Here is a 60,224-nt window from a genome sequence, read left to right as displayed (position 1 = left end):
AGAGTGAAGAAGTGTGGAATCCAGCCCCATGGACTACTCATGGAACCAGTGCATGAGCTTTGTGAGCCTGACTTAAGCTTGACCGGGCCTCAGGAACTGGCCTCAGGACTCAGTGGCTCTAGCAAAGATGGGAGGTGCCAGTGACAATGGTCCTGGCCTTCAAGAGGGGTGTCCATTCACAGAGAACATTCATCAGGGCTCTCTGGTGCCCGAAGGGTGGCTTCCTCCCACCTGCTTGGACCCTGGCCCACTCCTCTTTGGTTTCTGCCTACTCTGTTTGACCACTGGATCCTGGCATCTTTGGCTTCTGCTCCCAATGTTCCAATCCATGTCCGTCTCCTGATCTTCACTCTGCTCTATGATTTGTCTCCTCCTGGCCTCGCCCTGCAGTCAGGCAGATAGAACAAGAGGCACTCTTTCTTCCTTCTGGGTTTTCCATAGCATTCTGCGTGGGCAAGGGGACACACTCATGACCTCTGGGTAAGTGAGGCTTTACCATATTTGGTTTGGGAATGTACCATATATATGATGCGCCAACACTCTGTTCACTCCATTCCAAATTTTTTAGGACTGCTTTCGTTGTGAGGGATGGAAATGAACTCTAGCTGAGCTAAGCAAAACAGGAAATCTATTGGAAAGACCCCAAAGGTATCTCAAGAATTCCAGGGTAGGCCTGCTGTTAGGCCTCAGGGATGCACTGAAACCAGGGACGGGGCCGTGTGGAAGCACAGAGAGTCCTCCCCTCTCTGCCCTCTGCTTCCTGCTTCTCCCTCCCCATCTGTACAGAACTTGGGAGGAGAAAATTTCCAATGAAAACAATGGCAGCTGGGTTAACAAGTCCTCTATTCAAAGGAGCAACCGGTCTGGGCTGGAACCTCTTGGTTCTGATTCAAAACTCCTGGGGAAGGACTTGGATTTGTAGGTATGCAAATAAAACACTAGGTATCCATGGTAACGTTTATATTGATGCCAAGACAGGACACTGAAAGAGAGCTTGTCAAAGATGCAGAGGGAGTGCTCCTATTTGGGGCGATGAGCTGTGAATGGCTGGGTTGGGTCGAAATGAAAGCAGAGACACTCAGTACTGCAAGTCTGGGTTGGGGAGGGCCTGGCTTAATTCTACTCAATCCAATATGCTTTTAGGAGAAATTACTATAGCTTCAATCCCCAAGGAGCTCCCCCTCTGATGAGAAAGTCAGACAGACACACAGACAGAAAACTACACACCGAGTTACGATGTCCAGAACAGCGGTGTAGACAGAGTGCCCTGTGCATGCTAGAGACCACCTGCATTCCTTGGCTGTGGCCCCTTCCTCTATCTTCAAATCACATCACTCCAACCCCTCCAGGTCAGGTTAGCCAGGAAAAGCTACACAAGGAAACGACGTTTGAACCGAGCCTTGAAGGATGAAGGAAGCATCTGGTTGGCAGACGCAGTGAAGAAACCCATGACTGAGCTTGTGGAAAGCCTCGGAGTCCTGGGTGATTCCAAATGCTCCTTTTCTTACAGTCCTCTCTCTTTCAGTCCCCATGTTACCGACCAGGGTTCTTGGCCTTCCCCAATCAATAGAAATTGATCAGAGGCCAGACAAGAAATTCAGGCAAGGCTTTATTGGAGCCCCTCCTGAAGCACGGGGGAACGAGAACAAACAACAGGTTCCCTTGCTTGCTCGCTTGCTGAGGGGGGCAAGCTTGTTCCTTATATGGGGCGGGGGTAGGGGTGTGTCGAGGGGTCAGGCCGGAGGGGCAGCTTAGGGGTTTTGCCCACCCCTCTGTTGGTGTTGAGTGCAGGGGGCATGCTCAGCACCCTGCTTTTGCTCCTGACACCCAATTTTGGCTCCAGGCTCTTCAAAAGTGGCAGTTGGGTTTTTTGGTCTCTTTGTATATTTTGGGTCCAGAATTTGCCCCAAGTGTGTGCAGGCACGCAGTTATTTTTAGTCCCATACAGTTTCTTTGTATTTTGTAGCTCGAGGAGAGGAGAGGTATGTCCAGGTGCCAGCACTGCAGCACTGCAGCAAAGGGTCCCAGGTCCCAGCCTGTCTCACCCATAGTAATTTTCTATCACTTCTGTAGCAAATTACCACCGACTTAGTGGCTGAACACAACACAAACTTATTCTCTTAATTTTCTGGAGTCCAGCAGTCTGAAATGAATTTTAAGAGGCTAAAATCAAGAGGAAGAATCCATTTGGCCAGGGGAGAATCAGTGTCCTTGCCTATTCCAGCTTCTAGAGACCACCTGCATTCCTTGGCTCACGGCCCCTTCCTCTGTCTTCAAAGCACATCCCTCCAACCTCTGCTTCCATCATCCCATCTCTGTCTTCAGCCTTTGACCTTCTTGACTCCCTCCTAGAAGGACCCTTGTGATTACATAGGGCCCGCCTGAATCATCCAGGATAATCTTCTCATCTCAAGATCCTTAATCACACCAGCAGAATCCCTTTTGCTGCATAAGGTAACCTATTCACAGGTTCCAAGGATTAGGATATGGACACCTTTGGGGAGGCCATTATTTGGCCTACCACAGCTTCCTTCCCCACCCTTCTCACTCTCCTCCAATGTGATTGGGTAGTCTGGGGAGGGCATGACACTGCTGGGATGGGCAGCGGTCAGCTGTGGTGCGGGAGCAGCTCCAGTTTGGGCTGTGCTGGATTAAGCAGACCGAGCAGGCCTTCTTCCGTGGCCAGGCCCAGCCAGGCCCTTGCTCCCTGGGTTCCAGTTTCTCTCTGGAGGTGTCATCAAGATTGTGTAGGGTCTAGATTTGAGGAGGGGAGTTGGAGGTCCTGCCAATTCTGCTTCCAGCTGTGCATTAATAAAGCTGAGTGCAGGTCCCTGCTTAGCTCCTTCCAGCCTGTTCTTGATGGCCCAAGAGCCCAAGGGGAGGAGAAGTGAATGTAGAGTTCCCCAGGCCTGCTGTTATCATGTGCTCATGAGAACCCCAAAGACGCTGGGTGGTGTGAGAAAGAAGTACGATGCCCAGAGCAAGGAGGGTAAACGTCCCCATCGTCCTCCACAATGTCGAGACACAGTGGAGTTTTGTGTTCCATACTGGGGCTGCATTTCGAAAAAGATATTAGAGCAGATCCTGGGAGCATGTCCAGGAGGAAAGGATTAGAAACATGTCACGTGATGAGCAATTATAGGAAGTAGGAGAATTACCATTTGTTGAGTGTCTCATTGTTAAGATATTTTGCATGGAGATGCTCTAATCACTCCAGAAACCCTTGAGAAAAGCACATTTATCCTCTTTAAGAAACAAGCAAACAGGAACTTAGATTACTTAAGAATATCCCCTAGAGTCACACAGGAAAGGAAGGGGTGGGGCTGGACTTGGAGTTGGGGGTCTATCTGACCCCCCCCTCCCTCAAGTCAAGGTGTCAGCCTTGCTCCAATGTTGCTTCTCTATAAAAGAATTTTGTCTGGAGAAAGCTTTTTTTTTTTTTAATGCTATTCTTGTCTGCTTACATTCTTTTTATTTATGTATGTATGTATGGCTGTGTTGGGTCTTCGTTTCTGTGCGAGGGCTTTCTCTAGTTGTGGCAAGCGGGGGCCACTCTTCATCACGGTGCGCGGGCCTCTCACTATCGCGGCCTCTCGTTGCCGAGCACAGGCTCCAGACGCGCAGGCTCAGTAATTGTGACTCACGGGCCAAGTTGCTCCGCGGCATGTGGGATCTTCCCAGACCAGGGCTCGAACCCACGTCCCCTGCATTGGCAGGCAGATTCTCAACCACTGCGCCACCAGGGAAGCCCTGGAGAAAGCTTTTGAAGCAACTGCTAGTTGCCTACCCAATGCCCATTCTCACTTTTTTTTTTTTTTTTTTTTTTACCAATAGCACCATCATTTTACCTGAGGCAGGAGCAAGTCCAGATTTCAACAGATAAACAAAAGATATCCTATACTTCTTCACAACTAGCGTAGTCCATGCAACACAATTTTGGCCTATGTGACAAAAGCAGAAGTCTGCTGGGTATTTCTGGGAAAGTTTTGTTTTCTTGTTGCTTTCCTTTTTTTTCCTTCCTGCTTGGAATGTGGATTGGGGTCTGGAGATGGAGCAGGCATCTTGCAACTCTGAGGCAACCGCGAGGATGAAAGCTACTTATTAAGGGTGGTGGAGTAGAGGGATAGAATGGGGACACTGAGAACCTCACAGAGTTGTTACACCAGCTCTGGGCCGCCCAGCCCTATTGTAATGTGAAGAAATATCTCTCTCTGCATTCGGTTAAGCCGCTGTAGTCTGGTTTCTGTTTCATGCAGTTGAACTCAATCCCTGTTAGTAAAAGGGACACTGCAGCTCTCCTTACGTGCCTGAAGGACTGTCTTTGGAAGTGGGTTTGGACTTTTCCTGTGTTGCTAGGGACTGTGGAAGGTTCAGAGAAACAGAAACTGGCTCAGTATGACGGAGAAAGAATCTTCGAGCTATGCCGTTTGTTCTTGGCCTCAGTGGAAAAGTTGACAGGGAGTTGGGGCAGTCCTCACCCTTGGGAGTTTCAGAAGAAACTGGATGGCCCTAAGCTGGGCCGACTGAAGGAACAATGTTTGGATCAGATAAGGGCTGAACTAGATGAGGTCTACATATCTGAGCGTGTGAGAGGCTCAGTTATACCATCACATGACCCTCCTAATTATGAGTCTTTGCAGGATTGTGCAGTGGGCCTTTTTCCACATGCACAGGTAAGGGAATAAGCCTCCCTTGAGAAAACAACTCCCAGCACTGGGTTAGCCTTGGAAGGAGAATTACAGAGGTTGGCTGTGATTAAATGGCTGGATTAGATAATCTGGTTATGCTGACTTTGTGTTTTACCTTTCCCTCCAGGTCTCCCACTTCATATCATGTTGTCTCCGGAGAGGTGTATCACTCAAAAGTTTCTCAGTTGTAAGTGGCATAAAATCCCAAAAAGGGAAATTCTTGGCTCAATTAACTAAAAGTCTTAGGGGCTGGGCTTCCCTGGTGGCGCAGTGGTTAAGAATCCGCCTGCCAATGCAGGGGACAAGGGTTCAAGCGCTGGTCTGAGAAGATCCCACATGCTGCAGAGCAACTAAGCCCGTGCGCCACAACTACCGAGCCTGCGCTCTAGAGCCCGCAAGCCACAACTACTGAGCCCACGTGCCACAACTACTGAAGCCCGCGCGCCGAGAGCCCGCGCTCCTCAACAAGAGAAGCCACCGCAATGAGAAGCGCGCACACCGCAACGAAGAGTAGTCCCCACTCGCCGCAACCAGAGAAAGCCCGCGTGCAGCAACGAAGACCCAACGCAGCCAAAAATAAAAATAAAATTAAAAAAAAAAAAAAAAAGAAGTCTTAGGGGTTACTGTTTTCAGGTGTGACTGGATCAGGTGCACAGATGATGTTATCAGGAGTCTGTTCCTTCCTTCTCTCCCTGCTGCTTATCCCTGAGCAGGTTTCATTCTCAAGCAGTTTTTGCCTGGTGGTGGCCAGATAGTTATCAGCAACCTCAGACTTACATCATAGCAACCCATGCAGTGAGATAGTACTATTTCTCCAGTCAGCAAAAATGCTGAGGAGGTCTGTCATTGGCCCAGCTTAGGTCACATGCCCACTTCTGACCAATCATGGTGGTCAAGGACACTCAGTGCTCTCATTGGTTAGCCCTGAGTCATGTGCTCCCCAATTGGGCCTGGCTGACCACTCAGTCTTTCATGAACTGAGAGAGGGGGTGCAGTTCCACCAGGAAGAAGAATTAGATGCTGGACTGGCTAAAACAACAGACACTGTCTCTACTTTAGGGTTGCTGCTCCCCGTTTCACTCTCTGGCTGAAGAGAGTGCCCATTTACATGGTCAAAACCATCTAAGTCTTTCCAAGACTGTTCTATGTCTAAGGGAGAAAAGGGGGACTTTTTAGGACTCTTTAGAAAGCATAAACTCAGTTTGGCTTACCAAGTAAAAGCTTATGACTTCAGTATTCAATTCAACTGGGATTGGCTACTGCTTTGCAAGATCCTTACCTGGCTTCCTTTGCTCTTATTCTTCACCTGCTGCTACCTAGAGGGCACTGATCCAAAATAAAGGGGCTAGAACTTTTGCCATCTGGATTTGTTGTGACTCAGCCAAGAAGGCTTCTAACACTGCCATCCACTTCAAGCCCACTCACCACGTTCTGGAGACCACTACCTCTCTATTCCCTTCACGGAGAAGGACAGAGTTGTCTATATATGCTAGCTCAACTTCCCTCACCAACTAGCCATTCTGTTTTTATTTACTTACTTTTATTGTTTTAATCAAAGTAATAGGTGTATGTGTTTTAAAAAATCAAATGTACTAGAAGGCTTATAATGTAACTTCCTTACCCCAATTTCTCCTCCCCAGAGGCAACTGCATTTAACTTTTTAAGCTAATTACCTCCAGATTTCTAAGTATTAGAAATTTTATCGTATGTATATAATTTTAGATATTATCAAATGGTTTCCTATTAGTGGAATCTTAGGATTTAGCTCTCTAACCACATCCCCTATTCCTCAACCAAACACATTTCCTATACACCTGTCCATTTTTGGTTAAACCATTATTTAGTGTTTAGGTTATTATGTGTATGTAAAACTTGTTCATAGATGAGCCCTAGAGTGTACTATGGTTACATTTCCTCTCTTATACTACTTGGAGTTACTAATTTTTCCTCTCTCCCTCACTCTTCCTTCCCTCCCTCCCTCCCTTCCTTCTTTCCGTCCTTCCTCCCTCTCCCTCCCTCCCACCTTCTTTCTCCCTCTCTCTCTCTCTTTCCATCCTTCCTATCCTCCTTCCTTCCTTCTCCTCCTTCCTTCCTTCCATTCTTTCACCCTTCCTTCCTTTCTTTCTTTCTTTGTTTCTTTCTCTCTCTTTCTTTCTTTCTTTTTTTTTTTAACATCTTTATTAGAGTATAATTGCTTTACAATGATGTGTCAATTTCTGCTTTATAACAAAGTGAATCAGTTATACATATACATATGTCCCCATATCTCTTCCCTCTTGTATCTCCCTCCCTCCCACCCTCCCTATCCCACCCCTCTAGGTGGTCACAAAGCACCGAGCTGACCTCCCTGTGCTATGCGGCTGCTTCCCACTAGCTATCTATTTTACGTTTGGTAGTGTGTATATGTCCATGCCACTCTCCCACTTTGTCCCAGCTTACCCTTCCTCCTCCCCGTATCCTCAAGTCCATTCCCTAGTAGGTCTGCATCTTTATTCCCATCTTGCCCCTAGGTTCTTCTGACCATTTTCTTTTTTTTCTTTTTCTTTTTTTTTTAGATTCCATATATATGTGTTAGCATATGGTATTTGTTTTTCTCTTTCTGACTTACTTCACTCTGTATGACAGTCTCTAGGTCCATCCACCTCACTACATATAACTCAGTTTCGTTCCTTTTTATGGCTGAGTAATATTCCATTGTATATATGTGCCACATCTTCTTTATCCATTCATCTGTTGATGGACACTTAGGTTGCTTCCATGTCCTGACTATTGTAAATAGAGCTGCAATAAACATTTTGGTACATGACTCTTTTTGAATTATGGTTTTCTCAGGGTATATGCCCAGTAGTGGGATTGCTGGGTCGTATGGTAGTTCTATTTGTAGTTTTTTAAGGAACCTCCATACTGTTCTCCATAGTGGCTGTATCAATTTACATTCCCACCAACAGTGCAAGAGGGTTCCATTTTCTCCACACCCTTTCCAGCATTTATTGTTTGTAGATTTTTTGATGATGGCCATTCTGACCGGTGTGAGATGATATCTCATTGTAGTTTTGATTTGCATTTCTCTAATGATTAATGATGTTGAGCATTCTTTCATGTGTTTGTTGGCAATCTGTATATCTTCTTTGGAGAAATGTCTATTTAGTTCTTCTGCCCATTTTTGGATTGGGTGGTTTGTTTTTTTGATATTGAGCTGCATAAGTTGCTTGTATGTTTTGGAGATTAATCCTTTGTCAGTTGCTTCATTTGCAAATATTTTCTCCCATTCTGAGGGCTGTCGTTTCATCTTGTTTATGGTTTCCTTTGCTGTGCAAAAGCTTTGAAGTTTCATTAGGTCCCATTTGTTTATTTTTGTTTTTATTTCCATTTCTCTAGGAGGTGGATCAAAAAGGATCTTGCTGTGATTTATGTCATAGAGTGTTCTGCCTATGTTTTCCTCTAAGAGTTTGATGGTGTCTGGCCATACATTTAGGTCTTTAATCCATTTTGAGTTTATTTTTGTGTATGGTGTTAGGGAGTGTTCTAATTTCATTCTTTTACATGTAGCTGTCCAGTTTTCCCAGCGCCACTTATTGAAGAGGCTGTCTTTTCTCCACTGTATATTCTTGCCTCCTTTATCAAAGATAAGGTGACCATATGTGTGTGGGTTTATCTCTGGGCTTTCTATCCTGTTCTATAGCTCTATATTTCTGTTTTTGTGCCAGCACCATACTGTCTTGATTACTGTAGCTTTGTAGTGTAGTCTGAAGTCAGGGAGCCTGATTCCTCCAGCTCTGTTTTTCTTTCTCAAGATTGCTTTGGCTATTCGGGGTCTTTTGTGTTTCCATACAAATTGTGAAATATTTTGTTCTAGTTCTGTGAAAAATGCCAGTGGTAGTCTTTCTTTCTTTCTTTCTTTCTTTCTCTCTTTCTCTCTTTCTTTCTTCTTTCCTTTCCTTTCTTGCCTCTCTCCTGGAGCCCTGTCCTGCTTCTTCAGACTGAACTTGTGTCTCCAGTGTCATCTTGGAGTCTTCCTTCCCTCCACTGTCCTGGGAATTCTTTCTTTCTTTCTCTCTCTCTTTTTGGTGGCACAAACCTTCCATATCTTCCTGAGAAAGTGTGCATTAGAAATAAAGATTTTTGAGGTCTTGCTTGTCTGAAACATTTGCATTCTCTCCGCATACTGATGATAGTTTGGCTGGATATAGAATTCAGGTTGGACATAATTTTCTTTCAGAACTTTGAAAGCATTGCTTCTTTGTCTTCTAGCTTCCAGAAGACACTGTGTCACTGTTGAGAAGTCTGATGCCATTTAAATTCCTCATTTTTCTCTGCAGGCCTAGCAGAATGCCTGGGACATGGTGACATTCAGCAAACTTTGTTGAATGAACACATGCTTGTCACATCCAGGATGGTTGGTAAAGTTGTAGTACTTGACATACTGACTCAGAGTGTGTTGCTCTGCCATTATCATTGTCCACCTATGGTTTCTATCTTCTATGAGGGGTGGGGGTGCTCTCATCCTAATCTTATTCTGGAGGGACAGATTCGAAAGACTCTCACCACTGGGCTCCAGGAAGCTATCAGCCTGGTTAGTGCTGATTCCATCCCTGAAGCTGCTACAGAAAACTACTACCATCCAAACACTCTTAGAGGTTGTTAGTTCCCACCACTCTTCCTATTTGCAGGTCGAGGCCATTCAAGCTGTCCCTGTGTGCCAGGGCTCTGGTGTTCAAGGGGGTGTGCTCCACAGGCTGCTCCTGCCAGCTGGCTCCTGACCCATCACAGTTCCCCGCACTACCTCAGCTATCCCTGTAAGTTGCCCCCTCCTCTCCATCCCCACTGCTCCTTCCTCGGTTCAGACCTTGACGTTTCTTTCTTGGAATACTCCTGTAGTCTCCTAACTCGTCTCTCTCCCTATAGACTAACCAACCACATATGGCAGTTTTAAAACATGTCCACAAATCTTTGACATTCCTCCTTCCAAAATGTGGAGGCTAATTGCCCCACCCCTTGAGTGTAGGCTGGCCTTACTGACTCACTTCTAACAAATAGAATATGGCGAAAGTGACTTATGTGATTAAGTCCCTTTGGCTTCCTTTTCATCTTCTCTTGGGTGTCTGGCTCTGATGTTGGCTGCCACATTGTGGGTAGCCCGAAGGAGAGGCTCACGTGGGGAGGAACTGAGGCCTTCCGCCAAAAACATGTGAGTGAGCCATCTTGAAGCAAATCTTCCAGCCCCAGTCAAGCCTTCAGACAGCTTGACTGTAACCTCAGGAGAGACCCTGATCCAAGAACCACCACTTAGGCTGCTCCCGGATTCCTGACCCTCGGAAACCATGTCAAATAATAAATGTTCTTTGTTTTAAGCTGCTAAGTTTTACAGTAACATATTATGTGGCAGTAAATTACTAATACACCACTTCCCAAATTACCCTCTAAACCACTGTCAAAGTAATCTTTCAAAAATGAAAATCTGATCAAATAATTTTCCTTTTAAAATCCTTCTGTGGCTACCCACAACTTTCAAGGTGAAGCCCTAACCCCTGTGCTTAGCGCTCAAGGCCCTCCACATCACTGTGGTCTCTCTGCCCAGCTCCCGGGCTTCATTGCCAACAATCCTCCTCACCCTCCTGCATATAGCACTCCTCCTCATATAGCACTCCCTTAACCAGGCCACGCTCTCTTTAGCCCTAGTCTATGTTGTTCTCTCTGCCTGGGTTGCCCCCAATTTTTTTCTGTCTTTATCTAGCTAACTAACTAACCAACCAACCAATTAACTAGCAAGAATGGCTGAGGCACTTGTGGATCCTGAGTCCTGCCAGCCCTTGGGGTCTGTGGCAGATGGACTCTAGTTGGCCCTGTTGACCTTCACCTCCCGGTATTTTAGCCAAGAGAATATGGCCAAGTCAGGGGTGGGGGGTAGTGAGGGTACCTAGAAATGAATTCCTGCTCAGAAACCGTTTATGACTTGTTCCCCAGATAACCAAGAGCTTCTGGCTGGTTTTGGCATGCTGACACATCCCTCTGCAATTGCTCTCAAGTCAGCTCATGACCGTGCATCTTATTTCCATAATACAAGCTCCATGGAGATACCTATTTATTTTATCTCTTCCTCCTCCGCATGCCCACTCCACCCCCTCCTCCCTGAGGGTGCCTTGTGCCCACGGTGTGCTCACCCAATAAATGCCAGGGAGGGCTGAGTGAGCGGGAGGGCTGGGTGGTTTGCTGGCTCAGGCAGGAGGGCCCTTGTGTCTGTACCCCCACCTGTTACACACAGCCTTGCTCCCCCACTATTTTAGGTCAGATTGCCTAGAAGCAGAGCCTGAGGCAGGGATTCCTGTGCAAGTGAGGTTTCAAAGGAGGGCTGTCAGGTGAAATTGTAAGCAGGAGGGAGCAGGGAGGATGCTTGGCAAACAGGTGGGTTCAGCAGAGGTCTTGCTTCAGCTGGTCCCATGAGGAGCTCTGGAATATGAATGGTACTGCAAAGTTTGTCCCTCCCTGAAACACGGAGATTGGCTTATTGTATCCCAGTATCATTCGATTGTTGCTTCTGTCTGGAAACAACCAGCATTTCCAGCCAGGCATCTCCAGTAGGCTGGGGCAATTCTCAGAAGAAGGAGTCAGCTGAGAGCAACTCACACTAACAGCAGCTGGGGGTGGGTACCTGGCACAGGGAAGCTGGGGCACTATGCCCAGCAAGTTGGATGTGCAGCTCCTGGCCTGAAGCTGCCCCTCAGGGTCCACTGGCCCCAAGGTTTAAGGCTGCCTGAAACCTCTGAGGCTGGGGGTTGGGAGCCCAAAGCAGGCCTCCAGTCTGCCTATGGAGCTGTTTATGAAGGAAGGTTTGTAGTGGGTTGAATAACCACCTGCCCCACTCACGTCCATCTGGAACCTGAGAATGTGACCTTATTTGGAAATAGGGTCTTTGCAGATGCAATAAGTTGAGGATCTCAAGGTATAATTATCCTAAATTTAGGGTGGGCCCTAAATCCAATGACTAGTGTCCTTATAAGAAGAGGAGAGGACACAGAGACACACAGGGCAGAAGGCCATGTGATGACAGAGGCAGAGATAGGAGGGATGTGTCTACAAGGCAAGGAACACTAGGAGCCTCCAGCAGCTGGAAGAGGCAAGGAAAGATCCTCCCCTGGAGGCTTCAGAAGGAGTGGGGTCCTGTGGGCACCTTGATTACAGACTTCTGGCTTCCTGCACTTGGGGAGAATAAATTTCTGTTATCCTAAGCCACCCAGTTTGTGGTAATTAGTTAGGGTAGTCCTTGGAAACTAACTAAGGTCTGGTGCAGTGGGAAATGCACCACCCTGCCAACCCCAGGCTAGGAGTTTCCCTGACACTTACTTCTTGTGTGACCTTGGCAATTGTTTTCCCTCCCTGAGCCTCAGTTTCCTCACTTGTAACTAGAGAGGAGTAAACAACCTGCCAGGGCACAAGGCTCACCTGAGATTACCAAGCTGAATTTATTCAATTTATTTAAAGAAATACAGATTCCCAGGTGCCCTCCCACTGACCCCTGCCAAGGTGTGGTCATGTGTCAGGTAACTCTGACCCAGCAGGCAGGCACCCGCACCTGAGTCCCCATTTGGGCATCCCTGGAAGAGCAGGTTTCTGAGGAACCTTCCAGCTCTGGATCTATGAGAAAGAAGATTCTGAGAGGAGTCCATGAGGGCGGGTGGCTGCCTGCAGATCTGCTGTTGAAACAGAAGAGGCTAAGTGCCAAAGGGGTTTGTGGTGCGTTCTCACAGACATGAAAACGATGGCAGAGGCGGACACAAAATACCCGCAGATGCACAGACATCTTCAAAGGGAGGGGAGGAGTGGTTGTCTCCAAAGAGGGGGGGTCCTAGGGGTCTGGTGGGCGGCACACACCGTATCTGATGTCTATTGTCTGTAGGTTTCACTTTTTTTTTACCTTGTGAACGTATGACTTAAAAAAGAATCAGTATGTTTTAAAACAAAAAGAAAAAAAACCCTGGTGCTTGGAAATAAATGTTGAAGAAAGAGAAAGGCGTTCCTTTGCTCCTCCCTTCCCCCACTCACTGCCAGCTCCCCGGCAGCAGTTCTGCCACTGGGTCTATTTGTGTATTTGTCTATTTGTGTATTTGTCTGTTTGTTTGTCTGCCGCCTTCGGAGCCCTGTGCCCAGCGGGGGTGGGGGGGTCCCAAGAGGGTAGGCTTGCTGCCCGGGATCCTCAAAGCTAGGAGTGGAGGATTCCATACACAGCAGTCAAGTGTCTGCAGCAGAGGCTGAAAAGTAGCCCCGAGGGACAACACAATGGAGGTGCACGTTTAATGTGACAGCACAAAGCCTTGCACTCAATTAGTATTATTATTTTTATTAGCTAAAGTGCCAAACTGGTAGAGACAGTAAGTCCTATGGATTCCAGGAGAGGAGAGAGAGCTGTGAACTGGATGGCAGGGAGGGCTTGATGGAGGAGGGAGGTTCCAAGCTGGACAGCTAAGGTCGGGGAGCTGACCAAGGAAGGGGGCGTTTGGCGCCTCCTGTGCACGGTCTTTCTAAGCGGCACATTTTAATGTAATATGCTGATGTGACGGTTGCTAAGACCAAGATGAAAAGACATCTGGAGCAGAGCTTCTCCAGCTCTTTGTGGTCAAGAGCCAGTTGTTTTCTTTGTAATTTCTAATCAATGATGGGCCCCTGTAAGAATGGCTATCATTTAAAAGTCTACATATAATAAATGCTGGAGAGGGTGTGGAGAAAAGGGAACCCTCCTACACTGCTGGTGGGAATGTAAATTGGTGCAGCCACTGTGGAAAACAGTATGGAGGTTCCTCAAAAAACTAAAAATAGAGTTCCCATATGATCCAGCAATTGTACTCCTGTGCGTATACTCAGACAAAACTATAATTCAAAAAGATACAGGCACCCCTATGTCCATAGCAGCACTATTTACAATAGCCAAGACATGGTAACAACCTAAATGTCCATCGACAGATGAATGCATAAAGAAGTGGTATATATAGACAATGGAATACTACTTAGCCATAAAAAAGAATGAAATAATGCCATTTGCAGAAACATGGATGGACCTGGAGATTATGATGCTAAGTGAAGTAAGAAAGAGAAAGACAAATATCATGTGATATCACTTATATGTGGAATCTAAAATATGACACAAATGAACATATCTACGAAACAAAAACAGACTTACCGATATAGAGAACAGACTGGTGGTTTCCAAGGGGGAGGGGATGGGGGAGGGGAGGACTGGGAGTGTGGGATTAACAGATGCAAACTAGTATATACAGGGTGGATAAACAACAAGGTCCTACTGTATAGCTCAGGGAACTATGTTCAGTATCCTGTGATAGACCATAATGGAAAAGAATATGAAAAAGAATATATATGTGTATAACTGTGTCACTTTGCTGTACAGCAGAAATTAACACAACATTGTAAATCAACTATACTTCAATAAAAATTTTTTTAAATGACGGCTGTCTTCTTTTGTAAAATATAACACGAAAGAATTGCTGAAAAAAATGAAACGAACAAGAAATACAATTTTTTTTTATTGGATTCAACTGACATAGATTGACAGTCGAATTGCTAGGAAAGTATCTAAATGCTTGCAGACACTTTCTGTACTTGTCCCTGGATCTGAGCAAGCGGTTTGCAGAAGGGCCCCCAATGGCACTTTGAGCAGCCCTGCTCCAGAGAGGGTCTCACAGGGCAAGAGGGGGAAACCTTCAGAGAAGATGGCCACAGGGTGGGACCTTGAAGACATGGCTTCCCAGCCCCCATCCTGCCCCTCCCACTTCCGGGCTTCTCCCCCAACATTTTATCTGACTACACTTCTGCTGGGAGCAGCCCCTGGGGAGACAGGAGGCCCAGGCAGGGCTGTGTGGCATCCAGGCCTGTTAATAATCCAGAGTGCCTTCACACTGTGTTATTTAAATATTTTTTGACATTAGTCTGAAGGAGAGGCAGAGCCCTGAGTGGCGGGTGCAGGGTAGAGGAGGGGAAGCTGGCGGCAGCCTGTTTCTCCTTTACTCTCCGGGGAAATTTAGCCCTGCCCCGAGTTGCTGACCCCTCTCCACCAACAAACATTCTGCCAGTCACCAGCCCATCCTCTTTGGAAGGTGCTTTAGTAAACAGCTCTTGTATTGAGCATATTCCTTGGTGAGGGTCTCTATCCAGCCCCCAAGCAGCTTGTCAAAGTGGGTCCTCTTACTGGGAAGTGCTGGACAGCACAGCTATCCAGTCCAGTTATAGGACCAGTGATGTTATAACACCCAGCATTTGAGCCTCCTCCTGGGTTAGTACCTGGACAGCTGCCCAGCAGGCCTCCCTTAACTGGCTCTGTTAGGGAAGAGTTTATTAACTTGTTTCCCTGCTATGATGGGGACAATGATAGTAAGAATAAAAATAACTACCCTCTCTTGACTCTGAACCAGGCACTGAGCTCAGCACTCGACACCCATCCTCTTATCTAATTCTCATAACCCTTGGAAGGAAGTGTATTATTCCCATTGTACAGACAAGCAAGCTGAGGCCCAAAGTTTTAAGTGGCCTCCTGAAGTCACACAGGTGGTCCGCGGTAGAGGCAGGTAAAGCCAGTTCTACCCGACTCTAAGCTCCCCTTCTGGACCAGGGCGTGGAGGCCTGGAGTGAGCAGGGAGGAGGAAGAGCCAGAGCAGAGGTTGCAGGTGAGTTTCTCTGAAAGGGGCTGGGCCAGGGACAGTGAAGAAAGCCAGGCTGCTGGGCAGCTGGGCAGCTCTTTCTGGTCTATGGGGAGAAATTGGGGCTGAGAGCAACCATCATCTTCTCTGTTTCCTTGGAAGAGGAAGGAGGCGGCTCTCAGGCTCTCCCGTCCTCAGCTCTGGGCCCCAGCTCGCAGCAGAGGACACTGAAGGTTATGACCTCAGCACTGGCTCCTGGGGGAGGGTTTTACACTCCACCCTCTCCCTGGGGCCGTGAGACAACAGTCAAGCACTAGCTGACCAATGAGCCCTAGGACACTCAGCATTCGAGCTGAAAGATGATGAATATCGATGCAGGCTTGAAGCTTTTACATTGTTTTAAAGGTTAAAGATGGGACATATGATCAGGCGAGACTAATTACCGCCTCCCTTTGCCCCCTTTTCCCATCACCCCCAGGACAGAGAAGGTCACTGGGTCAGGGAGGAAGAAGGCTGGGCACGAGGTGGGGAACTTGGTGTGGATCTTCTCACCTCCCCACTGGCTGGGCTGAATCATTGGGGGCCAGACACTAGAAGCCCCAGTTATGTTTGAACAACTAAGAGTAGAGGGACCAGCACCTTGCTTTCTGGCTGTAGCTCTGGGAAGGCAGACAGTGCCAGAAATTTAGTGATGGTTCCATGGGGTCCTGTGCAGCCCCACTGGGAGTCCCCAGACCCCTCCATGGGATGCACCCCTAGGTCTTTCTGCAGGAGCAAGGATGATGCAGAGGTGAGGCTAAGGGCTGGCGGGGCCTGACATGGGAGGCAGGCCAAAGGACAGAGTGTGGACCGCACGGGGTAGATCAAAATTGAGCCATGGACCCCAACACACCCATCCTGGGAAAGTGCCTGGACCCCCAGCATTAGAACCAGCCCTGGAGAGGATGAGGATAAGGAGGGATATCCTGATTTAATGGAGTTTAAGCATGAAACAATTTAGAAACCACTGCAGTGATTGGAAGTTTATCTGGAAGTTATCGAATTAAATACTATGTTATCTGAGATGATAGAGGGGTGAATGTGACTTATGATAAAAATTAAGCTTAGTAATAGGAAAAAGAAAACTTACATGTTTGAGTGTCAGAGTATAAGGAATGTGGAATAATGTTCCTGGAAAACTGAGTCCAGCCTTCCCCTGGAATTTCTGCGCTAAGGATCCCTGGAGGCTCAGCCTTCCTGCCCATCGTGGGATGACCACCCTGGGATCTTCACGGATCTCCTGAAGCAAAGGGACGTTACGGGGTGACAACCTAAGATTCACCTTCATGGTTCTTCCCTGCTAAGTACAGGGTGTTCTTTCTGGCTCCTTCTGGGGGATGGAGAGAGAGACAAGCCCATGGGGGATGTATGTCCTCATGGCACCCAGTGCAGGGAAACCTAACACATATTGAAATCTGCTATGTTTCCGAACCTTGTTACACAAGCACATGTCAGCTCAATTCCTCATGAAGAATAGGTAGCACGTGCACATAAAAGTGACGAAGCGTAATTGATAACTGACCATGCTTGAACCCACTGTCGCTCAAGGACTACACACAGCACTCACTCCTTACCGCAGCCTGTGAGGTGTGATTGTTCCCAGTTTACAGAGGAACAAGCGAATACCAGTGAGGTCAAGGTCACGGCCCAGCTGAGTTAAGATTTACCCCCGTTGGCCTGACACCAAACACCCTGCCCTCTCTTTCCTCAGCTCTCATTCAGGGTCAGAGTTCCCCACCCAGTCAGTCCCCCTGTGCTCTCATCCTTAGGGCTGTAGACTCACCCCACTCCGAGGTGCCTGCACTCAGCTAATCACAGAGCCAGGAGGGACCTCGGAGCTCTCGGAGGCTGAGCCGGTTCCCCCATTCCCCCAGCCTCCGGGAGACCCTGCAGAGCCAGGGAAGCAAGGAGCCAGTGCGGTGTCACTCTGTACCCTCCAGCAGCCAAATGTGAATGCTGTGACCCCCAAGGGGATGACGACAGCCATTTTTAAAATATTCTTTATTTTCTTTATTTTTTTGTCTGCGTCGGGTCTTAGTTGCGGTACGCGGGGTCTTCGTTGAAGCGTGTGGGCTTGCCTCTAGTTGTGGCGTGTGGGTTCCAGAGCGTGTGGGCTCTGTAGTTGCAGCACACGGGCTCTCTAGTTGAGGTGCGAACTCAGTAGTTGTGGCGCGCAGGCTTAGTTGCACTGCGGCATGTGGGATCTTAGTTCCCCAACCAGGGATCGAACCCGGGTCCCCTGCTTTGGGAGGTGGGTTCTTTACCACCGGACCACGAGGGCAGTCCCTGCAACACCCATTTTTATCAGCTCTTTCTAAGCTTAACACACAAGGAGACTAGCACTGGCTGGTGTCAGGGAGACCAGGTGACAGGTGGGAGTGATCAGCGGTCAAAGGTGTAGAGCTCATGGCTGAAGGTCTGGGGCCAAGAGTCAGGCCTCAGGCAGGAACAGAGGTCAAGATAGGAGGGGAGTATAGTTGCGGGGAAGCTGTGCTCAGGGAAAACTGAGTCAGAGGTTTCTGAGAAGCAGGCAGTGGGGGGGCAGTGGAGGGCGGAGTGTCGTCTGGTCAGGCAGGAGTGGCGTCTGGTCAGGCAGGAGTGGCTGGCAGAGTCGCCCTCCAGCGAAGGCAGAGAGGACTGTGCTTGGCTTTCAGACTTTAAAGGCCCTGTGGATGTAGAGGCCCTTCTGGGGGACCCTCTTATTCTTCAAGGAGATGAGGCGTGAAGATTGGTGTTCTGCAGTTTTATAGACTTGGTAAACCTGGAGGTGAGTCAGGGTATTCCTGGATTCTTTTGACAACGTTAGGCACCTGGTATCGGGGTCCTTCAGCGAAGGTTCACCTGGCCTCTGGGAATGTGGTGCCGACACGGTACCGAGAAAGGCGAGGGAAGAAGGCTGGCTCCACCGTGCTGGGGCCCCAGGGAGTTCTTCCCAGGACACGTCCACATCCAGCTTGCTAACACCCCGAGTCTGAGAACCAGGCCTGGAATCGCTGCTGGGCCGTGGGAACGTGGGGGAATGCAGCTCGGGCCAGGGGTGGGCAGAGTTACCGCCGTGGAAAAGGGCAGAGTCAGCATCGGGAGCGCATCCTCTCAGCCAGGCATGGCGCCAAGCCCCTCAGAGTCCCTGGTGACGTCTGCGTCCACAGCGACCCTGGGAGGGGGCGATCAGCTCCCCATTTACATGTCATGTTCCGACCAGGGTCCTGCGGCCAGTAAGTGGTAAAGCTGGGCTCTGACTCCGGAGCTCTGACCCGCTTTGTGCCGTTGGCGCCCTGTCCGGGATGGGCCTCGCAAAGCTGGAGGCCCTGGTAGCAAAGCCCGCCCGGGACATGGTTTTGAAACTGTCCTGTGAGCAGACTTCATCTACCCTTTTTGCCCCCTTCCTTCCTCCCCTGCAGAAGCAAGTCTTGCTGCCAGCAGTTTGACCGAATTCCCTCCCTCGCCCTTTTCTCTGGGTATTACTTGAGGTCAGCTGGCCGCAGCTTCCCACAGATGTGAAAAATGAAAGGCTGCCATGAGTCCCAGCCTCTCCTGGCCTCTGAGAAAATTTGCATCTTAATGGAGAGGGGATTAGCGGCCTGGGATCCTGGGAGATGCCGGGGAAGGAGTCTCTGGTGGCCCAGTTCTCAGCCTCGGGGACAGAAGATGGGGGTGCTGGGGCAGGCCCTGCCCGGGGCTCCTAGCTCACGCCTGGCCGACTCTGCCAGGGAGGGCAGAATCCACTGGGCTGGCTTCTGAGAACTGGGCCAGGCTCCAGGCTGGGCTTCAGCAGATCCCGAAGGCTCAAGCCTCGCCACTTCCCCCATGACACACACAGGGCTGGGCCTCCTCTCCACCCTCTTCTGTGGATCCTGGCCCTGGCTGGGGACCCACAGCCAGCTCCCCTCCTGCTAGCTCATTTCCCGGCACCATCTGCCCCTGGACCAGCTGTGAGCAAGGGGGTTGTGTGTGTGTGTGTGGGCGCGGGAGCGGCTGGCCAGCCTCTAGGAGGTGGAAACCAGGCGTCGGCGGCCCCGGCAGGCTGGCTCAGGCTGGGACAGCGAGGCAAGCAGGCGGGGCAGCATTCTGGAGGAATTTCTGAATTACCTACTGGCTGGAGCCCAGAGGCCAGAGCGGGCCTGGGCTGGCCCAGCTGGCCGAGGCCCCTGAAGAGTCTTCCTCCTGGCTGTGAGGCCTTGCCGCCTCCCGCCGGCGTCTCTGCCCGCCTGCCTCTGAACCGTGGCGTGAGAACTCCAACCCGAAGAGGGTGGTCAGTGCCCCCCCCCCCTTCTCCTAGGGAGACAACCAGGGCCTAAGGGGGAGGGGCATGTCCTTCCCTGACCCCTGCCCTCACCTGCAAGCTTCTGAGGTCAGGGCTGTTCTTCATCTCTCCTTTCCTCCAGAATCACAGATTCCATCTGGCCGAAGCCAAGAGGAGGCCTCTAGTCTCACCTCCACTGGAGTTGTTGCGGGGAGGTGATGGGTTGGCTGCTGCAGCTCCCCCAGTTCTGTCCCCCAGACAGGAAGGCCCTTTGCGTGTAAATGTCCTCTCCCTCCGACAGGATGGGCCACATAGTCCGTGGGGGTTTTGTTAAAAAATTGTTAAGAATTTTAAGAGAGTGACAGCAGAGCATGAAACCAAGCCCCAGGCCTTTCTAAGTCCGGCCCTGTGTGACTGCACGGGCTGCACCCATAACACCAGCCCTGCTCCCAGAAAATCCTTGGCCCTCCTCAGCCCCACCCCATCTCTCTCCTGGACCACGTCTTTGAGAACTTGGCTGGAAGGCAGGTCTGAGCAGACATCCCCCCAGTTCTGCTTCTTCACATCTGACACTGTCCTCAGTGACAATGTCTGATGCCCCACCCTGACCTTCCTCCCAGGGAAACTGAGGCAGCAGGAAGGCCTGGGGACTCATCATCCTGTGTCGTACCACCCATCCCAGACGACTGGGGAGGGACGGTGGTGGTGGCTGCGTCCCCTCAGCCGCCCGTGGTGTGCCAACCCCAGGGCTCTGGGTGGGGCTCGGGTGGCGGAGAAGTTCCCACCCTGGCCTTCTGTTCCCATCAGTGCCATCCTCCCCGAGGGGTGGGCGGGAGCGGGGACGTTCAGGGCTGCTTTGCCGGCTCCAGACCAGGCGTCCGCACAGCCAAGCCCGGTTGCTTTGTCCTTTGTCTCCACCACACAGCGTCTGGCTCAGCCATCACCCGGCGGGGTGACTGCCCTGGGGGACAGTGGGGCCTGGGCCCAGAGTGTCCTGCTTGGGAACTGCGCTGGGCTCTGCTAGCAGCAGCCAGGCTGAGGTCAGGGAGAAGAGGCAGGAAACCGCCCCTCCAGTCGCAGGGAAAGGCCAGGTCCGGAGGGACCACGGCTCTGCCCTGGCAGCCCCTCAGCCCACAGCCTGGGCGAGACACTCCTGGCTGCAGCCTCATCCCCGGGCTCCCACCAGTCTCAGGGACGAGGAAGCCCACCACCCTCCAGTTAGGGTGCATTTAGGGCTTGGCGAGGGCCCCAAGCAGTCTGTGTGCAGGGTCCCACGTAGTCTCACAAAAGCCATGGGAGGTAGGTCCTATTATTATAAGTGAGAGTCAGATTAGCTGAGAAGCGGGTTCCAGGCCACAGGGCTGCCACGTTTTCCCCCGCGCTGCCCTTCCTTTGCGGAAGTCATCGTGGTGGCAATGTTTGTGTGGCTGTCTGTTCAACGTGCGCCCCCCTGATCGGGCTTAAGCCCCACGTCAGTAGCGCTGCCCTTTGAATTCACACGTGGCCCATGGCACACACAGGGCCTGGCACATAGTAAGACCCCCATAAAGAACAAGGGAAGGAAGGAAGGAGGGGGTTGAGTCAGGATTGCAACACAGGTTGGCCTGACGTCCAGCCCACACCCCTACCACCTGGCTGCACTGCCTCCGTCTAATCCGCTCTTCCTTGACATACTTCTGCTGGGCCAGAGTAGGGCCGGATGGGGCCCTGCATCCGCCCAGGCTGGGAAGGGGGCAGGACTGAGTTTGGCTCCGTGAAAGGAGTCAGTCACCCTGTCCCCCCGCCCCCCCCAATCAGGGGTCCTTACCACTGAGGCTCTGGGGAGGCTCTCCTTCATGGGAGACCCCAGTGGACCGGCTCGTTCCTGACAGATTTATTTCCTCCCCAGCCCTGTGAGGCTGGGTGGCAGGGAGTGTGTCACCAGGGAGGCCTCTTCTGGAAGAAACACCTGTGTTGATCTCCCAGTGAGCAATCCAGTCCTCAGCTTTCCCAGTGCCCTTGGAACACCATAGGGTTCTTTCTGATTCCATAGTTTGGCTGGAGCCGCAGCCTCGGGGCCAGTACTCTTGCCGTCTGGAGCATCTATGGGTGTTCACCCTAGACGTGTTTGCAGTGGGCACTGCCAGGCTGCCAGGCGGTGTGTCTGCTGGAACCGTTCTCGGGAAACCCCACAGCTGGGCCGCTGAGAGCAAGGATCTGTCCACTCTTTCTCCCATCCTTTGACTGTATCCACTCAATATCTCTGAGGTCCCTCCCCCTCTGCCCCAGGCACGATGCTAAGCATGGAGATCCATGCGTGGACAGCTCAGCCCAGACTCCAGGGGCTGACAGTCCGGTTGGGGAGGGCCATGTGTCACCAGTGGACCTGCAGAGTGATGGCGAGTGCAGGGAACCCGGGGAGGGTGGCCGGTACCTCCTAGGAGGCTTTGGGCTGCACGTACCTCAGAGGGTGGAGCCCTGCTGAGAGGTTGGATATTTAGTGGCCACTCCCCCATCCCTTTCTTCTGTCACCTTTGCCCTCAGCCCACCTGTGCTCCCCTCGTCCCGCCCACCTCCACACACTATTCTTGGGAAAGGCTTGGGGGTGAGTCTTTTTGGCTTGGCCACTTTCCTCAACTGCCTTCCAGAAACCCCCATTCTGGGGCCTCCTCTTCCTCACCAGTCTCTCCCCCTCGGTCCCCTCTGCTGGTTCTTCTCACAGACCTCGCTAAGGATTCTGGAGCCCCCCAGGACTCAGGCCTTTGTCCCTTCACTTCCCTCTGCACTCAGACCCTCAGAGACCTCATCTGGTCTTGTGACGTTCACTATTATCTATATAACGTCCAGGACTTGCAAACACACCCCCATCCAGACCCCTCCTCCAAGTCCAGGCTTGGACTCCAACACCTGCTCCACTCCCCTCTGCAATGTCTAATAGACATCCCTAAACTAATTCCCAGTTTTCTCTCTCTCCACCCCCGACACCCAAATCTGCTCCAGCAGAGTTCCCCTCAGCCAGCTCAGTGATGAGACTTCATTCCTCCAGCTGCTGGGGGCCTGAGCCTGGGGGCCACGTGATGCCTCTCTTTCTCGCACAGCCAGTGCCCCACCTGATGGGGAACATGGTTGGTGCCACCTTTAGACACATCCAGGGTCCGCCCACACCCATCACCCCACCACTTCCTCCTTCAGCTCTTGCCTCCATCATTGCAATGGCCTCTCAGTGGATTTTCCTGATCCCGCCTTTAAATCCCTAAAGCCTATTCTTAACACAGCAGCCAGAACACCCTTTTCAAAGATGTCGGAGTCTGGTCCTCCTCTGCCCCAAACCCTGCAAGGGCCCATCTCACTCACACCCACGTTGCCCACAGGCCTCAAGGTCCCACTTGATCGGGCCCTGCTCCCTCCAACATCACCTTCCGCCATGCTCTCCTTCCCTCTCTGCTCCAGCCTTGGGCTGCCTTACTGACCCTCAGAGGCCCCAGTCTGGCTCCTGTCCTGGGACCTGTGCTCAGCCTGAAGAGCTCTTCCCCCAGATCCACATGGCTCTCCCTCGCTGCCTTCAAGCTGTTGCCCCTCACCCGTTTAAAATCATAACTTCCCCCACCCCTAGCAATGATCCACCAGACGCCGCTCTATTTTTTCGCCCATAGTACTTATTATCTTCTAACATTGTATATGATTCACTTATTTATTATATTTATTACTTGTGGTCAGTCTCTTCCTGCTGGAATGTAAACACTGTGTAAAGGATGGGTTTTATCGTTTTTATTCATTGATGTATCCCAAACATACCCACAACAGCACCAGACACATAGTAAGCCCTTAATAAATGTTTATTGAATTTAACTGAAGTCACCTACACTTTAGTGTAAATAAATGTACATGTTTTCCCTCCCCCTTACATTGTAAGTTCTTCTCCACTAATTCAAGAAGGGTTTTTCCCCTGCATCACAGTGCTCTTGGGAAAAGTATTTGGCGGGGGTGGGGGGTGGGGCTGTGAGTTTTATAGTCTTGAAATAACACTGAGTGGATGGAGGACCCATGGTGGAACCAGGACTCATGGAAGGAGAGGCCGGGAGAGCTCCCTGCTGCCTCCCAAAAGGCAGGGTGTGGAGGTGGCAGCCTCTTGGGTGTGACAGAGAGAAAAGCGACAGCGCCTCACACGTGTTCATGGTGTGACTACAAGTGATTGCTCCAAGGACAGCGGTGAGGAGGGAGGTGCGGAGGACCAGACAAGAGCGAATCCTCGGGGTTGAGTCCTCCAGCCCGTTTTCATGGCAAGATGGACCCAGGAAGCAAACTGGACTCTGCATCAGCAAGGTGTCTGTTCTCTGTGGGACGACCTGCAGAAGCTACTCAGCGGGGCCCCCTTGCAAGGCCACGGGGTGGATTTGATGTTTATGCCATTGTCAGCTTTTTAAAATGTGTCATTTATTGTGATTTTTTTCTTCATTCTAAATATACATCCACTTTCTATACCTAACATTATATTTGTAAATTTTTTTTTTTTTTTAAAGAGGGTCCCCAGATTGTATAAGCTCAGGCTCCAAGAACCTGCATCTTCCCCTGAGGGGGCAGATTGAGGGTTCTGGCCCGGGCTCCCCTGGTGTCGCTGAAGCCAGCTGCATTGCTGCCTTTTTCAGGTACCTAATAAGAATTTGATTTCCCTGAACCAGTTTGGAGTCCTATTTTCTCAGAGCTGAAGCCGCTGTGCGTAGTCAGAGGACTTGTGGGATTGGAGCGCCCTCTGCTGGAAAAATCGAGGTACAGCCGGGAGAGCGGTACACGCCAGGAGTGGCTGCATTGAAACCCCACTGTTAGGATTCTGGCAAGAAAGCAGGCGGGCCTGGGGGTTAGTACGCAGGCAAGCCCCTGCTGTTGGGCATGGACACATTCAAGTACACACACCGTGTCCTGTAATTCAAATGTGAGCATGCTTTTGTGTACACGTGTTCCATTTCCACTGCACCTGGGGTAACACCGCCTGGGGTCGGCTGCAGTGCCCATTCTGACACTAACCTCCCGGAGTCAGCATCAGACTCCACAGGTTAAGGGCTCGGTCCCCCACAGACTACTCCCACTTTGCTGCCAGCTACAAGTGGGGTTCCCCCAGGACACCTGCACTTCTGACTAGCCAACTACAAAGCAGGGGGTTCCCATCAAACTCTTCAGGTTTGGTAATTCACTGCAATGACTCATAGAACTCACTGAAAGTGCTATACTGATGCTGGCAGTTTTATTATAAAGGTTATGACTCAGGAGCAGCCACATGAAGAGACATGCAGGGCAAGATCTGGGAGGGAGGCAGAGCTTCTGTGCCCTCTCCCTGTGGAGTCGAGGCAAGTCACCTCCCAGGAAGCTCCCCTGGGCCCTGGTGTCCAGCGTTATCACTGGGGTTTCATTACTTTTCATTACGCAGGCATGACTGATTGAACACTGGCTAGTGAGTGAACTCAATCTCCAGCTCCCTGTCCTTCTATTGGCTGAAAGTCCCAACATCTGCTCATATGGTTGGTGTTTCCAGGAAGTTATCTAGGTAGGGGCCCACCCTGGGTCACCTCGTTAGCATCACAAAGACACTCCTGTCACTCAGGAAATCCCGAGGGTTTTGAGGCACATGCCAGGAACTGGGAAAAAGACCTGTCATGCTCTTGATTATACGGTAGCACGTGGACGCACGCACAAGGGCTAGTCTCATTCATCCTGGGCACACAGAAACAAGTCAGCCCCACCCCAGCTCATCCACAGACCCCCTAAGAGGTGGCAAAACAACACAGCAGCCCCTCCAGGGGTCACACCACTGTCCCTTCTTAAAAGGCCCCGCTGAGCCCCAGAGAAGCCCCCTCCATCCCACACCACCCTCGGTTTCCCTTCCCCTCCAGGATGTCTGCTTCCTGGAGGAGAGCTGTTCCTTTCCTCTAGTTCAAGGCCACTGGTTGGCAGCCAGTGTTTAGGACACAGGCTTGCCTTGCCAATCATTGTTTTCTTTTGTTTAGAACCAAACCAAGCGAAACCAATCCCAAGCCCCTGCTTGGCAAGGCAGCCTGGTCCCCTGAGGACACTGCAGCTGCCACTGCAGCCACATACCAGAGGCTGCAGCGTGCGCTGATGACCCGCAGGCCTGGCACCCAGAACCACGCCCACCAGCGTCACCGCCGCCACTGCTCAGGGACTCCATCCAGCTGTAAAGCCACAGCTGCTGGAGGAAGTTCTCTGTGGTCCTTGCTTCTTTGGAGGCTGGCTCCTGAACCGAGCCCAGAGACTGCGTGTCTGGTGTAGGCAATGAGCCTACGTCCCAGCTGCAAGTCCCAGCTGCAAGTCCCAGCTGCCCCTCTCAGGACCTGTAAGCTGGGGCACTCCCAGCCCAGGAAGGGGATTCAGACCTCAGGAGCCAAGAAAAAGGCCAGATGTCCACTGCATCCCCTGCATTGCCTACACAGTGCTGCTGGTCCCTGGCCCTCCCACCTCCCTCCGATTTTTAAGATTCTGGGCAAATTCTTTCAATTTCATGCAAGTTTTAAGCCAAAGCCCAAGGTTGGAATGCCTCCCACGGTGTTTCAAAGACCCAGTAGTTGGGTGTTTCAAAGATGGCTGCTCAGTTTGGCCCCTAACACCATCCTGGACCTCAATCTCCCCGCACTTCGCCCTCATAGGAGAGGAACTCCGCTGTCATGAGGTCATGCTTACATTAAGCACTTACTGTGTGCCAGGCCTGGGGCTCAGTGTTTCACATGCAACTCTGCGGGGGCAGGGGTACCATTATCATCAATATATACAGATAAGGAAACTGAGATTCAGGGAGGTTGAGTGACTAGCTCAAGGTCACAGAGCTGATCATTGGTGAAGCCAGACAGAATTCAAACCGAGAACTGTCGCATGACAGAATTTGCATGCTTAACCACTTTATGGTTCTTGCACACAGAGATATTCCACACTCTTCCTTCTCATCTCCCGTCTTACCTCCCCTGGCTCAATTTCTGAGCAGCATAGGGTGCAGGGAGGGCACACCAAGCTGACCTTGAGAATTCAGTCACATAGAGCATCACCATCTCTGCCTTCGCTTCCCTCCCCACTGGCCAGTCCAGCCTGGCCTGGAGCTCATGCTTGCTTATCAATTGAGCTATTTTTCTGTTTGTTACAGAAAGGATGTAAACAGAGAAAGTGCATCTAAACTTCTCCCTGTAGATACAAAGCTGCGCAGAAGCCACAGAGGGGCAGGGGAGCACAGTGGTTAAGACCTCAGGGAGCCAGGGTCATATTACCTGGGTCTGCATCTCAGCCTTGCTGCTTACTAGCAGAAGACTTTGGGCGAGATGCTTAACTTCTCCATGCCTGCATTTCCCCAGCTGTAAAATGGGGATGATTACAGACCTCACTGCATAGGGTCCCTGTGAGGATGCATAGAATTAGTGCACATATATCAGGAGAAAACCATAATTCGAAATGATACATGCACCCCAATGTTCATTGCAGCACTATTTACAATAGCCAAGACATGGAAGCAACCTAAATAACCACTGACAGAGGAGTGGATAAAGAAGATGTGGTATATATATACACAATGGAATATTACTCAGCCATAAAAAGAATAAAATATTGCCATTTGAAGCAACATGGATGGATCTAGAGATTGTCATACTAAGTGAAGTAAGTCAGACAAAGAAAAACAAATAGCATATGATATCACCTGTGTGTGGAATCTTAAAAAAATGGTACAAATGAACTTATTTACAAAACAGAAATAGACTCACAGATGTAGAAAACCAGGGGAGAAAGGGAGGGGAGAGGGATAAATTGGGAGATTGGTATTGACATGTACACACTACTATATATAAAATAGGTAACTCATAAGGACCTACTGTATAGCACAGGGAACTCTGCTCAGTACTCTAATGACCTGTATGGGAAAAGAATCTAAAAAAGAGTGGATATATGTATATGTGGATATGTATATGTATATGTGTAACAGATTCACTTTGCTGTACACCTGAAACTAACACAACACTGTAAATCAACTAAACTCCAATTAAAAATTAAAACAAAACAAAACAGTTAGTGCACAAAGCCAAACTGAGCTGGGCATGGAAGGAGGGCATGCCCAGGGTACCATTCCCCTGCACTGCAGCTGACCCCCTTTGGTGCTGGGCTCATGGGCCAGCACCTCTGGGCCATCTTTGACCTGACAGCCTCTCCTACTCCTGCAAGGCCCCTCTCCCTCCGCCTTGGTCTTCAGCTCCTGCTGGGGTCCTCCTGCCTGCAGCCTCCTGACATGGCAAGCTGATAAAGCACGACTCAGCCCATTGTCAGTGGTCGTGTTCCTTGTGCAGTACCCCCAGCCGATGGAGCAGGCCTCCTCTGTAGTCTTGCCCAGCCCCAGGGTGGCCTGGCTGAGGGAGGGGACTGAATGTTTATGGAGCTTGTGCTAAGCACCGGATTTTCTTCCTCACAACAAGAGTGCGAGGTAGCTGTAACTTTGATTCATAATGAGGACACCAAGCCTTGGACAGGTCTGCCCAGGTGTCAGGCTGCTAGACCCTTTGGGGCTCTGATTTCATGTCAGGCTCCGTCGGGGCAGAAGTTTGGGAGATCAGGGAAAGTGCATAGGAAGGACTGCAAAGCAGTCTGATGGGAGCACAACCTTCAGGCGGATTTTGGAGCTGACGTGACACCTAGTGGCCACAAGTAGGAACTACTCCACAGTTGGGCAGGTTCCAGGGCAACCCGCAGGTAGGCAGGGTTTTGGCTGGGCCTACGTGATGGGCGATGGCAAGTGTCAAGGGGTGGCCTGGAGGGTCGGGGATGGTGGCTTCCCCATATCTCCATCATTCCCCCAAAGCTATCCAAACAAAAAATAACATTTGATGAGAAAATGTGCTGCTTTTTCTATTTTCTATTAAAGATGAATAAAAGCATCTTGAGAAAACTTGCTGTTTTTATTGATCCCTAATCTATAGTCCATAACAAATTTTGATACTTCATAGCCTGATAATCTTCAGGGTTCCACCCAGACACCAGTAATTATTGAATCCTCAGTTACGAGCATGGACTTGATGGAGAATTTTATAGATTATAATAAACTTAAAAGACAGGCTCCCTGACTTCAAGGGAATTTGATTTATTTGGGGAGTCAGAGCAAAGACATCTACATACCCTGATGAGTAGGGTGGACATGAGTTTCAGCTCACAAACTCTGTATTGCATTTCTTTATTTTCTTTTCATCATCCTAATTTTGACTGAGTCCATACAACCGTCCAATGAAAATTCAACTTCAAGTTAAGACTTTGAATAAGGGAAGGGAGGGGAAATATGCTGTGGGGAGGGGGACACAGATTATTTCAAATAATGATTCTGCCAGGAGTGAGAAGTCTTAGCATCACCTCCACCCTCGATGAAGAAACAAAGTGCAACCTGAGGGCTGGTGCCTTGATTCCCAGATGCCATTCCAGCACTTCACTGGTGTTCCAAAGTGTGGGTTCCTGGGCAACCCCCAAACTCTCCCAGCTTTCCACCACTTGCCCAAAACAATTGCCAAGTGAATGAGGTTTTTCAATTCACAGGTATTTTTTATTGAGCACTTACTACAAGCAGGCACTGTGCAGGTGCAAAGGAGGCGCACAAGACCGTTCCTGCCCTTGTCCATCCCAAGGATGACTGGCGAGGTTAATTAAAATCTTTGAAGGTACCCATTCCCCCCACCTGCTCAGTATATGCTGTTCTTGGCTAAACCTTCTCATCTTTTGCTAAGCTCCTCATGCCTCCCCAGTTTTCCAAGGAATTTTACAAAGAAATGCAGAATGACAGATCCCTAGAACAGATGGGGATCGCTTTTTTCAGCTGTCCCACTTTTCAGGTGGAACCATAAGGCTCCAAGTTCAGGTGGCCAGCTCATGCCGGGCCACGGCTAGATGCCAGTTCTCTCTGTCTCTTGCCCTGGGCTCTCTCCACGTGACCCCCTGGCATCTAAAGGCCCCTGTCCTCATTTCCTGAGCATCTGTTCCCTCTGCCACTGCCTCCCGAATCTCAGCAATCTCCCCTTGACACAGTTTACGAGCACTGTGATGACTGCTTTTGTGCACTGACCTTCTCCCCACTGCTCTCTTCCGCCACCTAGCAACCCCACGCTCTCCCAATTTGTTCTTTTGACTCTTAACGAGACCACCAAGGACGTGCCCCCTGAAACAGGAGGATGCTCCCTGGGGGGAGGGCATGTCACCAGCAGCCCGGAGACCCAAGCTAGACTTTATTGCCTCGCTCACAGCCTTGGTGTCTTTCCGCCGAGGTTTCAGCCAGCTCTCCGCCTCGTCCCAGCCAGCAGCCAACGTGCCAGGAGTTCTCTGTCACTGAGACTTCTTTCCAGACCAGATGTGTTGCTATGGCTTCGTCATTTTCAAGAAACTGGTTTGAAAGGTAAGGGGATAATGCTGAGCACCAACGTAGCCTCGTGGCTGATCGACAAGAGTGTGTGGACAGGCTCGAGTCCAAGCGAGACCATTTGTAAACCCATCTCTCATCTCGGCAGAGTGTTGAACGTGGTGAGGTTCGGCGTCGGCACAGGGATAGGGATGGGTTTACACTGTCGGCAGGGCTTTGGTAGCAGATTTAAGTTTAGAATGTGTACACACTCATGCTGGGTCTGAGCCACCCAGCCCATGTTAGAGAAACACATGTGTGCAAACACGACATACAAAAGAATGCTGGTGACTGATTATTATTTGTAGTAGCAAAACATTGGCAATAACTTAAATGTCCATAAAATGAGAGTCTCTTTCTGCACTATGAGACTTCTTTCTGCACTGTGAAATACCATGTAGCAGTTAAGAAGGCTGAGATAGATCTAAACATACCAACATGGACAGTTCACCAAGACACATTGTAAGGCAAAGCAAGTTCAGAGGAACGTGACAGTATGATTCTATTTATGATAAATAAGAAGCTGTGTGTGTGTGTGTGTGTGTGTGCGCACACGTGTGTATGAGGGTAAAATGATATAATAGTAAAACACATGTGTACTCTGAGCCTACCACCTGCCAGGTAGTGTTCTAAGTGCTTTATAGGCATTAACTCATTTAATCCTTAAAAGCTCCCAGCACCATAGGTACTATTATTAGCCCCATATACAGATGGGTAAACTGAGGCACAGGGAGGTTGGGTGAATTGCCCAAGGTTCCACAGGAGAGGAGCTGTGATTGGAACTCAGGTGGCCTGGTCCCAGAGTCCCTGTTTTTAACACTTAGAGAACTCACACTCACACACACACACACACACACACATACTTGATTGCAAGTACGTGGGAAAAGCTATGGAAACGTGCACCTGGGATTGTTCACGAGCGCCCTCTGGGAGGCAGCAGGGACTGTGGGGGCAGGTAAAAGAGGCCCTTCACTTTCTCCCTAGTATACTTCTGTGGATTTAGAATTTTTACAAGTAGATATTATTTGTACCAAAAAATGACAATGAAAAAATCATGCAACAGTAAAAATGACGACTCTGCTCTTCAATTGGAACCAACAGAGCTGCAGTGTGTGACCTGAGGGGAACTTGAGGTGCCCACAAGAGCTCCCCACTTGGGTCCTGAGACCCCAGTTCTGCCTCTCCATGGCCATGTGACCTCATCTGCAAAGCTGGAGGGTTGCTGGACCTGGACCCGGTCTCCTGACCTCTGCCTTGTGCTCCTTCCCACCAGCATCCCAAGGAACAGGAGGCCGTACTTCAGGGAGGGCAGGCGGGGAGGTCCAAGACACAGGCACAGAGTAGGGGGGCCTGGGGTGGTGTGCAAGCCTGAGCTACCCTGCGGGTGTCGGGGGTGCTTGCTGGATGATGGTGTCGCTCCTGAATGACAGCATCATGTGCCAGCCCCTTATGTGCATTGTCTCCACTTGATTCTTATGAAACTCTCTCAGGTGCTGTGGTTATCACCCCATTCTCAAGACTTGGAGACTGAGAGCTCTGCGCACAGCCGCACCCTTACTAGCTACAGCAGGGTTGCAGCTGGGTCAGTCTGTGCGTTGGCTTCTCCACACATGAGAGATGCTGATGGGGGCAAGGATGGAGGTATTGGGAGAAGGCTGTGGGGCAGGACCAGATGGGGGCCTCCTCTGACAGACTCCTTAGGGATTCCATGAGACACCAAGCTGCAGGGCCTTATGGACCAAGCTGCAGACCAGCAGGGAGGGTCCTGCAGCCTCGGCGAGAAGGAGTGGGTCCTGGGACCACGCAGACCGGGGTGCTAAGGCCACAGCTGCCCCTTTCTGGCCACAAGCACTTGGTTCTGTGCTTTCCTTCTCTAAAGCTCCGTTTCATTATTCACAGCATGGGCGTGATACTAGTGCCCGTTGGGCGCTGTGAGAATTCAGGCACCTGTCTGGTGACTGGCAGGGTACTTGGCACGTGGTAAGGGCTCATGGATGTTGGCTGCTGTTAGGACCATTATCACGGTCCTTTCTGATCTCTTCAAGGAGTTCAGCCTAAGTCACAACCTGCCTGGTTGCCTAAACTCCAGCAGCGTTGAAAGACCTGCAGTTCCCCAGTGCATCGTGCTGGCCCACACTTCAGGCTTGGTACTTGCCGTCCTCTGTCCTCCTGTCTGTCTGTGTGACACCCCCTTCCCCCCAGTGATACCTCCTCTTTGGGCCACTGTGATACCTGTACACGCCCCCAACTGCCCGTCTCACCACACCAGGGCCTAACCATTTGCTGCTTGTGTCACCTCCTATCTGCTCCAGGGCGGCCCTAGGAGCCAGGGTGCCTTAGAGGGAACCAGGGGCCTGCCCAGGGCAGAAGTGCAGCCCAGATAGGGCCGGACGGCGGGGCCGGGCTGACCTGAAGTCCACCATATCTGTCTTCTCACCCAGCTTCTTTATCAGCTCCCTGACTTGGTACCGGTTTACGGGGACCTTGTTCTGCTGAGGAAGCAGATAGAACATGCAAGGTGAGTGGAGCTCTCTGCTCCCCCCAGACCTCTCCCGTCTCACACACACACACACACACACACCCCACAATGCCTCACTGCCCTTGGGACCACGGCTGGCAACAGTTTCCTCGGTTCAGAAGAAACTGAACCCACACCATGCAGGGCAGGAAGAAGCGTCCCCGCCCATGTCCGTGGGTCACTGCCCAGACTCCAGAGCCTCTCTTTTCTCTGGGGAGCAATAGGGGTGAAGGAGATCCAGCTGGAGTAGGCGGCGACTTTGCAGCATGGGAAGTTCATCCTTACCTCCCTGCTACCGAGTCTGGCCGGCCCTCTTCACCACGGGTCTGGCACCGAGGGTCTTATCCCCCCACCTGGGCCCCCATGAAGTCTTATTCTTGTAGGGCCTGTCCTTCCTAGGGCTGCCCTGGTGACAGACCTCTTCATGCTTGCATTTCAGGACGCCCTCAGCACCTCCATCATATACCACATGTGAAGGTGTGGGATTTCAGGCAAGATGATAGGGCCAAAGGCGAAATACTGGGGTTTCGGGATGTGGTCTCTTCTCCCACTCCCTTTTAAAATCTGCCCAGTAGCCACATGCAATGGGAGAAAGACCTAGAAGATGAAGAATGTGTGTCTTCAGGCAGCATCTTGGGTCACCAGTGGCACCCAGACGTGCAGTACAGAGTATGACTTCAGCAGGCAGTGGAAGGAGGCCTTAGGTGTCCCTCTGGGTCTAGAGAAAGCAGTGGATAAGTTGGCTTCTCACAGCCAATCCCAAGGAGCTCTTTGAGGTGCTCATGCCGTGTCCTGTCTGTCTCTCTCTCACACACACACCCCTACGTGTGCACACATAGTGCCTGCGTCCACTAGAAATCCACACACCTGTATCATAGCTTTCCGGAACTCGCCCACAGGCATCGTCATCTCTCCACTAGGGTTCAAGCTCCTGAAGAAGTCCAGGACCGAGATTTTGTGTTGGTCTGCATAGCTCTAAGAGAAGCAGGAGACACCAGGAGCCTTGTAATATCTATACCAACTCCCCCCAATGCCCCCCCCTCCACCCCTGCTTCCCACCCCTGCCCGTCCAGACCGAGGTCTGAGGTCCGGCAGAACCACACGCCACAATGCTTCTGTGTGTCTGCCCCACCGACACTGAGCAGGCTCTCCTGCCATTCCACGTTCCACAGGTGGAAGGATTGGAGTAGACACTGTTGAGCTCCCACAGTTTGGAGGGAATAGGGCGGTGATCATGTTTACATGTATTATTTAGTTTTGAAGTTGTCCAGCTAAGACTAGCAAAGATGGTGCTCTATGTATGTGGGTGGCCTGTTGTTAATTCAGAGACCAAAAGACCAAACCTCAGCCAGGTAGTGGGACAGGCAGGACAGGCTCTTGGTGTTCACAGAATTCTCATCGTTTTCTACAAATACTTATATGGAGACGTACTGTGTTAGAGTATTTAAAAATAATATTTCACTGTTTTCAATTCAAAGATATTACCTACTCACATTTTAAGGAAAGTTTAGATTAATAGAAAGAAGAAAATTAAAAATAACCCATAAATCCAATCCCACCATCCAGAGGTAACACCTTGATGTATATTTTTTCATCTACTTGTCTATCTATCTATCTATCTACTAAACATACTGTTTTATAAAATGCACTGTATTAATATATTGTGAACTTTCCAATACCATTAAAATATTCTTTTGGGTCCTTTTTTCGTATCTTTTTGTTTCTTTTCCCCTCCGACTCTCAAAAGGCCATAGGTAAGGCCCAGCTTTCTCGATAGATATTTCTGCAGACACCCTGCTCACAGAGGAATTCCTTGGGGATCAGTCCCTGGTCCCTGCTCTCCTCTCCCCACACTTCCCTCTCTGGTGTGCGCTGCCTACACCAGCTCACCCCGGGGTGAATCCCACCTACGTTTCCAGTTCTGCATCCCCAGCAGCTGCTCGCAAGTCCATGCTAAACCCCACTGACACCTCAATCCTACACGTCTAAAGCAAACCTCAGTCAGCTGAATTCTGCAATCTGTTACTGAGTGCTGCGGCAGATACCATGGGCGGGCTCTCAACACCCACTCCGCTTCCTTCACAGCCCGCCTCTCTATAACACAGAGGCTGGAAAACTAAAAACCAGCGTTCCCCAAGCCCCCTTGAAGCTACGGGTCAGAATGGGGTGGGTTTCGCCAAGCCCTTGGGTGATGCGTATGTGTGACCCATGTGATCTGGAGAGAGCAGGCTGCCGGCAGCCATAGGGGTGGCTTCCCGATTCAGCAGGCGATTCCTGATTGGGCGGCTTCCTGACCTAGGCAGAAGCAGCAGCCATCCTGGCTAGCCAGTTGGGGTGTCTGGGGAGCCATTTCTGGAATCTAAACATAGAGTCTTTCTTCAGCCCTCCTAATGTCTCTGGGGTCTATCGCTGGTAATAGATCCCTCTTTGCTTAACCTAGCGGAGTGGATTCTGTGGTCAGCAACTAAGAGCCTTGATAGGCATAAGGGCCTGTTACTTTGGTAGGTGCTTTTGATAAGACCCAACGTAGCTCCTGCCCTGGAGGAGTTCAGAGTCTTGCGGTGAAAGGGTGAAGCAGAGGGCTGCAGGAGCGTGTGGCAAGGGCATATACTTTTGACCAGGAAACCTGAGAAAAGTTGCCCGAGGATGTGACACTCCGGTGCCGACCTAGAGAGTGAGGAGGAGTGAGTGAGACACAGAGGAAGGATGTTTAGGCAGAGGGACTCAGAGTTAATGTTAAGAGAGAACTTATGCAAAAAGGAATGGGGAAGGACTTCCCTGGTGGCACAGTGGTTAAGAATTCGCCTGCTGATGCAGGAGACACGGGTTCGAGCCCTGGTCTGGGAAGATCCCACATCCCGTGGAGCAACTAAGCCCATGCGCCACAACTACTGAGCCTGCGCTCTAGAGCCCACGAGCCACAACTACTGAGCCCACGTGCCACAACTACTAAAGCCCGCGTGCCTAGAGACTGTGCTCCGCAAAAAGAGAAGCCACCGCAATGAGAAGCCCGTGCACCGCAATGGAGAGTAGCCCCTGCTCACCGCAACTAGAGAAAGCCCGTGTGCAGCAACGAAGACCCAATGCAGCCAAAAATAAATAAATAAATTAAAAAAAAAAAAAAAAGGAATGGGGAGAAATCCAGTGGGGCTGAAATATAGAGGAGGGGGGGAGGATGGGAGGGATGAGGCCAGAGCGGGATGCGGGGCCAGGGGGCGGTCCCTTTTCCCCACAGGACTTCCCTACTGCTAGCAATGTTACCATCGTTCTTTTAGTCCACTGGGCTTAAAAATTGGGGGTTATCTTTGGCTCTCTCCTCTCCCCACAGACCTCCCTTCTCCCAACACACACACACACACACACACACACACACACACACACAACCACTCACCAAGTCCTGGAGATGCTCCGTAAAGACATCTCCTACATCTGTACCTCCACTCTCACTGTCATTTTCAGCCAAGTTACTGTTCTATATCTGGAATACTACAATAGTGTCCTCATTGGTTTTCCCAGTCTCATATTTATCCCCTCAGTTCATTTCCCTCCCCGTTGCCAGAAAAATTACCCCTCAGTCCTGCTGGATTTACATCACAGCCTCTGCTCAACAACTCACACCGGCTCCCTGCTCCCTGTGGACTCAAACCTCACTCTGGGCCTAAAATCTGAGGACTGCTGCATCCAGCTCTAGCCTCTCCTTGCAGCCTTGACTCCCAGGCTTCCCTGTGAGGCCAGAGCCACGCGGTCTGGTTCCCACCCCCCAGACACACCGCGAGCGACTCCCACTCTGCTCCTTTGCTGGTTGGCATCCTCTTCCCTCCCTCTCTCTGTTGCTCACCTGCATCTTTTCCGCTTGTCAAGGCCCTTGCCCAGCCCCACCTCTGCCAGGAAGCATCCTTTTCTGTTTGCCTGCAGTGACCTCTAGTTTGGATTGTATTTGCTACCTTTGTCACTTGTTTATTATTTATCATATGACACTTTCTATTAGAAATGACTGTATCTGTCCCATCTTCCCAACCCGATTGTTGGGCCCCCGAGGGCAAGGACTGTGGTTTACATTGTATGTATTGTTGAGGCTCTCCTCTGGGATCCCTTTTCTACACTGTTTTAAAACAAGGAGCAAGCCCCCACTTTGCATCGGATAACTCCATTCCTGCTTTTCTTGCAAAACAGGTTTCCCCTCAGTTCCACCTGACATCATCTTACTTGAAAAGATATAAAGATACTTGATACTGCTTTGCCTTCTAGAACTTTTCATACAATGATAATTTTCTGCAAGAGCTCTCCTCTTTGGTTCTGGAAACTAAGGCACAGAGCAGACCAACCAGGGGCAGGAAGCAGCCCCAGTGGCACACACCATGAAGAAACGTATTTACAGGGCAGCTTCCCAGCTCCTGCTGCCTCAGGTGGTAATGGCCCTGCACCCAGCAGCAGGTGAGAGCTGGCGGTAGAAACACCAGGCCTGGGCAGTCACTGCTCTGTGAGGCTGTCCGACCAGAGGAGCTATAACATCCCTTCCAGCTCTAACATTCTCTGAGTTTTTATTTCCACTGTTACATCTGCCTCCTGTGACTGCCAGACACAATCTAAGACTTGAGCCAGGGGCAAGGTGACCATTAGGTATAAAACACTTGAGGGTTCCTTGTTAGCTGAAGCCACCAAATAGCCATCCTGACCACAGGGTCAGGACGTCTTGGCATCCTTACCAGCTATTGGAAAGAGCCTGCATGAATTGTGTGCTTATTACCTGCCAAGGATTGTTCTAAGTCATGTGTAGTATAGAATTTAATCTTCACAGCAGCCCTGCTGGGGTGGGTACTATTATCATGCCCATTTTACAGATGAAGAGACTGAAGTACAGAGCACTTCAGTCACTTGTCTTTGGTTGCAATGGAGGAGCCTGGCTGGTAGAAACCATCCTATTCCAAGGCCCTCCCACTTCAGCCAGTTCTCAGTCTTTCCTCTGGGAGCCAAAAGGAATATTCCACAGCTGAGATATTCCTTGTCAGCGAGGACTGTGCAGATGCTCTGGGGGAGGAGAAACTCTAGGAAGCTGAGCCAAAGGTCAGCTCTTTCCAGGGGTCCCTGGGGGCTCTTAGAGGAAAGCAGGGCTCACCTGGATCAGTTTCACAGGGCTCATCGACGTGAAGAGGTTTTTCTTGTTAGAGAGGCCTTGCACTGCTTTGTACATCACGTCCAGCTGGGGGTGGACAGCACACACGCCATCCAATGTTTTCACAAACTGCTCTGACACCAGCACATTCTGAAGCAGGGAGAGAGGGGACCCGTCAGGGGGAGGGCACTGCCATCGTGCCGTCTCCCAGACCAGCGGACTCTCCCAAGCAAAGTCAGTGTGTGGTCTTTTCTAGTTGGTTCTGCGGTACTGCTCCGAGACTGGGACGGTTCACCTTTTTTAGAGCTTGTGGTTTGACTTGTAAGTTTCCCACATGATTTTGATCAGATGTCCTAGTTGGGTGCTGGTGGCCTGTCACATATTGTCAACTCACTCTGCTCTCAGAAGGTGAGCATTAGTGTCTGTGTGTGACAGATGAGACACAGCTGTGGGGTTACGAGACTGGTCCCCAAACAAAGGCCCTGAAAAGCCCATTCCTACACCAGTGTTGGTCTTCAGAGCAGGTGCCGTGGCAGAGAGCACCCCTCATTCCAACCATCCCGTCACGGCTCAAAACGCACTGGGAACGCCCCCTTGTGGAAGTGGCCTCTGAGCCAGGTTGGAGGCCGCAGGAGAACATGTGGTCTGTGAAATGGTGTTTGATCAAACCTGGCCTCCCTCAGTGTGATTGACCTGCTTCACTCCTCAGATGTGGTTCTCATTATCTTTTGTCATTTCAAAGAATTAAATCCATGCTTAAGGGCTGAAGACTTACTCCCTCCCCTTTAGAGATATTCTAGAGAAAGTTCTAGAAGCATCTACAATGAAGGGATTCCAACACCACTTAGAGTTATGGCGGCATCGTTGACAAAAGGGAAGGAAAAGGCCAATTCAGACCTATTTGTTCTGGAAGGCTTGTGGAGTGGCAGTGAGATCCCAGCTCATGGGTTTATATGCCATCTCGGGGCCTAAACAGCGCCATTTCTAACATTTCCTCAGACAGGCAGTGCTGGGGTTCATACCTTCCAACCTGCACTGCGGGGGGCGGGGGGAGGAGCCAAATGCTAACAAACTGGGGACCTGTGGTTGAGATTCAGAGGCAGCTTCACGGGGCGCAGGTCAGAGCTGTAGGATGAAGGTGGAGAGGGCCTCTGAAGAGGTAGACCCATGAGCACAGGGAGGAGCCTGGGGCAGGGAGGAAGGGGCGAGGGAACAAAGTGAAAAGAAAAGCAGGTATGTTTTTGTAATGTTTTAAAATCGGTGGCAAATTTTACTTATTATTCAGTTCCAAAAAGCTTGGGTTTCAAATGCAAAATATCATCACTGATAGAATTGTAAGGTATTAAAATCTTAACAAAACATCACATTAGTGTGGCATTAAACAAATGTAAAAGGACTTTAACACTGTACCTTTACAGAACTCTAGAATAGGAGGCAGAAGCCCTGCATTTACTCCTTGCTGTGTTTCTCACTTGCTGTGTGGTCCTGGGCAAGTGACCTAACCTCTCTGTTTCAGTTTCCTTACATGTAAAATGGGAAAATGAGGAAAAGTACTTGTTATGGGTTGAATTATATCCCTCACAAAAAAAAAATGTTGAAATCCTAACCTCCAGTACCTGTGAATGTGACCTTATTGGGAAATAGGGTCTTGTCAGGTGATCAAGTTAAAATGAGGTCATTAGGGTGGGCCCTAATCTGATATAACTGGTATCCTTATAAAAAAGGGAACACTGGGATATGGAGACAGGCATGCCCACAGGGAGAAGCCACTGAGGCTGAAGACAGAGATTAGGGAGATATTTTTACAAGCCAAGGGACAGCAAAGATTGTCAGCAAACTACCAGAAGCTAGGAGAGAAGCAGGAATAGATTCTTCCTCACAGCCCTCTGGAGGAACCGACCCTACCAACACCTTGATCTTGGACTCCTAGCCTCCAGAACTGTGAGACAGTAAATTTCTGTCACTTAAGCCACTTGGTTTGTGTACTTCGCCATGGCAGCCCTAGGTCATGGATACACTCTACCTACCTCCCAGGGTAGGATTAAATGAACTGGTGTCTATAAAATGACTTTGGGGCTAAAAAAAGAGTATAGAGTAGTAGATAAGTATAGGATATTGTTGGCACCAGCTCCCACCTCTAGGATGATTCCGGCGAGAGTAGCTGGCAGAGTGGAGTCACCTCCTCAGGCTTCCCTCCTCCATCAAGGTTTTTTTACACTCAAATACTACTCTGAGTAGGCTGAGTCATGAAATGAAAGGTCTGTACATGTTTTAATACTCAAGTCTAAAAATTCTGTGATTCTGGAAGCATTCTAAGGCCCAAAGCCATCCATTGACAAAGCTGACGGTAGACAAGTCTGTTCTGGGGGTCCCCCTGCCTTTGCTTCTGGTGTTCCTCCTCTCTGCCCTCAGGCCCACTGTTGGGGGTGCAGGTCCTGGGTTCCCAGGATCTGGTAAATAATTTCACACCATGATGTTTTTGACCGAATGGCTACTCCTACGGAAAGGACCTCTGGAAGGGGCAGAGTTGTACTCTAAAAGGAGTAGCCTTTTCATGGAGCAGTTCTGTGAGGGCCCTGAGGGCTAGAGCTGTTGGCACCTGGCACAGTGGCCATGGTAACTGGCTTGCTGCCAAGTGCAAGCAAACAATTTGATCACTTACGGAAATGTCGATATCCTCCATCTTGGATTTGGGGTTCCTCTTGATGGACAGGATAAGTAACACAGCCCCATCCATACTTAGAGGGTTCAGGTAAAGCTGTGGGAGGAAGGGCGAGGCAGAAGGAAGCAGAGATGAGGACAGGAGAGGCTGGCTCAGAGCATGGTTTCCATTTCCTCCCATCAAATCACAATCTCTGTCTTCCTCCCAGACTTCTCTGTAAGCACCCATCTCCCTGTCTATTTGTCATCCATTCACTTGTCCATCTCACTGCTCATCCATCCATCCATCCATCCATCCATCCATCCATCCATCCAAATATCCATCCAACAAACATCCACGTGCCAGTCACTGGGTTAAGCACTGAGGGATGCACAGGCAAACATGACAAGATCTCTGCCCTCAGGTAGCTTACACTCTAGAGGGGGACACAGGCAAACAAGCAAATGACATCTGAAGTGCGATGATGGCAATGACAGAGGTACCCACTGGTACCATAGAAAACGAGGAAAGGGGCATCCAGTATGGTGGAGGGGACACTTGAGCTAAGCCTTGCAGGACTAATGGGGATTAGCTAGGGATGAAGAAGGCAGACAGGACCAGAGGAGGGAATAAGGTGCACCAAAGAAGACAAGGGAAGGCAAGTGCAAAGGTGCAGAGGTGTGTGGGCAAAAGTAAACGTTTCATGAGCAGGAACAGAGAGCGTGAGGCTACAGAGCTGTGATGGGTCAGATTGCACAGGACCTTGGGGGCTTAGCTAAGTACTCAGGGCTTTATCTCAATGGTACTGGGAGCCACTGAGGCGTGGTGTGGAGGTTAACAGCAGGGAGCACGGAGCCCATTGGCTCTGCTTACTAGTTTTCTGGTCTTGTGTTAGTTTCCTGACTACCGTGTACCTATCGCCTAGGGCTGCGCAGAGGAGTCAGTACATAACTTCAGGTAAAGCATTCAAAAGAGTGCATGGTACATAGTAAACAGCCAATGAATATTATTTACTATTATTGAAGGCTTTCAGCTGATGGTTTCCTGATGAGGCTGACCAAAACTCTATGTCAGGGGGTTCCCAGGCTCTTTCAGTACTCCAGTGAGAAAAGACAGCCTGGAGCCCTGCCCTCCTAGGGCTTAGCATCTAGAATCTTTGGTTTGACTCACGTGCGGGTGGAATTCCTTATTTTTCCAAGATTAAGAAAAGGAGGGCTGGGGCTGGCTGTGGAGAGCAACAGATAATTCCTGTGGCAAAACTCATGTGGCCTCCACATATGACCAAACTAAAAGGTATATTTTAAGCTTTTTTTTCTTTCACTTTTAAAACAATTTAAAAAATTAAAATATTTGGTCATCGTAGAAAAAATTTAAAAAGCAGTAGAAAAAAATGTTAAAATCGCCTATATCCCACTAACCAGAGAAAATCCCTGTTGCCATTTTGCTGAGGCAGCATTTCAGTCTTAAAATTCAGATTCTCTGAACTTTCCTTGGCTTCATTGGCCACCGACCGAGGCTCAGTCCTTTGCAGGCTGGGTCAGTCTCTCTTCTCTGAGTCATACTTGGTGCCCCTCCAGCCAGGCCGGCCTCTGAGCTCCCCCAGTCACTAGACGGCCACCTGGTCTGGTCTGCAGTCACCACGCTCCCTCCACTGGTTGGAATCTGACTCCCTGTCGTCACCTCAGCAACTCTAAGGTGGCTGTCCTCTCGGATGGTGGCTCACCTTCACTGATTCCTAACTCCCGTTCTTCTTCCACCAGCACCCCCAGGTCTTTGGTCCCCCCGAGTCACCTCCACATCTTGCGGGAGTTGGAGCTGCAGTGGAAAGCCAGGTAGAGCTGACATCCCTCTGCCTCTTGCTAGCTGCACGGCCTGACAAGTCACACAGCCTCAGTCTTCTCATCTGACAAGTGGGGCTATTGGAGCCCACTTGGTAGGGCTGGGCCATGAAGAAGGAGGCAAATCACTTGATATGGAACCTGGCTTGTGGTAGGAGTCCCAGAAAGGGGACCTATTAATAGAAGTCCTCATCTTACATCAGTTCCCAACTTCCCATGAGCTTCTATGTTATAAATTAGCATCTATGAGCAAATTGATTTAAAATGAAATATGTATTCATTCATTCACTTAATAAATATTCAGTGGGCATCTACTCTATGCCCAGGACTCTGCTAGGTACGGGGGATATAGTAATAGGCAAAGCCAAACACGTCTTTGTCCTCAGAAAACTTTCGAACTAGTGGTGACAGACAGTCAAATAGTCACTCAAATGAGAGTATAAGGAAAAACTCTGGTAAGTTCTGCGTGAAGGGGTAAACAGGATCTGAGGGTTCCTGCAGGGTCCCTGGGGAATTGCTGCTCCAGCTGTGCTCTGAGGCAGACCAGCAATTGAGGCCAGTGGAGGGAGCACTGCAGGCCCTGCGGGAAGGGAGATGAAAAAAGACCCTGAGGCCATGGCTGGAGTTCAGGGGAGAGTGGGGGGTAAACTGAGGCTGGAGAAGCACACAGGGTGAGAGAACTGGATTTGAGCAATGGAGGCCATGGTCGAGGGGGCCTAAGTGGGAGGAGAGTAGGTGTGGGTGGGGATGGAAGTCAGGTTTATGCTCAGAATGCACACTCTGGCCACAGTGTGGAGAAAACCTGGAGGAGGGAATTCCCTGGTGGCCTAGTGGTTAGGACTCAGCGCTTTCACTGCCAGGGCTGGGGTTCAATCCCTGGTCTGGGAACTAAGATCCCACAGCCGTCTCAGCAAAGAAAAAAAAAAGAAACTGGAGGAGACCCAGATGGGAGCAAGGAAGACCCTACCGTGTGCCAGGTGAGAGCAGAGGGTGACACTGGGTTTACAGCAGAGAGACAGCCAGGAACGTACGCACATACGAAGCACAAGGTAGATTTTCTCTCCAGCAACATCCAGCCCCATCGTCCTGCTGCCCCCACGCCAATACACACAGACACACACGTGCATGCACACACATGGACGTAGGGACACATACACAGATGCACACACATGGAGGCATGGACACACACATGAATGCACGGGCACACACACACACACACACAAATGCATGCACAAGATGTCCCGTTCCCAGCTCGGGTGAAGACTACCTTCAGAACTTTGAGGCTTTCATTCAACTCCAATCCTTTGCTGATTTTGGACAGCCCTTCATTGCTGATGTTGTTGCTGCTGAGGTCTAGGTAGGCCAGGGAGTTGTTGAGTCTGAGGACCTCCCCTAAGGCTGCAGCCCCCTCGTTTCCAAAACTGTTCATGGAGAGATCCAGTTTCTTCAGGGACACATTAGCCTGCAGGGAGAAGGGAGAACAGCACCAGCATGAAGACTGCATGCAACTCATCCAGCCAACGGGCCCCAATTTTTGTCCCCTGCTGTCATCCAGACAGGGTGCTCAGTGGTCCCCAGGAGGGAGATCAGCCAGATCTTTCCAGATCCCTCCCAGCTGGGCTCAGAGTCTCAAGTACTCTTGAGGCTCATTCCCTTTGGGCTGAGGTCATTCCCTACCCCCTAGTTAAACTGCCGCCTTGAAGTACCCCCAAAGATGCCAACTAGGTTTCAGCAGGGTGAATTTACCCATGGGGAAGGGGTTCAAGATGGCTGACTCCAGGGCTTGGCCGTCCTCACCGGGGCTCAACACACCACTCCCGGAGTGCTTACCCGGAGACCGCTGCACAGGGCCACCACTCCCTGGATGTAGAGGTGGTTCCAGCTCAGGTCCAGCGACTGGAGCCCCACGTTGAGGGCTGTGGGAGGGAAGGAGTCATCTCAGTATCCACCACACCCCAGAGAACCCAGTCTTAGGGTTGGCAGAGGTCCATCACATTGGGGATAAGGATCGCTCAATCCTCATGCAAAGCAAAACACGGAGGTAATAATTTGTCAGTTATTCATTTAAACACAAAATTCTAAGATGATTCCCAAGGCTGGCAACAACGTAGTAAAATACTCATACATTGCAGGTGGCAAGCAAATGGTATACTCTATTTGGCAAATACTATCTGGTTACAGACATTTTCCTGTTAAAATCTGTTTACTCTATCTCACAGCAATATCACCCCTGAGACTCTTCCTAAGGAGACAGTATAGGATTTAAGAAGAGCGACATGCTTGTAGATGTTTTCCCTGGCATCACTTATGAACGTAAGGTTTGTGACTCACAGGGGAAGGGTAAAGCATAACATAAATATCCATCTGGTGGAAAATTACACAACCATTAAAACAGATGGAGAGAGCATGGCAAACCTTGTATTTACATAGGGACACTGTGATGGGCATGGCGTGTGGTATCACATGATGTCTTTTTCATGGAGACCTAAGGGAGCAGTGGAGGCCCCAGAATTTCCATCCAGGAGAGCTTTAGGGATACAGCCAGGTTGAAGTGCGGAGGCATCAGGCTTGTCTCGAAGTTGGGTTTGCACAGAAATTGCACATTTTTTTAACTTAAAGATGCTTTTGCTCACGTGCTACATAGGGTTGGGAAAGCATCCTATTTAAATACTTCATCATTGTTATTTTTATCTGGGGAGGGCGGATGTGCTGAGGACACAGTTGGAAGGAGAGACTAAAGTGCTCTTGAAGGATTACTGAGTGGGAGGAATCGCCTTCAGGCCTAGGAAAAATGTGTTATTCTGTTTTTTTTATTTATTTATTTTTTAAAAAAAATTTTGGCTGCGTTGGGTTTTCGTTGTTGAAAGCGGGCTTTTCTCTAGTTGCGGCGAGTGGGGGCTACTCTTCGTTGGCGGTGCGCGTGCTTCTCATTGCGGTGGCTTCTCTTGTTGCAGAGCACGGGCTCTACGCGCGTGGGCTTCAGTAGTTGTGGCTCGCGGGCTCTAGAGCGCAGGCTCAGTAGCTGTGGCGCACGGGCTTAGTTACTCCGCGGCATGTGGGATCTTCCCGGACCAGGGCTCGAACCCGTGTACCCTGCATTGGCAGGCAGATTCTTAACCACTGCACCACCAGGGAAGCCCTTGTTTTATTTTTTATGGACAGAGCACTCTGTACTGATCGTGTCTTTCTCTTGTGTCTACCACCAGGACAGACTTTCAGGAAAGTGCACAATACCTTCTATTATATTGAGAACAAACTTTTGTTCTGCCTTCATTCTCTCTCCCTGCCTGTTTCCCTCATCCTATTCTTATTTTTCTCTCCTCTTCTGTGCCAAGTCCCTCACTGAAGTTAAACCTTTTTTTTTTTTTAAAGATTTTTTTGATGTGGACCATTTTTAAAGTCTTTATTGAATTTGTTACAATATTGCTTCTGTTTTATATTTTGCTTTTTTGGCCGCGAGGCATGTGGGATCCTAGCTCCCCGACCGTGGATCGAACCTGCCCCCCTTGCATTGGAAGGCAAAGTCTCAACCACAGGACCATCAGGGAAGTCCCTTAAGTTAAACCTTGCAAGCCTGCCTCTCTTAAATGGCCACAAAATTAAAATTTTAATTCTGTTCTCAACACTTACTAGCTTTGTGACCTTAAACAGGTTACTTATCCTTCCCGTACTTCTGTTTTCTTACCTATAAAATAGAGACGTTAACCTGTACAAGGTTTTTTTTGTGAGGATTGATGTAAAAAGCCTAGTATTGATGTCTGTCACATAGTAATCATCTTATATTTGGTAGCTTTAATAATAATAAAGATTTTTTTAAAAGCTGCATATATATTATGATGGTAACCATATTAAAACAGAATGTAGTCTGTCTCATTTTAAATTTGTTTTAAAATTTGATTTTTTTAAAAAAATTATTATTTATTTATTTATTTATTTTTGGCTGTGTTGGGTCTTCGTTTCTGTGCGAGGGCTTTCTCTAGTTGCGGCAAGCGGGGGCCACTCTTCATCGCGGTGCGCGGGCCTCTCACTATCGCGGCCTCTCTTGTTGCGGAGCACAGGCTCCAGACGCGCAGGCTCAGTAGTTGTGGCTCACGGGCCTAGTTGCTCCGCGGCATGTGGGATCTTCCCAGACCAGGGCTCGAACCCGTGTGCCCTGCATCGGCAGGCAGATTCTCAACCACTGCGCCACCAGGGAAGTCCCTTGACCACTGTTTTATTGGGAGTATTTATCACTGCCTAATGGAGCTATAGGATCTTTTATCAATATTCTGAAGAGTAATCTTTTATATTACACAAATGCTGCACATTTCTACTCCTTAGCTATCGCTTGTTTTCTATCATTGCCCCACAATGTCTTTTATCACATGCAAGTTTTAAACTTACTGTTGTCAAATATATGAATCGTTTTTGTTACAGTTTCTGCCACTATTTTGTTACAGTTTCTGCCCATTTCTGTTTAATAATCTGTAGTCTCCCTGAAGTCAGCAAGTTACTTCTCTCTACGTTCTTCTAATCATTTTAAAGTTTACTTCCCACATTCAGGTGTCTGCTCCATTCAAAGTGTACTTTGGGTGTGGTTTACATCACTTTTTATAACCAGAACGTTCAGTAACAATAAGAAACCGGAGATGCAGCTCTGACAAGCCGTCATACCCCATGTCCCTCTCCTTTGCTGGCTCCTCCCTCCGCGGAAGACTCACCCAGCATCTGCCCCAGGTACTCTCCTGCCTTATCAGAGAATTGGTTGTGACTGAGATCCAGCGACTTAATTCTGTAATTGGTCTAGAGGAAGAAACAGTGCAGAGAGAGGTAATTTTTGTCTTCTTTGTGACTGCAAGTACCTCTCTTAGAACAGTGTGGGCCCCCATATGCCAAAAATTAAGTAGACTAGTGTTCTTAGACTGAGGACAATTTCTTGTTCATTTCCTGCTGAACTGTTGATGATTGCTGCGAGAATTTAGCACCATCCAAACAGTCCTACCACTTGCTGAGGTTTTTGATAGGATTGGTGGAGTCTAAACACTCGCCAGCTCCCTAAATCAGGCAAGTAGCCTCACTTCCCTATGCTCAGAGCCACCCATCTCCCAGGGCATCTCTCACATGGCTGGCTGCACCCACCCCTTGCTTCTTACCGACAGGGCTTGGCAAAACAGCTCTGCGGATTCTTCCTTGAAGTTATTTCCTGTAGTGAAGGGGGGCATTAGCAATGTTCTCCAGACTAAGGCTCCCTTACTCTCCATATCCTAGCCCTGCCAGTCTCTTGCCTTTGGAACAATCAGACGTAGAAAAGGTGGCAAGTACTTAAAGCAAATGTTTGGGCATAGGCGAACACAGGGGAAAAAAAGCAACCAGTTACCATCTCTTTAACAGTCCTTCCCTTCTCTCTCTGCCATGACTGTCCAGGGAGTTCCAGGGGTATGGTACACCATACCCATCCATTGACAGCATCAACCCCTAGCCTAGCGCCTAAAATGTGTAACATTATAAAAATGCTAATCCAAGTCTGAGCAGCAGGGTTTGGGACTAGAGGGATGAATGAGGCACTTGAAAATCTCAGTAATCACGATGGGTAATATCTTAATATTTTAAAATCCAAATCAATGCAAAAGCATCTATGATGAACCAAATTTTAAATAAAAGCAGGATCTGACCCTGTACTTGCATGGCCAGACCTCACTCACCTCACCCCAATCTGTCCCTGTTGGATCCTGTTTTTTATTTAAAGTGTTGATTTTTTTTTCATCATGGATTTGTTTTTGCATTAATTTTCACTTTTAAAAATGTTGCATTATGATATTACTTACTTGGTTACTGAGTTTTTTTTGTTGCCCCTTAAGTTTTGTGGCTGAGGTGAGTGCCTCCCTTACCTTACCCTAGCCCTAGATTGCTAAGCAATCTAAAACATTGGTGATTCCTGGAGAATAAATGACACAAACTCTTACCCCCAAATTTCTCCTTTGAATCCTTAAAAAGCTCTATGTCTCTAGCACCTGAAAAGTACTTGGCACATAACAGGTGCTCAGTAAATCCTTACTGAATGAATGAACAAATGAATGAACCCACTGAAACACAAGTACTTCTTTGGTTGTTTCTGGTACCAGTGCAATAAAATGAGATAATAATCTACTCAATGTATAAAATTAGGCAATCTATTATTCAAATTGTTGTGTTTATACCATTGGTTACCAACAGTGCATTGGCTGTAAGAAATCATTTGGGAAGCTTGATAAAATACAGATTCTTAGACCCCTCTCCCTAAATATTCTGATTCAGCAGCCTGGGAAATTTGTATTTTTGCAAAGAGCTTTCTGTATTAATGTTATATTAAAAGTATTAGCCAATACAACCAGAAACCTCTCTAGGAGCTATAAATATTGTAAAGAAGAGACAAAAACTTCCATTGTTTGCAGACATGATCACCTACCTAAATAATCCAAGAAAATTAACAAAATGTTAGAACCAGTAAGATAATTCAATCAAGTGATTGTTAATAGGCTCAGTGTACAAAACTTAATAGCTCTCAAACATACCAATAATAATTAGAAAATGTGATAGAAAAACATTCTATTCTCATAAGAATAAAATGATAAAAGACCTAGACATAAAGCTAATATGAAATATGCATGACTTATAATGAAGTAAAACTATAAAATTTATTGAAGAACATAAAAAAGACCTGAAGAAACCATGTTCTTAAATGAAGATATTCAATACTTTAAATATGTCAATTCTTTCCTGAATTTACCTAGAATATTAAATATAACCCCAACTAAAATCCCAGTAAGTTTTCTTTTTAATGGAACTTGACAAAATGGTTCTAAAATTCAACTGGAGGAGAAACCACACAAGAATAGCCAAGATTACTTTGAAAAAGGTCAGACTTTGTCCACTCAAATATAAAATATACTATAGCATATCATATAATTATAAAACTAATATATTGAATATTACATACTTGATATATCATTTTAATTACAACTAATTATTATATTATATAGCATATTATAATTTTAACATTCTAAGCATACTAAAACAGTACAGCGTTGGCATAGAAATAGATTAATGAAGTGAGATAGAGACTCTAGAAAGGAACTTATATTTATATGGGAATTTAATAGACGATGACATTCAAATTAGTTAAGGGTAGATTATTCAACTAATGATGCTGGGGCACCTGGCTATGAGTTTTGGAAATAGAATGTTTGACTACTACCTAATGCCATGAACAAAAATAAGTTCTAGGTATATTGAAGATCTACGTGGAAAAAAACAAAATTACAAAAATATTTGAAGAAAGTAAAGAAAAATATTTTTAAATCTGAAGTAGGAAACCGTTTTTTAAGCAAGACTACAAAAATTAAATCCATAAAAGAAAAGACTGATGAACTTGACAACAGTAAATATACAAACTTTCATGTAAGAAAACACCATGAAGAAAGCCATATGTAACATTCAAGTATGAGTATCTGTAGTGTATAAAGAGTGCGAAACACTTAATAATACAAACAACCCCATACAACAATTGGCCATTTCTTAGAAGAAGAAATTAAAATGAAAATAAGCATCTGAAAAGATGTTCTATTTCAATAGTAATGTGGGAATGTAATAAAGATAATAATAGTGGTGAACAGTTATTGAATACTTGCATCCTATGTACTGTTCTAGGTGATTCAGATTTTAATTAACGTAATCCTCACAATCACTGCCTGAGATAGGTAATATAATTGTCCCTAGTTTATAAATGAGAAAAGTGAGTCACAGAAGGGTTAAATAAATTGCCTAGTGTCAAAGCTGGGATCTGAACCCAAGTACTGTGACTTCAACACACTTAACCGTCTGGTTCACAAACAGCTTGGTAATAACACTTCTGGTGGAGATATAGGGGAAACAGACATTCCACTGGTGGAATTATAACCTGGTATAGTCTTCTTAAGGGAAATTTGGAAATTAATTTTTAACTTCACTAAAACGGGTATACCTTATATTGAATAATTCTGCTCCTGGGTGTCTGTAGAAATACTAGAACATGTGCTCAAAAGATGCATGGATAAGAAAATACTTTAAAAATTATCTGGAAGATTGAAAAGCTAGAGATGACCTAAATGCGCTCCCCTTCAAAAAGGGGATATTAGATAAATTATGCTATATCCATACCATGAAAAACTACCCAGGAGTTCAAAACAATGAGATAAATCTATCGGTTCTGCCATAGAAAAAATCCAAGATATATTTAGAGGGGAAAAAAGGAAAATTGGAGAATAATATCTAATACGTCATAACATTTATATTAAAAAATACATAACCTCTGTTTCTGTATTTTCTCTCTGGATACTTTTAAGATCTTTTTATCTTAGGTGCTTTTACTATGATATACTCAGTTGTGGATTTCTTTTTACTTTACTGTACTTAGGACTCACTAGGATTCCTGTATCTGAGAATTCATCAGATCAGGAAACATGTCAGCTATTATTTGCTCATATATTGTTGTTCACCCATTCTCTTCTTCTGGACCACCTATTAGCTATATTGAGTCTATTCATTCCTTTATATTTTTATCTTTTGTATTCTCTATATCTTTATCTTTCTATACTGCAAAGATAGATAAAATATCCTTTTATCTATTTTCCAGGTCACTAATTTTATTCACTGTATCTAATTTGCTGTTGAATTTATCCATTGAGTCTTTAATTTCAATAGTTATATATTTTTCATTTGTAGAAGTTCTATTTTGGGGGGGATCTATTAAAAAATAGTGACTTGTTCTTGAATGTTTTATGTTCTTAATCATATCAAACTTGATTTAGAGTTGGGTGCAAGATATCTATTTACTAGAAGTTTCAGTTAATTGATAGTGCTCCTGTGCAGTTTGATGGATAAATTTTATGGTCACTCAATTTATACTCTATATAGGATAATGTTATTTCCTGAAGTTCTTGAGGGTCCCATGCTATTACTTGTTGAGTCTGACAGCTCTTATGGTGTTTCCTTGTTTTGCAATTTTGGACTGTGAGCCCATCTTTAGCGGAGCTTTATCTGTGGGAACCCCCAACAGCCTGGAGCCTGTCAGAGGTTTATGTTTGTTTCTGTTGGGTGCCCCAAGGTATTACCAACATAGGACCACTTTGCATGTTCATTTCCTGCCACAGGGATTCCAGGACCCTGCAGATAGTATAAATGCAAACCATAAACCTGAGTGAGGGCAGGTCTGTGGGTAATAGAGTTCTCAAGTGACTTTTTTTTTTTCCTGTGAGAGAGACTGATAATAAACTAATTAAAAATTAGTTATACTACAGGGGGTCAGGTAGTAATAAGTGCTGTTAAGAAAAACCAGGAAGAGAAACAGGTTAGAGAGTGATGGTGACGGAGAGGTGCTGCTTTGATAGGTCAGAGAAGTCCCCTTAAGGAGATGACTTGTGAGCGGAGGCAGGAATGAAGGGGGAGCGGGAGCTGTGCAGGTATCTGGGGTAGAGACTTTCCAGCAGAGGTGGGAATATTGCAAAGTGAATCAGAAGTCGCTTGTCCAGGACAGCCGTGAAGCCAGTGTGTTTGTGGAGAGGGGACGAGAATGGTTGGAAGAACCTAGCAGGGTGTAGACGCAGTGTTCTGGTGTCTGAAATCAACAGGACCTGGTCTGGCTCAGTTAGACCCTGGATCTCTCTGCTCTGACCCTTCTCTCCATTACATTCCCAATGTCCTCCCCCTCCTCCTTCATAGGCTCACCTGAAAGCTGAAGACTAAAGAGTGAAGAGGTGTTATTCTGGAGGAACTCAGAGAGGATTCTGGCCCCCTCCAAACCAAGATCATTGTCGGAAATATTCTAAAAGGCAAGAGAACACTTAAGTATGTGACAATCCCACCAAAGGGCCCTCATGAACAAATGATGGGGGTGGGGGCTTACTTGAGGCCTACACTGAGGGAGTAGGGGTGGGGTGGGGAGAGCAGGGCTGGGGTGAAAGGATGGGAAGGGTTAGGGTGGTGCAAAGGGGAGGAGGAGGAGGAGAGGAACTCTGGCTTTTCTAATGCTTCACCGTGAAGCCCTCAGGCCGACCTCAGTTCTCTGAAGTTGACCTCAGTGACTCCCCACCTCCCCGATTTAGCCCTGGTATTTTAGATAAGCACATTGTATTATTTTTTTTTTTGAAACCTAAGACAACTTTATTTGGAGGGTTTGGCATGAAACAATTGAAAAATGAATTTAGAGTAAGCAATCATTGTAATCCCCTTCACTGGTTCACGAGCATGAATCACTGTGCTCAGAAGTAGTAGGGGTATCAACGGACATAGTTCTTACAGGCGAGTGGGAGGGACTTTATATAAGCCAGCCATTATCATCTTAATTGTCTTTCCCCTTCTTTTTTTAATTTTTAAAATTGTGGTAAAATAGACGTAACACAACATTTACCATCCTAACCGTTTTTAAGTGTACAATTCAATGGGCTGAGTACATTCACATTGTTGTGCGACCATCACCACCATCTGTCTCCAGGCACACTGTATTTTATGAAATTATTTCATGGCTTTATTTTCTTTAAGAAAGTTTACATTAAGGCAACTCTAAAGAAGCAAGTTTGTCCATTTAGGGGCTTATGAGATCCAGACGGAAATGGTTTCTCAGGGCTTCGTACGGCCACAGGGAACACAGTGCCCCTGGCCAGGCTCTCATGTGCGGAACCTCCTCTGAGAAGTCGCCTCCAGGGGAGGGGAGGCCCCAGACTGACTGCAGAAAGCCTGGAGGCTGGCCTGGGCTCAGGCAGGGGACTCTGGCTTGTCTGAAGTGTGTTCTGAGATTCTAAGCATGGTTGTAGGAACTGGTAGAACAGGGCACAGTACCATCTCCTGCAGGTAGTAGTTCTCCTGCAGCATCTCCACCAGGCTCAAGATGCCCTCCTCCGTGATACAATTGTCTGCCAGCTCCAGCGTGACAACAGTCGTGTTGGACTTCAGCCACCACAAGGGGAGGGGGAGAGAGACAGAGGTAGTTGGTGACTTAGTCAGTTCCCTGCCCCTGCCCAGAGCCCATCACCCCTCTCGGACATCCCAGCCACATCAGAGGGTACAGAGATGCAGGCTAGCAATTCTGGAGGAGCGGCTAGGAACAGGAGAATAGCACAGGGGACAAGCCATCCCAGTGAGTTTCGCTAGGATGACATGCTTATTCTGGGCACCTCCCTCCCCAAAAGGGGTACCAAGGGGGATTTAGAAAAGGGACATTAAAATAAAGTCCTGAAAAAGATGAGGCACAAGGGTGAGCTGAACAGATTTTAACTATTTAGCTTTAAGGAGAGAGGCCTGTGATCTACTCCAAGTTTAAGGAGAACGTGCTGTTTAAGAAGGGTATTTAAGCATAACGCCTTTACTGTGCCTGCTTCCTTCAGAGGCCTTTCTTCTAGTTTAGGCTTAAGGGTTGTCTGGTACTCTCTGACAGTCAGGATGTTGCCTCAAGGCTGTTTAGAAGGAGCTGGAACGTAAATCTTAAATAAATATCTACATCCAAGTTAGTCTGCATTCCCACAGGGAGCAAGACAAGTGGAAATGACTGGCGTTGCAGCATGAGGGACTGGGGTTAGCTCTAACCAGAACTTTTCTCCTTCCCTTCTCCACCTCATTCCCTGTGCAGAAAGGCACCGAGAACAGACATGTCTTTGAATTTGAGCGGTTTTCAAAGCACACAAAGCAGTGAGAGAAGTAGCTCCCATTTCAGGCAAAGGGTAAGTGTGATAGTGTGAATTACTGCGAGGCAGAATGGTCCCCCAGGGCCTTCATGAAGTGTCTTCTGGCCTCCACTCTCTTGCGGGGGTGGGAAAATTCAGTCGTGCTCAAAGGCAAGCGAGATGGCTCAGGGGGCCTCCCAGTCTAGGTGTCGTTTAGCAGAAATAGGGGCTGAAGGACCACTTTCAGAGTCATCCTGGGGACCAGCACAGTATGTGGTGTAGCAGGTGGCCTGATCACCAAGTCCATTCACATTCATTTCACATGGGTATCTATTTGTCACCCTCTGTGCTAACTGCCGAGGAAACAGGGATGAACAGAGACCCTTCCTCCTCTCGAGGGGCTCATAGCCCACCAAGTCCAAGGGCATGGAGATAGGTGGAGGAGGGACAGACCCAAAGAAGTATGAAAATGATCCCTCTTATCGGAATACTCTTCCTCTAAGCCAGGGAAACAGAACATGTGAGAAGTTAAACAGTACCAAAGATAAATAAAAGTTCAGTACATCGGAATGTCACAATGATTGTCAAATGGATGATACAAAGAATCAGAGAAGAAAAACTCCCGCTAAACAGAAACTGCTGTTACTGAGAGACAAGTGGCCCAAGTCCTGAGTGGATTTTATTATTATCCATTTTTTTCCATGAAGCTCATGAGGTAATGGTGAATTCCTAACACTTCATTAATCAGTCTTTCAACGCTCCATAAATTTCAAGATGGCTTTGTTCTTTCTCTGCCCTTCCCTCCCTTCCCTCCCCCTCCCCAGAGAGCAGCACAGTCTCACGTCATGTGACTTCTTAATGGGCATGCGCTAAGTGCAAATGCAGTTATGGTTCCAAGAATGGGTGCTTTTTTTTAAAAATCGAAATTTTTCTTTACTGTCCTAAGTGAACAAACAGTGTTGTGCTGACATACACCTGTTACATTTTCTGTTTTCCTGGGATGGAGTCAGTTTTGTATATAATCAATTATAATTATAGAAAGCTATGATGAGTTCAAGGACAAGTCCTTATCGTTCAAGCCAAGCTGGGAGAGAACATTCTTCCTGTGGGAAAACATGATCCACTCTACAGTGTGGTCTTGAAGATTTACATATAATATTGCAAAAGGCAGACATCAAATGGAATGGTTCAGTAGTGAACTCATTTATGGCAAAGGTGAGCTTTGGAATTGAGATCTGGCCGACATTTTGCATTGTGTTCTCACATTAGCGTTTGGGCCCAAGCCCAGACCAATTGCTTTTCCAGGGCCCACAGGCTGGTGCCTTTGCTTTCTGAATAGGAAACAGCATAGACTTCCAAGGCCCAGGTCTCTAGCAGCCTCCTTCCCAGGAGCTAATGGGCATCCATGCCTGTTGGGGAAAGCAACTGGTAGTCATGCAGAGTCTAGGGCAAGGTGGGCATAGAGGTTGCAATGCAGGGTCCCAAGGTGGGGCTCTCTGACTCTTGGGCCTACCACCCTGTCAAGTCCCCACTTCCGCCAGGCTTCACGTGCCCGCACTGGTATGCTCACCACCAGGGCTATAGCAATAGCCTTGGTACCCCTGGGGCCCAGCCCATGGTGGTTGAGGTTCACATAGGACTCCTCCATGTTCCGGATGAAGTAGGAGACGGGCGCTACGCCCACAAGTTTGCAGGCCTCCAGGTACAGCTCCCTTTGTCCGGTGGTGAAAAATTTCTCGGTATCTGCAGAAAAAGATGCAAGTGGATGAAGTAGAGTTTCTCTTCTACCTTTGCCTTATCTCCCTGTTAACCCAGACCACATTCGATTCTGACTGGTGTCCCCTCTTATCTGAGGCTCTGTCCCTATGGGTGTATGTTCCAGCTCCAACTGGCAAGTCAGCCAGTGGTGGGAGACCCTAAATCCAGAAAGCCCCACGTGGACATCTCCCTTTGGGTAAGAGAGAAGGCCCCTGGTTTTAGGCTCCACGCTACCTAGGAGAAACAATGTGCTCCGCCCCGACCTTCCCAGGTTGACTGCATCTAGTGACTGAGCACACGGATGTGTGAGCGCATCCTTGCCCACCTCAGGACAGCTTTGAAAGGCCAAGCAGACAAAAAGCTGGTGATTTGTGATGGTTGAGGGAGTCTCCATTGCACTTTTAGTTTCACTACCACTGTAAAAATGTGAGCCACAAACAAAGTTTTACTAAAGATTTAGAGAAGTACCAACTAGAAAAAGCCCAAGTAGGACACAGTGGGCTTCTGAAGGTGGCAGATCAGTGCAAGATGGAGAGACCCCCAAATCCGTCGGAAACAAACTTGCATTTGAGTGGGTTTGCTTCTTTCAAAGACTTGCATGTCATTTTTCCTCACAAAAAGGACTGTCATCCCTACTTTACCAATGACAGATCTAGCCCCAAATCACACATAGCTGATTAGTGCTTAAACCAATGAACAGAATGGGGGCTGCTCCTCTCCATTCTAACCTCTTGGGGGCTTTTATTCCTTGGGCTTTAGACCATCCTGACTCGTGGTCGGTGGGTAGAGGGCCTCCCTGGGTTCTGGATGCCCCACAGCACTGTCCTCATTAAGCAAGCTCTATTGACACAGGGCTTTCCGTGGCCAGCGGGGGTCTAAGCCAGCATCTGTTTTTTTCCTTCAGATCTCAGAGTCTTTGGCCAACCCACCCCAGACATTTCTAAGACGGACAATGAAAGCTTTGTTGGTGAAAGGACAAGGTCTTTGCAAGGAAGTTGATTTTGCAGGCACAGCTGCAAATTGGCCTTCTTTTCCCAGTGGTTGCAGACCAGGATTTTTCAGCCTCGGCACTAAGGACATTTTGAGTTGGATAATTCTCTGCTGTGAGGGGCTGTTCCGTGCAGTGTAAGATATCTGGCAGGATTCTTGGCCTCTGCCCACGAGATTCTAGTAGCATCCCCCCACCCCTCACCCCACCCCCAGTTTGCCAAGTGTCCCCTGGGGTGCAAAATCGCCTGTTGTATAGGAAGAGCAGCACGTGGTGGGCGAGCAACTTCCCCTCTTCTGTAGCCTCACCACCAGCTTGCTATTCCCTCCTGGCTCATGTCTCAGTTCATCCCAGGAAGCCCTTCCTGCCCCATTCCTAGCATCTCAGCACCAGCTATAGGGGCACCAGAAGCTGGAGGAGCTGAGCCCTGAGTGTCCGTCCGGCACAGAATAGTTGGTGCCAGATTCAGTTGTTAGGGGCTCCTGTTTGCCAAAGCAGAGTAGGTGACCCCCAGCTTTGTCCTTGGCACTCGCTCTGCTGCGGTTGATTCTGCGGGCGCCTTCTAGCTGTATTCCCTAGGTTACGTTTTAGAGGCAGCTTGCAACAATGTTATCACTTGCGGGGAGTGGTGGTGGGGAGGGGCAATGAGCTAGAAGCTGGAGTCTGGGACAAAACATCCAGTGTTTCCATCTGCCACCCCGCCAACCAGGTAAAATTCAGTGTTGCAGGCAATATCAGCAGCAGCCTTGAAGCGGAAAAGAAGTTAGGAAGGCAAGGGAGGAGGTCTGTGTTGAGGGTGAAGTATGTGGACCCTGGGGGGGCGGTAACCATGGAGACAGCGACACAGCGGAATTTGGCAGAGCAGCCTCCCCTGCCTCTCTGCTGCCGCTGATCACAGCCTACCACCTAGCGCCGGGACACGGGAGGGAAAGGGCCACTGGGCCGGCCAGCCTCAGCCCGGGAAGTTTGGGGCCAGCCCATCAGGTGGAGCCAGCACTGTTCTGGCCCTGCTTCCCAAGTGTCCTTTTTGGCACTTCCTTCCTTGGGGAAACTGGAAAGGAGAAGAGGGTGGAGGTGTTGCTTGCAATAACAGAGTCTTTGCTCCAACTCAGCCTGCACCCCTCCCCATACCCAGACACGCTTGGATTTGTTGAGGGAAAACACGGGGCTCTCAAGCTGGGGAAACAAGAACTCTAATGTGAGTAGAGGAACGTCGCCAGGATGCAAGATGGGCCATAAATCCTCCAGGGGCCCCTGGAATATGGAATAGGGAAGGTAGATCGACAAGGTGGGGGGAACATGGGATCGGCAGACATTGGCAAACTCTCGGTGGCCTTGGGCAACTCACACAATCCTTCTAAACCTCAGTTTCCCCCTCTGTAAAGGGCAGGTAATAATGCCTACCTCCCGGGACTATTGCAAAGGTGACATAAGATGCCACATGCGGAAACGTTCAGAAAACCAGAAGCCCCTGTTCACTTATTGCTCCAGCTTTCAACAAGCTGATGGGACCCCTCTGCTCATGAGTCCAGCCACGAGCATGGGGCAGCAGAGGCTGCTGCCCCTGGGCCAGCCTTGGGGAGGTCGTGGCATAAAACTGAGCACAGGTGTTTCTGCCCTGTTCCCTCTGCAGCACGTCCCACCGGGCAGAGCCTTGGCCAACTGGGAAACCGATTTCTCCAGCTTCTGAGGAAGGAGGCAAGCCACTCCTCACCCGCCAAAGGCCCCCGCTCGCTCACCTTCAATCTCAAGGTCTGTTTCTGAGCTCTCCCGGGCTGGTTTCTCTTTTTCGACAGCCATGGGGGCTTCAGCCTCACAGTAGAGTGTTTCGTCACTGCTCTGCCGTGCCAACACGGTGTCACTCTCATCTGGAAGAAAAACTCATCTCCTTGATTCTGGAAATGAAACCCGCTGGCCTTTCAGGTGGAGCCCACCACTGGCTGCCCTGCGCCTCTGTTTCTCTCATCTGCAACCCGAGTCCTGGTTGCAACCTTTGTCCCTCAGCCTCGCGTGGCTCAAGGTGCCAAGGGACTACAGCCTGCCTTCAGCCCTGCCAGGGGGTCTCCCCTCTACGAGCCCTCTTTCCCTGACACAGAGCTGCCTCCTGGCTGAATCGTCTGTGCCAGACGCCCTTCGTGTTCTCTGGAGGCCTCGCTCCTGTCCCATCCCCTGTGTTGGGCCAGCCTTGGACGTTGGCTGCTTGCTCCTTCTTTTCCTTCTTATTAGCTCGGGTGGGGTTCAGGGTCTGCTTTACTCTTTCAGGGGAAGGACGTGTGCTGATGCCTAGACTTCCTCATTGGCAGGCACAGATGATGCTGGGAGGGCAAGGGGCAGGGCAGGTGACTTGGGTCAAGTGTAAAATAAAGCAGAACAGAAGCAGTTCCAGAGAGTGAGAGGGATAACTTGATTCCTGAGGATCTGACCTAGCTTCTCTTCCTTCCAGTCCAAATTTATGACCACGCAGAAGGAAGGGCTTGCAAATCTCCCTGGGATTGAAACTAATTGCTATGATTAAATACAAGTGTCCTGGGCTTCCCTCACACCAGTCCCCTGCACTTGCTAGATGTGATTTTTCTGCCATTGGGCCACTGATCTGGAACCAGCCCTGGGCTTCTGAAAGCCACACAAAGTCCAGGGCTCGTCCTCCCAAGTCAGCAGGATGCAATGGTTTCAGGAAACCAGGCTGCACCACTGGATGGCCTGTCAGAACTCAACCAACCTTCTCTCTTCGGGTGGGCTGAGCATTCATGGCACGGGTTGCAAGTTTTGACCACCCAGTTTCTAAGATAGTGGAGTTCCTAATGATTCCATGCAGGTTTGTGTCCTTCTCAGCCCTTGTCCATAGACCCAAGCTCCAACATTTATTTCCCAGCCTATAAGACAAGGTCTGTGTGACAAGGGGTGGAAGTAGCAGTGGTCAGACATTTAGAAGACATACAGCAGCTTAGCCATCAGACGTAGCCCTCAAAAAGTGATGATTTCTTAATTTCCTCATTAGATAAACAATTTTAGAATTCCATCCAACCAGTGGAATGTTGGTAACTGTTTAACTGGCTCTCCAGAAAAAAAAAAAATCCTGCTTTGTAATGTTAGCCAATTCAGGTGGTGTAAATATTCCTAACATGGCTGATTTCCAACTACCAACATGACATCGGCCAGCTCACAGAATGAAAATTAAAGTCAGCCAGAGCTGGTATGAGCCAGTTCCAGCACAGCATTGCATCCAACTTTCTCACTCCCTGTTTGGCAAGCCCCGAAGTCAAGTCAATGTCACACATCACCCCAATTCTAGAGGGTCCCAGGAGAGGAGGGAAGGGGGCTTCCGGGTCTACGTGGTCACTAGGCATTACACTGAGGCAGCCAGAAGGGCCTGAGTGGTGAGAAATGGGATGCATTTTCACCTTTTGTCTCAGGCTCAAGAGGGTCGTCATTGTCCATGGTGCCGGGGCCCTCTCAGGGGCTGCTGCCAGCTTCTTGCCACCTTTCTGCTGCTTCCCTAAGAAGCTACCTGTCGGTTCACCTCTGTCTCAAACTTTGTGTACCCTGCCCTCACCTAGACAGATCCTGGGGGCTGGGGGCTGTAGTTATCCTTCCATCCCAGCAAGCCCTGGGGAGAGTGGGTTTTGCTGAGACATGTCTGGATTTGACCCCAACTCTGTCTGGGAGAGGTAGCTACTTCCCGGGATCATCAAGGAGAGAGCTACAGCTCTA

The 60,224-nt window shown here is 48.8% G+C and overlaps 1 protein-coding gene across 1 annotated transcript; it reads right to left on the bottom strand.

Moving 5' to 3' along the window:
- Positions 1–19,459: 19,459 nt before the first annotated feature.
- Positions 19,460–59,951, bottom strand: LRRC74A (leucine rich repeat containing 74A). The gene is made up of 15 exons (XM_061181494.1): positions 59,915–59,951; positions 58,253–58,381; positions 55,338–55,510; positions 52,947–53,054; positions 51,837–51,933; positions 47,249–47,298; positions 46,817–46,898; positions 43,947–44,032; positions 43,384–43,578; positions 40,300–40,395; positions 37,641–37,787; positions 33,392–33,499; positions 32,416–32,498; positions 32,268–32,325; positions 19,460–19,645 (listed from the first exon to the last, which is right to left on the bottom strand). Exons 1-15 carry the CDS (start codon positions 59,949–59,951, stop codon positions 19,460–19,462), a joined length of 1,635 nt encoding a protein of 544 aa, XP_061037477.1.
- Between the last annotated feature and the right edge of the window lie 273 nt (positions 59,952–60,224).

This window comes from Eubalaena glacialis, chromosome 2 (assembly GCF_028564815.1).
Source record: "Eubalaena glacialis isolate mEubGla1 chromosome 2, mEubGla1.1.hap2.+ XY, whole genome shotgun sequence".
NCBI classification, from domain to species: Eukaryota; Metazoa; Chordata; class Mammalia; order Artiodactyla; family Balaenidae; genus Eubalaena; species Eubalaena glacialis.
This window is presented reverse-complemented; position numbering and strand designations above follow the sequence as displayed.

Coding starts and splice junctions, on each gene's coding strand:
- LRRC74A (XM_061181494.1), bottom strand. CDS start 59,951: ATGGACAATGACGACCCTCTTGAGCCTGAGACAAAAG. Junction 58,382..59,914: donor TCTTGAGCCTGAGACAAAAG/GTGAAAATGCAT, acceptor TTTTTCTTCCAG/ATGAGAGTGACACCGTGTTG. Junction 32,326..32,415: donor ACAGATATGGTGGACTTCAG/GTCAGCCCGGCC, acceptor CCTGGCTCCTAG/GGCCGCCCTGGAGCAGATAG.